General features: G+C 43.5%; 1 protein-coding gene across 1 annotated transcript; it reads left to right on the top strand.

The window, feature by feature from the left end:
- Window positions 1-2,643: 2,643 nt before the first annotated feature.
- CAPN9 (calpain 9) lies at window positions 2,644-49,967 on the top strand. The gene is made up of 20 exons (XM_077346505.1): window positions 2,644-2,964; window positions 10,327-10,396; window positions 11,010-11,128; window positions 18,181-18,314; window positions 19,218-19,386; window positions 21,208-21,291; window positions 21,601-21,686; window positions 23,993-24,070; window positions 26,012-26,172; window positions 28,169-28,326; window positions 30,486-30,694; window positions 32,646-32,682; window positions 33,517-33,597; window positions 35,189-35,246; window positions 36,370-36,434; window positions 37,942-38,010; window positions 40,549-40,627; window positions 42,335-42,451; window positions 43,749-43,807; window positions 49,647-49,967. The coding sequence occupies exons 1-20, from the start codon at window positions 2,752-2,754 to the stop codon at window positions 49,671-49,673; spliced, it is 2,073 nt and encodes a 690-aa protein (XP_077202620.1). The 5' UTR covers window positions 2,644-2,751; the 3' UTR covers window positions 49,674-49,967.
- The last annotated feature ends 4,607 nt before the right edge of the window (window positions 49,968-54,574 follow it).

Below are 54,574 nucleotides of genomic sequence, written 5' to 3' on the forward strand. Positions count from 1 at the left end.
GATCAGTAGTGTTTAACTGAAACCACCAAAAAGAAAAGGGCAAGGCTGCTGTTAGGAGAACTGCAACGGAGGAGCCGTGCAAATTCTCTGGAGGTGAAAGTGTTTCCTCTACTATGTTCCTAATGTCATCTTGTTCATTATCATTTACTTTATCTCATGTTCTGTGCTCTGAATGTTGTTCATTTCAGTGCATTAATTAACATGGGTAAATCATTCATTCTAATGGCAACATAAGTGTCACTACTCAAGAACACAGGAAATGGCTATGTCAAGAAAAGCTAGGAAGGCTGTTTTTCTTGGCCAGTCTGACCATGAAGCTACAGTTGACCCGCAAGCAGGAGGTTTGAGTGGAAGGTTCCTGAGTTGTGGAAAATCTATTTAGGGAGATGTTTCATGTAAAAGTATTCATTTCAGGCATGGAACTGTCCAAGGCTGTCCAACTATTATGAACCATGTTTCATAGAACAAAATGATAAAGCAGCCACTTTTCTCATTTTCTTAAAAGAAAATAGATATAGTTATTACTAGCTTTTGTATTAAATTGTTGTTTGGCTAAATATAGGGAAGGCTTTCTAGGCTGTATGTAACAGCTACTTCTTTGTCTTCTGTTGGTAAAGGGTTTTGCAAGAACTAATGACAGTGGAATAGGTCTTTCCAGAGAACAAGCAAAGGTTTACTTCTATTTCTCAAACGGTCTTCATGCTAGATTATTATAATGTGCCTACTGAGAAATGTATTTTCCCTTTGCACAAATCCAGTTGCAACCTGAGCTCAGATATACCAGAGATACCTGGCAACTGGGAACCACTAGGTTCTTCCTAATTCACATGTCCTTGGTATGGTATATGGACATTGGTCTAGAGCCCCAGGAGGCATAAAACATAAACTGTTTGTGTCAGAACTACCATTCTGCTACATTCCTCACCATCACAACTTTTCTTGGGAAGAGCTGGTAAAAATGACCTGGGTATTCTGTTATGTGAGTGTAGGATTTCCCTATTCTGAAGGTCAAGTCAAACTTTAGAAGGTCTTTAAGTCCCCTACGTCTGCCACAGAACCAGTCAACAGGACATGTTGTGGGAATTCTGAACTCAGAGCTTAACTCCTAAGTGTGCATGGTTTTATTTCAGATTGGAACTGTAGTATGTGTGGAGAGGAATTTTAAGCCTCCACCCAATCTGTTTTCTCAAAAAGCAGAGGCTTAAAGCCCCTCTTCTCACATGCCACAGCCCTGGTTTGAATTGCTCCTGCTCACTCTTGGGAATTAAGTTACGAACACAGCTCTTCAGACTAAGCTTGGTCAACATGGAGGTGCAGGTCTCAAGAGTAGTGCAGCTTGCATTCTTCCACCTTCACCAAGCTAAGTTACTACCTGGCCCCAGAACACCTAGCCACAGTGATCCCTATGACAGTCATCTCTAGTGACCTCAGCCAGGGCCAGGATGTTCTCTCTCCTGGCCACCACTTGGTGGATTAAGCTCCCGGAGGAGGTCCGGGCCCTGCCAGAGCTAGCACAATTCTGCAGGTTCTGTAAAATGGAATTATTCTGCCAAACTTTTGGTTAACATCTGCTGGGCTCTCCATCAGAAATGCCCACAGGATACATCATGAGGCAATCTACAGCCCAGCCAACCTGTTAAACATTTAAATGGTTTAACTGTTGAATAATATTGATGTAAATTACTGAGACTTTTGGAGTATATTGTATTTAAATTATATCAAAGGTCTGTGGTGTGAATTGCCCTGAGCCGCAAGGGAGGGTGGTATAAAAATGAAAGAATCATAGAATCATAGAGTTGGAAGGGGCCATACAGGCCATCTAGTCCAACCCCCTGCTCAATGCAGGATCAGCCCAAAGCATCCTAAAGCATCCAAGAAAAGTATGTATCCAACCTTTGCTTGAAGACTTCCAGTGAGGGGGAGCTTACCACCTCCTTAGGCAGCCTATTCCACTGCTGAATGATGATGTTATCTGTTCAGTCATGTCCGACCCTCGGTGATTATACAGGAAAGTTTTTGCCATACATTTTTGCCAATGACTGCTTCTTCTAGTTGGTTCATGGTCATCCCTGTATTGGCTTTGATCGTGTCGAGCCAGCGGATCCTTTGGCGACCACGTTTCCTTTTGCCGCTGACTACAGGACCCATGGTGGACAACTGTGGGCCACAAGGACATTCTAACACATTAACTGACCTGAAGATGGCCTTTGATTTGTATTATTTGTATCATTTTACATTTCTTTCTTATATTCCAGATGCCATGGCCAAGAACATTTCTCAGAGTCAGCTATCTAGCAAAGGCTATCTTGCAGCTTTCACGCCCTCCACTTATCACTGGAACACAAAAGAGCTTGCTTGGGAGTGCCCCAGTGTCTTTTTCTGGGAGCACAGCAGTTCATGGTCAACACAGAATTTTCTCTCTGCTCAGCACTGTGGTTTTTGAGTTAACATACCAGAGGGCAGATATGGAACAGCTGAAGCACCTGAAGAGGCCAAACAAGTTTCCTTTTCTGTTTGTTCTCAGGGTGTTTCTTTCTTTTATTGTTTGTGCTGAATGGGTCTGTCAATGTGCCAGTCAAAAAGGTGCAAAAGAGGAGGGGCTGTCTGCCCATAGGGCTTTCCCCCTCACTTCCCTGATTACTTGCTTTCTGCAAAGACCAGTTCAATTGAATCTCCCTCATTTTGTGGGCTGCAGTTTTAAAGTTTCCCCCCTAGCTTTTTGCTTCCCCATCTTAGTTCCCTGCAACAGCAATGCCTTATACCTACCAGGACTCGCGGCCACAAGTTCCCCCTTTGCCCCAAAGTGCACGCTCCACACACTCCACTGGCCAGTCGTACAAGGAGCTGAAGATTGAATGCCAGCAGAAAGGGGTACTTTTTGAGGACTGTGACTTCCCAGCCAAGGACTCTTCACTTTTCTTCAGTGAGAAGCCTCCTATTCCCTTTGTGTGGAAAAGGCCTGGGGTGAGCATAAATATATCTTTCTGTAAGTTCTATCACGTACAATGCTGCGAAGAACCAGATAGGTGGCTTTTTATTGATTTCTATTTAAAGAAGGAGGATCTGGCAGATATTGTGTGCACTTTGCTGTTGTGCCAAGTGGAGCTCCAGCTCTGCTTTGCTTCCTCCACCAAACTCTCCATCAGGGATCATAGAAAGCTGCTGTGGGAAAGGAAGAGAAAAACATAAACAGAAGATAAAGTTCTTCCATGTGCACAAACAAGATCTGCTACCTCATAATTTTTTTGTAGACTTTTCTTCATGCTTACAATTTGTTTCTGTAGGGAATGGGTAATGGCTAGAATTGTTTGCTAAATTCTCTTGGGTTGGGCTTTGGAAAGGCTTCTAGGGGATCCAAGTGGAATTTTTGAAAGTGGGAATCTTGAGTTTGTACTGATCTTTCCAGGAATGTTCTAGAAGTAAATTAAAATTCCTTCATTCTTCTCTAAGATAATGGGATGTGGATGTTTCTTGGTGGCAATATTAGTGCTATCAGTCCAGGAACAACTGGAGGATGATTCATATTGAAATAGACTAATAAGCATGTGCAACAACAACAACTCTTTATTTACAGACATTTTGACCAGTACAATAAATGACAGGGTACTAAGCATGGTAAGAATATATTTGTGGCTGTTTTCACTTTCAGTGTGACACAGTACATGTATTATTCTCACTGTGCTGCAGAACAAAATAGGCTCAGCTGAACTGCAACTTTCCCCCCACCCCCCATATGAATTCTCTGTCAAACCCAATACTCTGAACATTTCTTTTCCCACATAATTCCCCACAGGAAAATCTTAGTTGGCACAATGATGAAATATACTAGAAATAGTTGTTATCTATTGCCTATTATTTTACTTCCATTTGGAGGAATAATCACTGGAACAATCAATAATTTATTTATTTATTTTTAGATTTCTATATTGCCGTTCTCTAATGGTCTCATGGCAGTTTCCAACATAATCAGTAATACAATAAAACAACCCATATAAACAATTACAAATTATCACAATTAGACAGGTGCCGAATCAATCCTATAGGTGCCCTAACCCTCACTCCCCCCCTCCCCGTTCAGTCCAAGGGTCAGTTCGCTTATAGTAGAAGCGAGGGCCAGGTCTAATCAACATGGAGGGAGAATCCTCCAGTGAAAACACCCGGGTGCCGCCCTGGCCTCAACTATAAGACTGGCGGAAGAGCTCTGTCTTGTAGGCCCTGTGAAAAGCTGACAACTTCGGCAAGGCCCTCAGCTCTTCCGGGAGCTCATTCCACCAGGCTGGGGCCAGGACTGAGAAGGCCCTGGCCCTGGTCGAGGCCAGACAAACATCCCGGGGGCCTGGCACAAACAGCAAATTAGTACCCTCAGAGCAAAGAGCCCAGCGGGGGGCATAAGTAGCTAAACAGTCCCGCAAATAAGTAGGACCCAAGCCGCATAAAGCCTTAAAGGTTAGTACCAATACCTTGAACTTGACTTGGAAGCAGACTAGTGCAGATGGTGAAGCACCAGCTGAATATGGGCCCTCCATGGTGTTCTGTTGAGGACCCTAGCAGCCGCGTTTTGAACCAGCTGCAATTTCCAGGTCAGAGCCAGGGATAGGCCCACGTAGAGTGAATTACCGAAGTCTAGTCTGGAAGTGACCCTTGCATGGATCACTGTAGCCAAGTGGTCAGAGGACAGGTAGAACGCTTAGTAGCCGTGCTTGGCGCAGGTGGAAAAGTGCCGTCCTGGCTACTTTTGTGACCTGAGCCTCCATAGACAATAATCCCAACAGGGACATCCCCAAAAAATAACAAGGATGTATTTTGGTTTATTATTGTATATTTTTCTTGTTGCTTAGTCTGAGACCAGCGTACACCCCTCTAGCAAGTTGTTGTTAGGTGCAAAGTTGTGTCCGACCCATTGCGACCCCATGGACAATGATCCTCCAGGCCTTCCTGTCCTCTACCATTCCCTGGAGTCCATTTAAGTTTGCACCTACTGCTTCAGTCACTCCAGCCAGCCAGCTCATTCTCTGTCGTCCCCTTCTTCTTTTGCCCTCGATCGCTCCCAGCATTAGGCTCTTCTCCAGGGAGTCCTTCCTTCTCATGAGGTGGCCAAAGTATTTGAGTTTCATCTTCCGGATCTGGCCTTCTAAAGAGCAGTCAGGGCTGATCTCCTCTAGGACTGACCGGTTTGTTCGCCTTGCAGTCCAAGGGACTCGCAAGAGTCTTCTCCAGCACCAGACTTCAAAAGCCTCAATTCTTTGACGCTCAGCCTTCCTTATGATCCAACTTTCGCAGCCATACATTGCAACTGGGAAGACCATAGCCTTGACTAAATGCACTTTTGTTGGCAGGGTGATGTCTCTGCTTTTTAGGATGCTGTCTAGATTTGCCATAGCTTTCCTCCCCAGGAGCAAGTGTCTTTTAATTTCTTTGCTGCAGTCCCCATCTGCAGTGATCTTGGAGCCCAGGAAAATAAAATCTTTCACTATCTCCGTTTCTTCCCCATCTATTTGCCAGGAATTGAGAGGGCCAGATGCCATGATCTCTGTTTTCTTGATGTTGAGTTTCAAGCCAACTTTTGTACTCTCCTCCTTCACTCTTCACTACTCTAGCAAGTAGCATGCTGATTATAAGAAGAGCCTGGGACATGGTTTATTTGACATCTTAATGCTCACTCCATGCATTGATTCTAGACAATAGGCAGATACACTGTCTTTTGCTGCACTTCGCTGAATGGAGAAGGACCATTTAGGAATTCACAGTAAGACATGTGATTCCATAGAAAGGATATTTAATTGAACCACTGTGATGTCACATCAGGCAGCTAATCAGAGCACTTGCTTTAGTCATCCTAAATGCTCAGCTATTCTAAATATTCCTGTCTCTCTGTATGAGTCTTTTCCTCTCAGCTATAAATACTGATCCATTTTAATTCTGAAAGGTGGATGAATATGAGCATCAAATATGAATGCGTAAGAAACAAAACTCTCAAACTCTTATACCTCTGGGATTGTCTTTTCCTGTATATTCTCCCAAGGGCATTAAGATTAACACCTGCTCAGGATCCCTGGCCCAAAGGAAGAAGAAGAAGAAGAAGAAGAAGAAGAAGAGTTGGTTCTTATATGCCGCTTTTCCCTACCCGAAGGAGGCTCAAAGCGGCTTACAGTCGCCTTCCCATTCCTCTCCCCACAACAGACACCCTGTGGGGTGGGTGAGGCTGAGAGAGCCCTGATATCACTGCCCGGTCAGAACAGTTTTATCAGTGCCGTGGCGAGCCCAAGGTCACCCAGCTGGTTGCATGTGGGGGAGTGCAGAATCGAACCTGGCATGCCAGATTAGAAGTCCTCACTCCTAACCACTACACCAAACTGGCTTGGAACTGACTTCAACAAGGGTTGATGCACTCCTGAAGGAGATCGATACCCTGGAGGGACTTTATCAGTTCTGCAGGACCTGCAAAATGGAGCCATTCCGCCAGGTTTATGGTTGGAGCCCAAAATAATATCCCCCAGAGATGTTGGCTTCATCGCTGGGGAGGAGGGGAAAGATGAAAAAATCAGCTCCTCACTCCCAAACCCCGCATCTGGAATTTTAGTTGGGGGCATTAGTTGAATTAATGATGTTTTTATGATGTTATGTGATGATATGATTTAGAGTGTTGTTAATCGCCATGAGGGACATGGAAGGGTAGGCTAAAAATAATTTTATTATTACTATTATTATTTAAATCGCTAACCTAGACACGTATCAGAAATGAGTTCTCAGTTCCTTATTTTCAGTTCCTTCTTCATGAATCCAGCCACAAATATTGATGACACTTTGCATCCCAAAATAAGTTTAGGATTGCCTCGAGTTTTATAAGAGTTAAGGAGCTTTGCTGCATAAGTTGTTCCTAGGGTTACCAACCTCCAGGTGGTAGCTGGCAATATCCTGAGATTACAACTGATCTCCATGCAACAGAGATCAGTCCTTGCAAGGTAGATTAAGGTAAATTAATCACCTATGATTAAGGTGACCAGATTGTCCCACTTTTGGAGGGACATCTGGGGTACCTGACAAATTGTACTTATGTTGAAATTAAATATATATATATTATAATACTATTTTTGCATTCCATGCCTTCTATGCAACTTTTTGTTGCTCCATGTAGACCAAATTTTTAATCAAGAACCCCCCCGGTCAATGGTGTCCCGCTTTACCAATGTTAAAATCTGGTCACCTTACCTATGATATTACATGCAGCTGAGGCTCCTCCCCTCCCCCAATCCCACCCTCCTCAGTCTTTATCCCCCCAAATCTCCAGGTATTTCCCAACTGGAGCTGACAACCCTAATTCTTCCCTATTTTAAAACCTAATTTTATTGCTGGTTGCTCCAAAATGATATAAGTCGTGTTGGGCCCCCACTAGAGTGAAAGGCAGGATATAAATAAAGCCAAATAAAAATTCAGAAAATGAAGGATAAGAAATGAAGAAAACTGTATACCAAAACAAACTTTTGATCCTCCTGAATCAGACATCCTAAGACCCTGGAAACTTTTATTCTACAAGGGGGATGTGTCTCTTTTGCAAGATTTAGAGAGGTTAAAGAATTCAGTTGTTAGTGGGACTAATTTTAAACCATTATGTTTTCTTTTCTTTTGGCACAGTGCAATATATGCAACACATTGCATACTTTAAGAATGCATGCCAGGCTACTACAGGAATGTATGGCATTCCCCACAGAATTATTTTCTTTCTCTGAATTTTCTTCAGTGCTCAAATGAACACTTTTATGCTCTTTAGTTCAGTTAACAAGCTGGACATGACTGCAGCATGTTGGAGAAGCAGGTAGTGCCCATGATGAATTTGCTTTTGTTCCGTTGGCTTGACTTGCCTTTGTTCCTCCCTAACAGTGACACACTGACCAAAGTAATGTTCTCCAACAGAAAAGGCCCTGAGTAGCAGGAATACAGCTGAGTCACCTGCCCTGTGTGACATTTCCTTTGAAGCACTGAAGTGCTAGGGGTACGTGGCACAGGTGAGGAGGCCAAGCCCCTGCCCTAAATTCATGAGGCACAGCTCAAAGTCCGCAGCTTCTGTTAATTGCCTCGACTGCCGGCAGGTATTTCTCAGCATCACCTGCTGTGTAGATGTGATTGGCCTTCTTTATCACCCACTGGGAGGAAAGTTTTGCTCTACTGGCATGTGGTTTCACACTGGAGGAACATAACTTGGTCTTTAAATCCAGGATCTTTTCCTGCTCCTCCCTCTTTGCTTACCCAGGGTTGAGCCCCAGAATTAGACAGGCTTATCTCTTCTCAGAGCTGGAACATAACCACTGTGGCATGTAAAATGGTTTCCTTTGTTCTTATTTTATACAGCACCATTGGTACATATGAGACAGCTGTGAATGTCTGAGAGAGTTGGTCCCCTCAGTTGGGAGTTGTTAAGTTCAGCCCCTCTAGTTTTTGGGATTGGTTGAAGAGGACAGAGTTCAGTGTTGGTGCTGGCTGTGTTCTGACACAATAAAGCTAAGTTAGGTAATGTTTATGGCATGTTGTAGTTATTAGGTGCGAAGTCGTGTCCGACCCATCGCGACCCCATGGACAATGATCCTCCAGGCCTTCCTGTCCTCTACCATTCCCCGGAGTCCATTTAAGTTTGCACCAATGTTTATGGCATATGAAACCTCAATTCTTGCCAGATCCACAGACACTGAACAGAGGTTAAGCGGTATAAAATAAGACAGGGATCTGCATAAGGTCCTGACATTGGCAATCTACCAAAAAGGTTTCACTTGATGGGAGGGTGGTGAGGTTAGGGATGCCAGCCTCCAGGTGGGGCCTGGAATCATAGCTCATCTCCAGGTGACAGAGAACAGTTCCCCTGGAGAAAATGGCTGCTTTGGAGGGCGGATTCCATAACATGATATTCCACTGAGGTCTCTCCTTACCCCAAGTCCCACCTACTTCTGGCTCTACCCCCAAAGTCTCCAGGTATTTCCAAAACCAGAGCTGGCAACCCTAGGTGAGATGGGATAAGAGCAGTGCATGTCTGCTTCATCTGACCAGCAGCTGAGAGGAAGAGCCATCTTGGAGGAATACATTTGATGGCTTCAGCCAGCTTTCATTGCTTGATACCTGTGACCCAGCCAATTACCACCCCATCTTGCACTTAGCGTTTCTAAGGAAGGTGATTGAAAGGGCCATGGTGGATCAGCTCCTAGCCTTCTTGGAGCAAACTTCAGCCCTTGACCCATTCCAGTCTGGCTTTTGCCCTGGCCTTGGGATGAAAACAGTGCTGGTCACCCTGACAAATGACCTCCAGCACTAGCTGGATAGAGGGAGGTCAGCCCTTCTTGTGTTGCTCAATCTGTTAGCAGCATTTGATGTTGTTGACCAAGAGTTGTTGGTCCACCACCTCACTGGGGCCAGCATCTGGGGGACGGCCCTTCATTGTCTGCGCTCCCTTCTCCAGAACCATAAACAGAGGGCAGCTGTGGGGGAAGAGCAGTCGTGTTGTTACCAACAGCCTTCTGTGGTACCATAGGACATTATACTCTTCCCTGCAATATTTAATGTCCTTATGTGCCATCTGGCCCAGCTGGTCTGGTGTTTCGGGCTGGGTTGTCATCAGTATGCTGATGACACTCAGCTCTGTCTCTTGATAGACAGCCATTCTGACTCTTCCCCAGAAACATTTGCTAGATGTTTGGAAGCGGTGATTGTCTGGCTCAATCAAAGCTGGCTGAAGTATGGTGCTGCAAGACTAAAGTAGCCCATCTCCACATGGCACCTGGCAATCTGCTATTACAGTTCTATGGGACAATATTGAAATATAGTGATTTAAGTGACTAAGCAGTTAGAAAGCAGAAATTGATCACATCAATGTTCTTGACAGTTATGATTTTCAGGTGATTTTCAGGTGATTGACTATTATTATATACACCAATGTGTTCCCTGATACTTTGGCAATTTGGTAAGTGGGCAGTCATTGTTTCCTACTGCAGCAGAAAATACAAGGGACTTACCTTTATCTCTTGATAATGTGATAGTTTCATAGTAGGAAGGGGTTAGTGAATTGTGATTAAATATAAAATAATTAAATCAAATGTGAAAAAATAGTGGATTAAAATTAAAAATGTCAGCTCAGGCAATGTCATATTTTCATAGGAGGAAGTTATTTAATTTTGAAATTTAAATTTAAAAGGTCAAGGCATGTCTGATAGAAACATCTGTTAACTGCTTAGCCCTCCCTCTGGATAGAGGAGACACCATATCTCAACATGGTCATTGTGCAATATGTTCTGTTCACAAAGTACTTAACCTTTTCTATTATTTTTCACTATAATATCATTCCAGGAAATTGTCAAAGACCCTCAGTTTATTGTTGGAGGCGCTACAAGAACTGACATTTGCCAGGGGGATCTTGGTGAGTATTTTTTCATTCACAGGATTATAGCCCTTTGCTGTCTGGATCAATTGTTCTTTTAAAAGATTATCTTAATACGCACCCTTTCTTACCATTTTATATTTTGATTATAATCACTATGTTTTTCTGTTTTATCATTTTTATATGCACTGTTTTGAGCATTTTAAGAGAAAGGCAACATATAATGTTCTGACAAAAAACATAAAATATGTATTTTATTTGTTTTTGAGTCTGGTTTGCATATTTATTGCCCACATCTTTTTTTGGTATTAAATAAATTAAACTGAATAATCAGGAGGTTCAGACAAGGAAGGTTTAATAGGAATCATTGATAGTGGATGATATGGGAATTAATCTCCATTTTTAAAGCATGAACCATTCTGAATGTTTAGATCGGTGGCTTGTTTAGCCATGGTTACTAAAGGGAACCTCCACATTCAGAGGCAGTAAACCTGAATTCCGGTGCCAGGAGGCAACACCACATGAAGGCCCTGCACTTTATGCCATGTTTGTTGGCCCTCTATAACTATTTGGCTGCTGTATGGGACAGAATGTTAGACTGGATGAAATACTAGACTGATGTTCTTAAATTCTTGTTCTTCTTGATTTTCAGGTGATTGTTGGCTATTAGCCGCCATAGCATCTCTTACTCTTAATGAAAACACACTAGCCAGAGTTGTGCCGCAGGATCAGGATTTTGGACCAAGTTATGCTGGAATATTTCATTTTCAGGTAAGACAGCTCTTAAATATCAGTATAGAATAGAATAATGGAGTTGGAAGGGATCTTCTGGGTCACCTAGTCCAACCCCCTGCACTTTGCAAGACGCTCACAACCCTATTGCTCATCTTCCGGATGTTTAGACAGAATTTCTTTTGCATTAATTTCATTCCATTGGCTCCGGTTCATCCCTGGGGCACTCCACTGGTCACTCTTCTCGAAGAGGATGCTGAACCATTTACAAGTACCCTTTGGGTATGATCTATCAACTAGTTATTGATGCACCTGAAAGAATTAGGATCCATACGGCATTTTACCAACTTGTTAACAAGAATATCATGTGGAACTTTATCAAAAGCTTTACTGAAATCCAGATAAACTATGTCCACGGCATTCCCCTGATCCAAAAAGGTAGTCACTTTCTCAAAAAAAGAGATAAGGTTGGTCTGACATAACTTGTTCTTGCGAAGCCCATGCTGAGTCTTAGAAATCACAGCTCTCTGTTCCAGCTGCTCAAGGACCAACTGTTTGATGATTTTTTCCAAAATTTTGCCAGCTACAGATGTCAAGCTGATGGGTCGGTAGTTACCCAGATCCTCCTTTTTCCCTTCCTTGAAGATAGGGACAACATTCAGCCACCTCCAATCATCTGGCACCTCACCTGTTCTCCAAGAAGTGTCAAAACTAATGGACAGAGGTTCAGAGATTACATCTGCAAGTTCTTTTAGTACCCTTGGATGCAATAAATCTGGCCCAGAAGACATTGTTACATTTAAAGAAACTAGGTGTTTGTGGACTGCCCCAACAATTATCCAAGGGCACCATTCCCATCTCCCCTGTTGTGTTGTTTTTTTGGCACATAGAGCACTATTTCCCTCACAAGAGAAGACTGAGGAGAAATGGGAGTTAAGCAGTTCAGCCCTCTCTTCATCATCATCTGTTATAATTTCACTTTCTTGTCCTAGCAATGTTCCTACGGTGTCCCTATTCTTTACTAAAGAACCCTTTTTTGCTATGTTTAGCACTTCTTGCTAGCCTAAGGTCATATTGAACTTTAGCTTTTCTAACACTCTCCCTACAATAATTGGTTATTTGTTTATACTCATCCTTGGTAATAAGGCCTTCCTTCCATTTCCTAAATGACTCTTTTTTTATTCCTCAAATCATTGGAGAGCTGCTTATGGAGCCACCTTGGCTTCCTTAGGTTCCTTCCAATTGTTTGGAATTGAGCCTTCAGTATTTCACTTTTAAGAAACTCCCAGCCCTCTTGGACTTCCATCTCTTTAAATCTTTCTGACTACGGGACCCTACCCAATCTGCTTTCCTGAAGTCCAGTCAATACATCCAGCTATGTTTTCTCTTTCCCACAATTGTAAATTCCAGAATCACGTGGTCAGTATTACCAAGTGTGGCCGCTACTTCTACCTCATCTACCAGTTCTTCCCTAGTGGTGAGAATCAAGTCTAAAATAGCGGACCCCTGGTTTCCCTCTCTACTTTCTGGGAAATGAAGCTGTCAGCAAGACAAGTTAAGAAATTAATGGAGTTTGTATTTTTAGCAGAGTTACTCTTCCAACAGATATCTGGGTAATTGAAGTCACCCATGACCACTGTTTTCCCCCTCATTGAGAATTGTGTAATTTGGTCTAGGACAATGGTTCTCAACCCTCATAATGCCGCAACCCTTTAATACAGTTCCTCATGTTGTAGTGACCCCCAACCATAAAATTATGCAAGTGATCTTTCACAGAAATTGGACTGAAACTGACCAATGGCGTGAAGATAGAGGGCCATTTCGCACGGCTTCAAAATAGCACAATGGTTGCTAATTGAAAACGCTACTAATTTGGAATAACCCACGACGTCGTAGACAATCTGCAACACTCCTGAAACCGACCCGCAAAAAGCGCTTCGTTGTAGCGCTTTCAGGGGAATCCCAAAAAGTGGATTCACCCTCCGGAAAGCGATACACTCCTGCAACCAATCTGCAACAATAGCGATAAAGACCTGTGCGTTAACATTGTTGCGGTTTCTTCAAAGTCCCTCCTCCTGAGCCTGTCCTCCAAACTTCCGGCGAAGCGATCGCCATTTTTTTTCCCCGAGCAAGTGGAGATCAACGCACCGGCGAGCCTCCGTTTAGCCAGTGAGGCTTCCCAGGCTGCAGTCCCTCCTCAGAGCTGTTTACAGTCACTAAGCACAAGAAGCCCGCAGAAGCCCGTTTGCTGATGTATTTTCCCTTTATTTTTCACACTGTTTCGGCTGAAAATCGCACCCGTGAGGGGGGGGAGGGGGGATTTTTTTTTCCCACTCGGAGGCAGCGTGGCCACGATCAAATGACAGCTCAAACAGAGGCTTCCCCGGCTTCAGTCCCTCCCCTTCAGTCACTAAGCACACACATTTCACACATTCCATTCAGCCGAAAATCGGGCCCGTGAGAGGGGGGGGGATTTTTTTTTTCACTCGGAGACAGCGTGTTAACGATCAAACGATCAAACGACAGCTCAAACACCCCAGGCAGCTGGATGGGTCTCTCCGTTGCAACGAATCTACCCAGATTCGTTACAATGGGTCTGTTTTTTTTTTTTTTTTTTTTTTAAACCTTCCTTAAAGGGAAAGGGGCTGTTTGGGAGCATGCTAACGGCTGCCCATTGGCTGCTTGACAGCCAGGGGCGGGACGAGCTTGGCAATAGCGCTTCCTTTCTAGCGATTTCTGCCGAGACCGGAAGCCTGTGGGAAACGCTAAAAAACGCAACTGATTCCACTACAAAGGCAGGTATGCATAACGACGAATTCCACTATTTTAAATGGCGATTTTTCATTCAGTGACCAATTTGCAACAAAGATCCCCGTGCAAAAAGGCTCCCATTGTTCACGATTGTATATTAATTGGGGTTTTTTCTGGGATTTCTCAGTTCAGTTCTGCCTCTTGTCCCACCGAGCTGTGCTTCCACCTGGAGCACCTGGCGGGAGACTGTGCTACACTGGTAGCACTACTGGAGTGGCTGCTGGCTGAGAGGGGGTGCCTGCGGGAGGAGGTAACAGTGGCAGTGCTTCCCCTGGCTAAGCTAATGGCCCTGCCATGACCCCTGTGAAAGGGTCATTCTAGGAGTATCTCATCCAAGTCCTTTGACTGGCTTGGTGGTCTATAGCAGGCCCCCACAATAATAGCATGCTCATTTCCTACTCCTTTTATATTTACCCAAATACACTTTCACGCTCAAGTATCTGTATTTCTTCACAAGTATAAAGATTCTTAACATATATTGCAACACCTCCCCCCTTCTTTCCTTGTCTATCCCTTTTGAATAGATTGTATCCCTCGATTCTAGTATTCCAATTGGGAGTATTATCCCACCAAATTTCCATGATTCCTACTAGGTCATAGTTCCCTACTTCTATTAGGATTACTAGTTCCTCCTGCTTGTCTCCCATACTCTGTGCATTAGTGCAGAGACATCGCAATGTGTGCCCCATGGTTTTAGTTTTTGAACTTTCTTGTAAGTTAGTAGTTCCCTGCTTATGTGCTGTTCCCTGTAGGTTTGCAATCTTCCCATCTTCAGTTCTTGCTATCACTCCAGGTTCTGGATTTACATCTCGCTCCCCCTTTCAATTTAGTTTAAAGTTCTCTTGATCAAGTGTGCAAGGGGTTCTCCCCAAAATACTTTTTCCATACCTTGTGAGGTACACACCGTCTCCTGATAGTAACCCCTCATATTGACATTGTAATAACCAAATGTTATTTGGAAAAAGTTAACAGAGACTGAGGGCCTTTCTGCACAAGGACCAATGTTGCCAATTGGTCCCACAAAGCAGAAACGCTATTTTTAAAAGTGCAATCTCGGCGTTACGCATACCTGCTTTTTTAGATGGAATTCAGTAGCATTTCATTCGTTTCCCACAGGTTTCCGGTCTCGTAAACATCGCTAGACAGGAAGCGATTTTTTCTGTGCTTTGTCCCGCCCCTGGCCGTCAATCAAACGTACAGCCAATGGGCGGTTGTTATCATGCCCCGGGAAAGCCCCTTTCCCTTTAAGAACAGGTTTTAAAAAAAACACACACACGTTGCAACGAATATGCCTTGATTCTTCCTAACGTAGAGACCCATCTAGCTGGTAGCTGGCGTGTGAGCTGGTGATTCATCGTTACCACGCTCCCCTCGAGTAAAAAGAACCCCCCCCCCGAATGGGCGCGATTTTCAGCTGAAAATAAAGGGAACTTGCAAACTAGGCTGTGTTGTGCTTGGGGACTTAGGGGAGCTTTCAAGCACTTATGTGGAGGGACTGCAGCCGGAGAAGCCTCGCTGGGTGAATAAAGGCTCGCTGGTTCGTTGCTTTCTGCTTGCTCCGAGAAAAAAAAAATGGTGATTGCTGGGAACGCACAGGTCTTTTTCGCTAGTGTTGCAGATTGTTTGCAAGAGTGTAGCACTTTTTGGAGGGTGAATCCACTTTTCCCGATTTCCCTTTAAGCGCTACAATGAATCACTTTTTGCAGGACTGTTTCAGGAGTGTGGCAGATTGTGTGCGACGTTTTGCGGAACTGCAAATTAGTAGCGTTTACAATTTGCAAGCCTTCTGCTACATTAAAGTCGTGCGGAATGGCCCTGATTATGTACGGTGGGAAAAGGCTGGGCCAGTGCTTGGATGGCAGCAGGGAACCCCCCCCCCCCATTGTGCATGGCATTGCCACTGGCCTGGCCCTCTCCCAGCCTTGGCTCGCTGTAGGGCCTCCGATGCTCCGCAGCAAGGGAATGCTGATTTTCTCAGCTTCCCTTTCCTGCCATGGGCACCATCGGTTTTCAGGCCAGGCCAGGCCTGTGCACATAGGGAAGAGTTGGACCATCCAGGCCCAGCTCCCCGTCCTGTCTACAGTGTTCCAGCAGGGATGAAAAATGCCGCAGTCAGCTCTATGGTGCTTCACAGCACTGCAAGGCTGAATGGGGCATTGTTTTCTTTGCCAACACAATCCCACCTATCTGCAAAGAAGCTGTCCCTGCCCCCCCCCCCCCGCCGGTGCTGCAGAGCCTTTCCACCCCAGCTGCACCCATATGGATGCAGTAATCCAGTGTGGACAGGGTGCGCCACAATACAAGGTCCCCTGTGGAGATTCGGGAAGCAGCTGAGCATGTTGTTCCACTACAAGAAACTGGTGGCAGCCCGGCGCAGCTGCTGCTATGCATAATTGGTCAGACTGGTGTTTTTGGGAAGTTGAAGTCATGTTTCAAGGCCAAACGGTAGAAGAGAATATTGAGAGGTATTTACAGCTACACTCAGCTGAGAGCTGCACATCCTGCCAGAAGAGGAGATGATGATACATTTTAATCCCACTCTTCCTTCAAGGAGCTAAGGGTGGCATACATAGGTCTCCTCTCCACCATTTTACCCTCACAATAACCTTGTAAAGTGATATTTATGTATACTGCCCCTCCCCATGGACAGGCTGAGGGCAGTTCACAACATAAAACTTACAGCAATAAACATTATTATCATTCAACAAAACCATAGCAATAGAACAGTGGCACCTTTAAAATCAACGAAATTTAATTCTGCTGGTCTTGAATTCTGTTGGTCTCAAACTTTGTTCTATTGCTTCAGACCAGAATGACTAGCCTCTTGAATCTTGTAAAATAAGTTAGGCAGACAGAGTGTGACTGGCCTAAGGACAGCCTCTAGATTTATGGAGTGGTGTTTAATGCTCTGCCTTTAGCTGAGTAGAGGGGGGGTAGAACCACCCTATCATAATTTACAGTTTGGGATTGTTGAGAGTTTCATTGCAGATACTGTGTACCAAAAGACAAGAGAGAAATATTTTAATGAATAATAAATTAATGAATGGTTTCAAATAATAATTTAACTCAATGAGTTTTAAAACATTGTTAAGCTTAACGGGGTCCCCCTCTGACTATCCTCAAAAGCCTATGAAGAGGACTATGGGACCTGCATGTACAAAGTCATATTGTTGAGCTGCCTAAGACTGAGTGAAGAAGTTGACTGGATCCAACCCACAAATTGGCACCTTGGTACCTGGCATTTCTTTAAAACAACATTATGCAACATTATGCTTCATGGTATTACTGTAGCACAGCTGACTCGATAAGTAGTTATGTGCTTGCTCTGTAAATGGGAACAAATTCATCAGAGTTGAATCATTGCCTTGCAGGGGGTTATTGATGCACCCCAATAAAGACACCAGCACATCCATTTTTGGCATTAAACTGGCCACAGCCATTTCTTTTAACAAACAAGCACGCCTCTAAACATGGAATGGGATCATGCCCTCTTGCGGTCGGCCAACTGCAAGGCAGCCCTGTCAGAAGGCCCTTGATCTTCAAGAGGCCAGCTGATCCATGGGAGGTAGCTACTGGTTGCAACCCAATGGGCAACCACCTCTGGGTTGCCAACCGCCACCTGGAAATGCGAGCTCTCCCCTAAGCTTTGCATCCACGCAGTCCCTTATGGGCCCCCAACCTTAGGGGAGGTCAACACACAGACTAAGCCGCCCCAAACCGATCCATCTCATGTACCACTAATCACAGGCAGTGACAGTTAACCTATATTCCATCTGTGCAACAACAAAACACTGTAACTTGCAATAGTAAATATTTCTTAACCATTCATAACAAGGGTGGGAGGGTGAGATATTGCTGCACCGGCTCTGAGGAGGGAAAGAGACAGGGACCGCAGCGCATGCTCCTTAAAAGGAGACATCCGCACGGCCCTCATGCCCCCTTCTGCTGTCATCATACCACCATGCCACGTGCTGCCTCAGAGGCTGTTGGGCTGGCAAGGCCAGCATACTGCCAGCGTCTTTCACGGTGCTTTACCCAGCACCCTCGCTGATTCTCATGTACATTTTAAAAAAAGTAAAGCTTGTACTTCATTTACTCAACTAGTTCGAAGAGTAAGAGTAACCCTTTTGGTTCCTTCTTGGCAAGCTCCAGCCTAGAGGGAAGCCATACAGACTCTAATCTGGCCTGTACTAAGCAAAAGTGCACCATGTTACTGTGATGGTAAGGGGACTTAGAATGAAAAGCTCTCCACTTATTCCCTATTTACCTTTCCCAAACAGTTTTGGCAGCACAATGAGTGGCTGGATATTGTTATTGATGATCGGTTGCCCACCTTCAAAGATCGTTTGGTTTTTCTACACTCGGCTGACCACAATGAATTCTGGAGTGCACTGCTGGAAAAAGCCTATGCCAAGTAAGCCATGTTGTTTCTACTTATATTTTGCTGCAGTCTAAACTCTCCTGGGTCAGAGTGTTGTGTGTGTTCAGTGAAAGGCTTCTTCAAGGAGCTGGGTCAGATCTCAATGCATGTCATTTTAGTTCTGCTGCTACCACTCTGTGATCTTTTAATTTTCATTTTGCCTTAGAGGTATTTTATGACCCTTTGTCTTGGTTAGTACCATTCCTCCAGACAAGGTAACTGTTTAGTGTTCACACAGATCAACTCTTCTACTGCTGCTGCTGCTGCTGCTGCTGCTGTGACTTAACATTCTTGTTTATCGCCAGCAGTGCTCCAAGCTCTGATTAGACCATAGCAGTTCCACACCCAAAGGCTTATAGCAGGAGATCAGGTCTTAGTGAAGAGGGACAATGGAACATCATTGTCATCACAGTATTAGGAGGCTAAAATAGATCCTGGAAGATGAAAGTATTTTGGTTAAAACTGGTATGTGAGAATAAATACAAACAAGGCAAAGTATGGTAGACTGAAGTAAATTGAAAGATGCCAGTAACTCCTTCCACATATCTCAGGCAATAGATGACCATTATATTGGGGGCAGTGTGCACTGGACACTTCTTGCTTGGTCTAACTTTGGAATTAAGTATAGCAAGTTTTTGAATTTTGTGAATAATGGTCTAGTGCTGTGCTTTTGCCTCAGAGTTTGGCCTGACGTGGAATTTGAAAGCATATCGGGAGATATGAAGGAATAAAGTCAAGGGAAGCAGCCATAGGAATTCTCAGGCAGTGGGTCAGTAGATAACATCTAGCACTAGTAGTAGACAGGTGCCGCTAGTACTGTCCATATTTGGCAGATGAGCCCTTAGACAAATGAATCTTGTTTTATGGTGTGAGTTTTTAATTGCCATTGTTAATCAGGTTGAATGGGAGTTATGAAGCTCTGAAAGGTGGAAGTACGATAGAAGCCATGGAGGATTTTACAGGAGGAGTTGGAGAAATGTATGAAGTTAAAAAGGCTCCAGAAAACTTCCCTGAAATCTTAGAAAAAGCTCTTAAGAGGGGCTCAATGGTGGCCTGTTCCATTGAGGTAAGTAACCGCTTGAGCATCGCAGTGCTCCCCCTTGACCGCTGAGCCTCAGCTGCCACTCCTTCTGTTCTCCTCAATCCCCAGAACCCCTCCCCTGGTACCTGAGCTACTAGCACCCTACCTGTCCTCAGATCACTGGCCACCGTGATTCATGCAATGGTCACTCCCAGGTTAGACTTCTGTAACTTATTCTACTTGGGCCTACCCTTGTCCTTGACCAGGAAATTGCAACTGCGCAGGTCCTCACCAAATCATCTTGGACGGTCCATGTCCAGCCTTTGCTGAGGCAGCTGTATTGGTTACCAGTTTGCTTCTGGATTAGGTTCAATGTTTTGGTTTTAATCTTTATGGCTACATATGGCTTGGGCCCTACATACTTGAGGGATCACTTACCTTCTTGTGCCTCCCACAGGGTTCTCCGCTCTGCAGGTATGAATCTGCTGGTGGTTCTGGGGCCCCGGGAAGCATGCCTGGCCTCGACCAGGGCTTTTTCTGTCCTAGCCTCTACCTGAGGGAATGAGCTCCCAGAAGAGCTGTAGGCCCTGATGGGCCTGCAAGATGGATCTTTTCCGCCAGGCATTTAATTAAGGCCAGGTGGTGATCTTGGGGCATAAGATCAGGCCCCCCCCTTAAGGTTGCTCCTCCTAAGGTTTCCGGGCACAGTATTAGAGTGTGCCCAGAGCCGTCGGTGATTTACCCCATTTCTACCATCACCAGTGTTGTCATCTGGTCGGATTCCAATGGTTCCACTGCAGAGAGAGGAGTTTTTAGCATTTTTACCACCATGTTATAGAGTTATAGATTCTAGCTTCGGGTTATTGTTTTAGGTTATTGTTATATGTTGCATGTGATTTTATGGAATTGGATATTGTTTTATGTCATATGATTGTGAACCGCTGCAAGCCAGCTTGCTGGGAGCGAGGAGGGAGGAGGCTAAGAAAGCACAAGGGTTTGCACACAACCTGAACGATTGCATCAGCAGCGGCAGCATGCAAGCTCCCAACCCTTCATCGCTTATAAAACAGCACTTGGGGCTGCCCCCCATGTGCTGCTGTTGAAGGCCTGTGCACCGAGCCTGGCAGGCAGCTTGGTGGCGCTTCCTTCCTCCTCCTGCTTGCCTCTGCCTGCAGGCCACCATCTATGCCATGACCAGGTAACCTCTCATGCCTCGCCTCACACCACTGTCTCCAGCAACCTCCTCTCTCCTTGCTCTTTTGCTCAGGTACTGGGAGAGGGGGGTGTGGATTGAGAAGAACGAAAAAGGCAGCAGCCATGGTTTAGTGGCCGGAAGTGTGCACTTCCCATGCCAAACCGGGCCCTGCAGAATCTCAAAAGTGAATGAGTTATGGTGGGATGGGGCTGTGTCCTGGTTCTGTACCTTGGGTGGCTATCTTTTGGGGAGATTGGGATGATGATATCTTACTTGGAACCTAATATGTTCTCTGTAATACACTTTTCTCTCCCTCCTTTCCCCAAGCAGCACAGAATGCTGTATATGGTCCTCTGTGCCTTCATTTTATGCCAACAACAGCCCTATGGAGTAAGTTGGGCTGGGAGTGACTGGATGAACCTGGTTCTCCAGATGAAAGGCCACCAATTTTAACCGCTACACCATGCTAACTCTCAAACCATTACAGAGCAAGGGCTGAGGAAGGGATAATGCTTTCCAGGGGCGGCAGAGGGTTTCTGTGGGACGAGAGAGGCACAAAAGGCCTGCCACTGTACTCTCGTTCTGGATATGCAATCGTAGGATCCAGCCTATTATGCATAATATTGTTTCAACAAGGCACACATTTACAAGCATGTCTTTCCATGTTTTAGACACGCAGTGCAGCTGAGTCAGAAGCTCGAACCCCGTATGGTCTTATAAAGGGCCATGCATATTCGGTAACTGGTCTTGATGAGGTAAGAGGCCTTTTTAAAACTGTGATTTCCCTTGATGGAATAAAGGTTGACAGAAGAAAAGGGAGAAACAAAGGATGCTTTTGGGTGTTTATCTTCCCCTTGCCTCCTGTTACAGTCAGGCCAGTGATACAACATATAGACAATCCAGACTGTTTATTGGGGAACTCCTCTAGTGGTATCCAAAATGAGATTCAGTTGCCCATATTCAGTCATAAAGCCTAGAGATCTGCTTAAATTATTAAGAATGCAGCCACAGTTTTCTTATATGTAAATCTGATCTCTCTTTCTCTTGCTTGCTTCTGTTTTTAGGTAAACTATCAAGGTCGTAAAGTTAAGCTCATTCGAGTTAGAAATCCATGGGGTCAAGTAGAATGGAACGGTGCATGGAGTGACATGTCAGTATTTCATGTTCCAAGAACACACACACAAATACAAGTTATACATAATAACTAAATGTTGGCACTGTGATAAAATAAAAACCAAAGGGGGGGGGCACTAAAAAAACAGACAAACAACTGATGACAGTCAGGACCTTCAAAAATTGAATGTCTATATTAATGTTAAAATTATATAAATTTTATTGTGGTGTCTTCCAAAGGCTGCCAAAAATGTCACTGGTGTGTTGTCATGTTACTGTGGGCCATTTCGCACGGCTTCAAAATAGCACAATGGTTGCTAATTGGAAACGCTACTAATTTGCCATAACCCACGACGTCGTAGACAATCTGCAACAATCCTGAAACCGACCCGCAAAAAGCGCTTCGTTGTAGCGCTTTCAGGGGAATCCAGAAAAGTGGATTCACCCTCCGGATAGCGATACACTCCTGCAACCAATCTGCAACAATAGCGCTAAAGACCTGTGCGTTACCATTGTTGCGGGTTCTTCAAAGTCCCTCCTCCTGAGCCTGTCCTCCAAACTTCCGGCGAAGCGATCGGCATTTTTTTTTCTCCGAGCGAGCGGGGATAAACGCACCAGCGAGCCTCTTTCTGTTTAGAGGCTTCCCTGGCTTCAGTCCTTCACCTTTAGTCACTAAGCACAAACCACATAAAAGCCCGTTTGCTGAAATAAAGTCCCTTTATTTTTTACACATTAATTCAGCCAAAAATCGGGCCCGTGAGAGGGGGGGGGGATTTTTTTTTTATCACTCGAGGCAGCGTGCAAACGATCATACAATCAAACGACAGCTCACATTAGGCAGCTGGATGGGTCTCTCCGTTGCAACGAATCTACCTAGATTCGTTGCTATGGGTCTGTTTTTTTTTTAAAAAACCTTTCTTAAAGGGAAAGGGGCTGTTTGGGAGCATGCTAGCGGCTGCCCATTGGCTGCTTGACGGCCAGGGGCGGGACAAGCTTGGCAATAGCGCTTCCTTTCTAGCGATTTCTGCCGAGACCGGAAGCCTGTGGGAAACGCTAAAAAACGCAACTGATTCCACTACAAAGGCAGGTATGCATAACGACGAATTCCACTATTTTAAATGGCGATTTTTCATTCCGCAAACAATTTGCAACAAAGATCCCCGTGCGAAAAGGCCCTGTATGTATTGCAATAAGTGAAACCTTTGGAAGAGAACTAATGGCTGATAAATAGGCATCTTCATTCATTAAGTGGTACTTTCCAGCTCTTACTTTGGAGCTTTTATTGGCTGCTGTACATATTTCATATGTGTAATGAACCAGTATGCATTAAAATCAGATTTTTGAAGAAGTCCCTATAAGGGCCGAAATGCATCAGTCTATTGGTTCATGTAGTGCATAGCACACTGTTTTGCAATAGCCCATTGGGCTGTATATATGTTCTTAATTCCTAAAGTTTTTAAAAATTATGCATAATAAAAGTTATATAATTCATACTGTGATAAAATAGCCAGGATGGATGATAAAGCTAGGAAAATGGCCAAAGTTAAAGCTAGCTCACTATCTGAAATGATGGGGAATTTTTTATTAAGAATGGCTGGGAAAAATGGAAACATGATACAGATTTTTGCAACAGAAACCAGGAAAATTAGATATATTGTCCCCCTCCAACAGGATTTCAGGGTGCATTTCGGGCTGCTGCAAGAGGCAGAAGTAAAAACATTTATGAAGATTTGTGTAAGAGACAAATAGAGAACTTTTTATGTATAGAAGGTGAATCAACTCAAAATAGCTTTTCCTGTGTTATGTATAGAAAGTACCATCAGTGCAATATAGGATAAATGAACTGTAAATGAATGCAGTATTTTTAGCCTACCAGCAATTAGACTTCTTATAGGTCTGTGGTTAATTTGCATCATCAATACTTTATAAATTTGAACCAAACATCAGTAAGAGAAATGGGTGATTTTTACATGACCTATTGATTTTTACAGGCAGTAGTGATTTTAAAAAGCACCCCAGATAGCATTTTTGAAAGTACTCCAAATAGCCAAATCCTATCTGACCAAAGCTCTGCTTCTATAAATCTTTTTAAGTACAATCAACTTGTTAATGGATTTTATATATTTGCCATTTTGCCAAAATGTATTGCACTTTTCAAAATGCACTTCAGTCTATTATTAGTCTTGCTGCTCTTGGTGAAAGTTTGCCAACGGGAGAAATTAAGACTCCAGCTAGTGGACTGAACTTAGGAAAATATAGCAGACTCTAATGTGAGATGCTGGAATCTCTTTTCAAAATGAATTTCTAAAAACATTAATGAGGACTGCCTCCTTCTCTTTCAAGTTCCCCTGAATGGCGCTCCATCAGCCCATCAGAGCAAAGGCGTTTGCATCAGACAGCACTAGACGATGGAGAATTCTGGTAACCGAACATGCTGATAAAATGTCACATGCATTAGTGAGAACAAACCCAGAATTAATAATTAAGTGATCATTGTTTTAGCTCAAGCAGAAGGCAGGCATAATACAACCAAAAGATTTAAATGCTTAATTTTGTATTCTCTCTAGTGGATCATTTGTAACACATGTATAGTGCAATACGAAATGCAGTTACACATTCCTACTTCCACTGAAGTCAATAGACGTAAAAGGATGTAGCTCTGTTTAGGATTGCTCTGTCAATATCCTCTTACTTTGAATAATATTTTCTTTGTATTTAGTTTTAAATTATTATATTTGTTGACCAGAACATCTGGTATCTGTTAACAGAAGTAGAGTAAATAGTGTATATGCTGAGACAAGCCAGCCGTAGGTTTGGGGAAGACTGGGGGAAATTACCTGCCTTGGACCCATTGGGCTTCATGCTCCATACACAGATACAGAGAGTGGTATCAAGTGAAGCACTCTTGCATCTGAGTCTGCTGGCCTTCCTCCCCTCTACCTATGTGTGTTTTCCAAACATGGACATAATTTCCTCTGAACACAGTAAATGTTAGCACAGAGGCACCACCATCCCCATGATTCGAAATACTACTTTTCCAACTTTTCCACTCATGAGGACAGGCTGTTTGTGTTGAGGCAGACTAGTACAGGAGAGACAGAGGGCAGTGCCCTTAGTCCTGCTTGACTAAGATGCATGTTGCCTTAAATATTGATGTGTTGTGTGTACAGGGCTTGTGTATACAGGGGGGATTTCTGCACCCTTTAAATGTAGCATCATGCCACTCAAATGCAAGCTGAATATTCCAGCCCCTTCATATGACGTCACCCACGTCCAGAGTCTGGCCCATTGACTGCTCGCTACATCCTCCATTTTAAAGCACTTCTCTGGGAATCCCAAGAGCATTTCCGCACATTAGTAAAAATAGTGTCACACCCACAGAATGGCAAAGCGTGACATTATATCGCCCCCTCCCGGCCCTCCTCACCTTTTTGCTGTCTCGCCTTTGTCTGCCTTCTTTTTGCATGTCTTACCCTCATCATCTGCTGCTCCAAGAGGTTGAAAAGAGCAACATGCCTTATACACATTGCACTTCCGCCTTTCAATCAGTTCAGATAATCAATCCTCTTCCTCCATATTCTCATGCAGTTTGAGGGTCCCACAATGCCCACTATTTTTTTAATCATACTTCTCTTTTGCAATGCCTCTGCATAGAATCATAGATGCATAGTGCTTTTGAATGCCACCCCTTATGGGAAGAGCTTACCAGAGCTACCCTGAAGATTTGGAGGCTGTACCTCAAACCCAGGTAAAGCCCAGGCCCCGGGAAAGGCAGGAATGTCAACATTCCCATTATAGTCTATGCACCATTGATTTCCATGGGTGCTGAAGCCAAAGCAGCTAAATTGGGCCCTTCATGCACAAGTCTACTTGTGATCCCATAAGGGGTGGTGTATGTGTGTGTGTGTGTGTGTGTATGCATGTAAAGGCCTTTTGACTTATGGCAACCCAAGCAAGGGGCTTTCGAGGCAAGTGAGACACAGAGGTGGTGTGCCAATGCTTTCCTCTGCAGAGTCTGTCTTAGAGGTCTCTCTTGCAAGTACTGATCCTGCTGAGTTTCCAAGATATGGCAAGATCAGGCTATACCATGTCACCTTCCCTCCCCATGAAATGTAGCCTACGTTATTAACTCCATGTTACAGGGAGCTGATACCAGTGACAGGGGCTTTCCTAATGAAGTCTTGGTGGAGGCAAAACTGTCAAGTGGGAACTTCATGGGTCGCAGCCCATTCTTTACATTGCACATGATCACAAAGTTGAGGATGCAGACCAATTACTAGGATGGTGAGCTTAGACGTCTAAAGGAGATGATTACTTGGGATCAGAAGTCCATAATGTTATTACTCTTTCCATCTTATGCAGGATGAAGTTTGAAGATTTCCTGTCCCATTTTGACAAAGTTGAGATCTGCAACCTCACACCAGATGCCCTGGAAAGCAATGCTACCCATAAATGGGAGGTGACAGTGCATCAAGGCAGCTGGGTCAGGGGTGCCACTGCTGGAGGATGCAGGAACTTTATAGGTGTGCACATCTCTTATTTGTACTCTTGGGGAACAAGAAATACCTGCCCAATCAGTCAGCTAGCCCAAGACAGCAACGGGGTCATCAAGCCCAACTGAGTGGGTTCAGAAAGTGTAGTTCTGCTCAGGATAGCACTGGAAGAACCTTATACAGCCTAAGATTTATGCCCAGTTCTTAGGGCTGGCATGCTCTATCACTTAGGGCTAGCTCATAGGGTCACAATTGCTCTCTTAGGTTGTTGCTTGGAGGAGGCCAGGAAGCACTTCTTATTGACAACAGATGACAGATCAGCAGTAATGGATTTAAAATATATGTTGAATGGTACCAGCTAGTTATCAGGAAAAATATTTTCACAGTCAGAGTAGTTTAGCAGTGGAGTTGGCTGCTTAAGAGCTCCCCCTCACTGACAGTCTTCAAACACCGATTGAACAGATACTTATCCTGGATGCTTCAGGCTGATCCTGCATTGAGCAGGGGGCTGGATTAGATGGCCTGCATGCCCCCCCCCCAATGTCATTCTATACACTGACTGCTCTACACAGTTCAGGACTTCTTCTGATATACATTTATGCAAAGTCAAGCAAAAATATAATAAATCTGGCCAATAACCTCCCATAATCACAACAGTTAGGAAAATAAATCATAAGGGTGACTGCAAAAGTTGCGGCCAGCTGTATCCATTATTATCTGGATCAGATGATACAATTGTCTATATATGACTGTGATACTGGAGACTCTCAAATCTGTTTGCATAGGCAAGACATATATTCTTTAAGGCAATCCTGATGTCCTCAAATGGAAATCTAAATCTTAATGATGGTATTATGTCCCATTTCTATTTTATGTCAAAAAGTTTAATATATTATTATTTCTGAAAGTATACTAAGCTGAGATAACCAGCCTCGATTCATACTACATCGAAATTTCCCAATGTGTTTACTGTTTGTTTCCTAATTAAGACTTCCAGTTCCTAGCAAGGAAACAACTCCAGAAATGCCTGTGTTTTGAAATCACAGTTAATCAAAAACCTCTTGCCCTCTGTCTCAGGATACTATATAAGGGAAGAAAGGAGGGAGTACACAATTACTACTAGGTTCACATCAATCACACACACACACAGGCTCACATTAAGGCAGTCCAGATGAACTCCATGGAATTCCCTTCAGGGATTAACTTCATAGTGATCTGGGTCTATCTGCACACTACAAAGTCCTCATGTTTGCTGGGGAACTAGTATGAAAAAACAAGGCCAAGGCCAATGGTGCAAAATAGGTAAAGTTATTACTCAATTTTTCAAAAGCTACTAAAAAGAATTCCCAATGCTTCTTCAGGGGAAACTGTAATGTATCATACAATAATAACATTACTGAGTTTATACAATTATAATTAAAATTACACAATATATATTTAATATGCCTGGATCAACTTACCAACTTGTTTATCTTCAAGCAATTTAGCAAAAAATAAAGGCTAGAATTGCATTAAAATACAGGGAATGAAATGAAATGCCTCCCCCTCCTCCAGTCCTCTTCCCCCCCCCCTTTCCTGGAGGGAAATGTGAAGGCTGAGAGGGGCATTTGTGTTTTACTCTTCTCTTACACAGAAAAGCCTCTAGTGTAGCTATGAGGTTGCACAGCACCAAGCTCCTGTCAGAATACAGGAGGGTTTGCCCGCATTCACCAGCAGATGAGGTGTGTGGTGCCAGGGTTTGCCTACACAATGTGCTGTGTAGCCTCAGGTTGGCAAATGGGAGGAGGCAAGTGGCACCGGGGTTTGCCTGCACAGTGCCCTGTGTAGCATCAGGTCGGTGAACAGGAGGGCTCAAAAGTTTCATCATGTAGATGGAGTCTCAGAATGCCCTCTTTCAACTGACCTCAGAGACTCCATCAACTGCTAACACTGAAAAGATATTGTGGTGATGTGAATCCATTCCTGAAAGTAGTCCAGTGCACAGGAGGGAGCACAACTTCCTTATTTTCTGCTGTCTGCTTTTCAGAAACCTTTTGGACAAATCCACAGATCAAACTCCAGCTGATAGAAAAGGATGATGGTCAAGATGGATGTACATTTATAGCAGCTCTGATGCAAAAAGACCGCCGTAAACTCAAGAAACTGGGAGCTGAAATGTTAACAATAGGATATGCTATCTATGAGGTATTTCCCTTCCCCATACTCTGAGTATTAATTCTTCATAGGGAATAATGTTGGAATGGTGATAGCTACTGGGCTGGTTCAGTGTTTGGGCAGGAAGTTCCTGGGGTCCCCATCTGCCCACCAACAGAGCTCCTCTCATGCCTTCCTTTCCACCCCTACCCTTGCCTGCACCCTGTCTGTTTTTGGGTCCTTCCCCAGTTTGCAAGCTCCCCTGACACCCATGCATAGTTGCCCACACTACCTGCACCCCCTTCCTCAACAGCACTGGCCAGGGTATGCAGTTGGAAGTGCAGTTGCCATGGTTACCAAAAAAAGCCATCCCTGTTTACCTCCCACACCAGGCCTTGGCTACTCCTTTGCCTCAAAGTATGCTGATAACAACCATCCTGCTGGGCACACTTAGCCCCTTCTTCCATCGCTGCCATCTTGCTCACCTTAGTATCAGCAGTCTGGTCCTGGAAACTTTATTATTTCAAACATGGGCTCTGTCCCTGGGCTTGCTGAACCAGGATCCTGCTTAGAAAGTCAGGTCCTGAGGAATGAAAATCAGATTCTATGCTGGCCCCGTCGCAATCTGCTTTTCAGGCTGACATGAGGGAAACATTTAAATCTTTTATCTGGGACATTTGTGGCACCAGATTTCACTTCGAGATCAATTCTGGCCATGGAACTAGTGGAGCAGTTCCTGTGGCTGTGATTCTGAATTGGACTAAGCAATCTACTCAGCCATGCAGTGCACTTATCCTGAGAGTTCTGTGTATATCACATACATTATCTTAATGGTCCCTAGGTCAGCTTTTAATGGAGGTTAACATTATTGCTCTCATACTGCAGGAGGCTTACATGACAATCGCTTACCTAGGCAATGCTGTGAGTCTGCGGGAAGGGGAGACTAATGAACCAGGGACTCGGGGAAGTCTTCTTAAGGCCAAACCAGATCAGGCACTTGAAAATGTGTGACCAAATGTTCAGTGCAGCTTTAAAAATAATAACAGCTTCAGGAAGCACTGACTTGCATTACAACAGCAGTACAAGGCTAAATCACACACAGATGTACAGGCATATTATTTCCCCAGCCTCCAGTAGCTCTTCAGCATCGCTGGAGAAGATGTGCAGCAAAGGAACATCTTAAATTGGAAGAAGACTCCTTAGGCTGGAGGAAGGCTTCAGTTTTTGCTGAGCAGGGTAGTGGGATGCAGGCTGCTGGCTCCATACTGGCAACTTAAAGGTTTTTCCAAAGGGAAATATCAGGGTGGGGGGCAGGACTACTCTTTGAGGTCTGGAAAGAGAGAGTAAATCCCAGACTCAGAACAAATCGAGCCAACCCCCTCCCCACCCCCAGCTCGAGAGCAGGCCATAAATATTATATTGTCCTCCTCTGGTTTTGTTCTTAGCCACTATACTCTTGAGCAGAACTGGTACACCTCCAAAACTGCAGCTTAAAGTCTGTCACCAGTCTTTAACAAGTTGTTCAGGGGAAAAACAAACAAAATGGCAATCAGGAAAAATGAGGATTCGCTAGACAATTATATAAAAAGCTTTCATTGTTCATGAGAATTAACAATAATACAATGAAGATATAATGTAAAAAATATATATACATTATAGAACAAACTGCCAAATGGCTACAGGTGAATATAGTTTGATCAGTTTTCAAACAAAGTCATGTCTTCTCTAACGTTCATTCAGAAGAAGGAGACTGCATTAGTGCTGGAATTACAAATTTTCAAGTTTATATTCAATAAAATAAGGGCATGTATTATTTTCACCACTGCCCACCAAAAGGACCCAATTTCAAGAACACTGTAAAAAGTAAAATAAACAAACTCAACCCAAAACAAATGGCACTATAGGTACTGAGTCTTTCTTTAGACACCTTTGGACTTTGTATCTGATATTCCTTTTGCTAGACTTAAGACACACACAGGGCTTAGTAATAGCAGTACTCATCAGTGCTAAGTTCCAGCACCTTTTGGGGAGAGTTTCCCAAGCCCTGAGGGTGCAACCTTATATATGAGTACCACCAGTACTTTTTCTTTTTTGTACAAAAAAGCACTAGGTAAATGTATGGGAATTCTCAAATAATGGTAGTGGTTGGCATTGCATTGAGATTTTACCTCTAATAAATGATAAACAGTTCCTTTGAAATCTTGTTATAGAGCCCAAGTAATGATGAGCACCTGACAAAAGATTTTTTCCGCTACCACCCATCCAAAGCCAGGAGCAAAACTTATATAAACTTAAGGGAAGTCTCTGATCGGTTCAAGCTGCCACCTGGGAATTACATTATTGTTCCAACTACGTTTGAGCCACATCAAGAAGCTGATTTCTGCCTGAGGATATTTTCTGAGAAGAAAGCTGTTACTAAGTAAGTATTACCATGTAGGATATTTGGACTGGAAGGATATTTTCCAAATACAATCATGTGTGCATAATCACCGTTCACCAAAAATTTGTAGAAGTTAGCATCTGAAATCTCATAGCCATGTTTTCTGGTTTACTACCTTCCATTGCCTTCCCCCTTCCCTTTTGCACTTCTTAACAGTTTGATGGGAAAGAGAAACTGAGATTAAAGCATGTGAAAAGAATGTTCTTCCTCTTACTGATGCATTCCTGTTTACTTCTTTTGTTTGTATTCTGGAAGAGAGGCAAAAAGGCCAAAAGGGAAAACAAAGACAATCTGAAAAATAAAGCTAAGAACCTGAAAATTCAAATGAAGCCCCAAACAATATATATAATTCAATTCTCAAAGAATATGGAGCTCACATTCAGGAATCACTGTGGCTAAGAACCATCATTCTGTCCTGGAATTAAGTTAAATTCTCATTGTGTGTTCTCATGTGTTAACCAAAAGGAACATTTTTAGTATTCTGGGAGAGATGAACATTATGAAAGACTGAAGCCTCTATCCCTCCTGGAGTGATAGAGTTACTACTGTCTTAGGGTTTCTGGCACATAACTCCCATTATCACCTGCAACTTCCATCCACATGACATGGGAGGGTTGCATGGCTATGAGCATCTCTAATGGCACCCATGTTCCACTAATATTGTACATAAGCATGTAATCTCTCTCAGAGGGTAGAAGTTGGGATTGGAGGAAACCTCTGCTTTGGCATTACTTCCTCCACTTTGGGGTTTTCTAAAAGTGGTTCTCACCTCCCAGACCTCCCGCTGCACTCCCTGGGACCAGGAAGAATATCCCAATGTGCTGACATCACCCAGGTGTGACATAGGGGCACCAGGTTCATTGGGAACTGACGCTCTGAGTTCTGGGCAAAACTTGTATGTTTTGAGGCCAGTAGAGTTTTCCCAAAAGCCAGAGCATCTCCCCCAATGTTTCTGACATGCCAGGTGATGTCAGCACACTGGACAGGTAACCCCTCCCCTGCTGACAGCATGACAACGGCACATGGCAATCCTATCCACAAGCATGTCACTCCAAGTAATATATCAAGTGAGCCTGGACTGAGTCATGCCAAGAGGAGGAAAAATCCTCTGTTTGCTGCTGTGTTCTTGTTCTGTCACAAAGCTTTGAACTCTAATCTTCTATTTACCTATTTAAAATGCACTTCTGTTCAAATATTTAGTGACCAGAGATTTGCTCATTAAATCTAAAGATATCTTGTTCTGTAACCATTGCCTAAATCTATAATCAGGATGTATGATACAGTTTAGGGGGAAAACTATCATCTATTTTAACTTATCACCTTTTTTTTAAACCACAAGTCCCATGCAGCAATTATGGACTAGTAAGAATAATTAGACAACTTTTGAATCAGCATTTTCCCCCCAAATGAGCAATTTGATTACTAAAACAAGTTTTCTGCCCAAATCTATTAATTTGGATTGTTTTCAATGACATTTGAAGCAGAGCTCAATTCAGCCCAAATTGGATCTACTCATCTACTATTGACTTCAATCCACGCTTACTCTCTTCAGCCCTAACTAGTAGGCTCTACATTGTTCTTCCATTCTCTGCTTCCCGACTAATGTAAGAATATAGAAACCACATGAGAGTCTGGAGATTGTATAAGAATAGCCAGGTTAATGTCACCACTCCCTTCTACCACCTGAATTTGAACATGGCTTTCCTTAAGTTTTCCCATTTGCTCGATACATTTTTTTCATGCGCTGTGATTTGAAGCTGTAACTACACCTTATATAACCTAAAAATAATGAAGTCTGGATTCCGTTTTGTGTATCTGATTTGTTTTATAAGATTCTAAAGACATTTGTCTCATCAGGATACATTTGTTTGTTTGTTTGTTTTTGTTTGTTTGTTTGCTTGTTTGCTTGCTTGATTTTTATTTCTCATAGGGAGTTGGATGGAAATGTTGATGTCGACCTACCAGAGGTACGTTATTAAACTTAAATTAATGTGTGGAAAGATTAACATAACAATCTAATATGTTTAAATAAGAAGATGATGTTTTCCACAGTGTCAAGTGGCCTTCCACATGGCAGGTTTCCTCACAGTTTCTTTCCCCTTGCATTAGCCATGCCATGTCCCCAGCTCTTTTTTCATCTGCACGCAGACACACACATCACATCACATCCTTATCCATGGTTCCTCTATATATTTGTGAAACAGCCTGGGGGGTGGAACGTGTTTGGCTGTCCAAGTTGGAATAGGGCCAATCGGTGCTGCACCCTGATTGGCCCTGCCCCTGCAGTTCCCGCCCTCTGTCCCTGGACTCTAGCCTCTTTGCTCTCAGACACACCTCTGTGCCTGGAGCCAGCAGCAGGTAAGGGGAGAGGGCCCTGGGCAAAGGGTCGTGGTGGAGGGCTTCTTGGCCTGCTAGGCTGGACCTGCTAATGAGGGCCTCCAGGCCTGCTGACTGCCTGCTAAGGAGCTCTGTCCCGGGCCTGCTAACAAGCTGGCCAGCCCCACCTGCCCCACTTGATCTGGCTGCGAGCTGTGGTCCATAGCCTGGCCAGGGGAAGGGACACTTTCAAGGCCCATTCTTAGGAACGGGCTTTGAAGCTAGTTATGGAATAAAACATTAGTGGAATATTTATTTATTTTTGAATGCATACCCAAAAAGGAGATTTGAAAAGATTTTACATTTATAAAAATACCAATGAAAAAGAATGGCTGTCAAACAATCGCTATTAAATCAGTGCTTGCAAATCTTTAATTGTCGGGGGTTTTCTCTGTGAAAACACAATTATTTTTGGGTTGTTTTAGCTTCCTAAACCAACACCACCACCAGAAGAAACTGAAGAAGAGAAACAATTCCGAACACTGTTCAAACAGATTGCAGGAGAGGTAATAACTTACAAATAAACTAGATGCAAAATCACAACATAAGCAGAACTACTGATGACTCGTAAATGCAATCCAGTTGCTCTGATACCAGTTGTTTTGGGGAGGGTCCTCTCAAAGCCCAATTATTTTGGGGTTGTTTTAGCTAGATATATGAGTCCACACACACAGGTGTGTGAGTCCACACACACACACCAATCCCCATAGTTCAATGTGTGGTGCCTCTTGCTGAAATGGGATTGTATGCACATCCACTCCGCAGACCATGTGTGCTGCCACTAAATCCATGCATCCTAACCCTCCCCCCATCCACAGGATTAGTACTGCTGAAGTTGACCATCTGTTGAGGGCACAAAGCCTCTTTCAGTAGCAAGCTTACAAATTATTGCTCCATATGACAACATTGAGGCTTATGTCCTTGGAAAAATATCTCTGATTCATAATGGAAATGTGGGTTTCTTAGTTACCTGCAGTCTATTACTGAAACTGTAGATGCTATGAGATCCCCTTTTTACAGGCATGGCCATTCCAGGCTGCAGCATATTTTTGTTATCTGGAGCTCAGCTGGAGAGAGTGAGTTGAATCTGTTGGCAGAGTTTAAATGTGCAAAAGGGCAGAGCACCAGAATGCTTAAGAGAAGAAAACAGTTTTACTGTGAAGAGAAACTAACTTCGTATAGAGAGAAATTCAGCAGTGGAATAGGCTGTCTAAGGAGGTGGTGAGCTCCCCCTCACTGGCAGTCTTCAAGCAAAGGTTGGATACACACTTTTCTTGGATGCTTTAGGATGCTTGGGGCTGATCCTGCGTTGAGCAGAGGGTTGAACTAGATGGCCTGTATGGCCCCTTCCAACTCTATGATTCTGTGATTCTATGATTCTAAGAAGAGAGAGAATCCTGTTCCGTTGTCTTCATTCAGGCTGCTGAGGAGACAAGCAGGGGGGATTATGTTCAAGGGACCAGGAAGTTTTCAATTTAGCCAGACAGGACCCTGAGAAGATTATTTGAAAAATACCAAGAATTTCCCGTCCTAAATATCCTAGCTGCACATCTCCTCCAATGCCCCCTGCAGGGCATTTTTCATATGTTGTTCAAGCAGGCACACTGCAAATCTTGCATATTATTCCAATAGAATTTATCCAGCTTTTCTAGTCAAATCTGACCTAATTCTGCATTGAGGTAGGGCACCAGTGCTGCCTGTGCAGTTCTACTCCAACTGCATTGACAACCAGGAAGGTGTCAAGTTCAGTTTGCTGATATAAAAGCCTTATGTGGAATGGCCTCCCTCAGGGGATCTCCTTGTGCTCCTTTTCCCTTCAATTTAGGAAATGCCATAAGGCCTGTCATTTTACCATGGAGTCTTACTGGTAGATGAAAACGAGCAAGAATGGAGTGTATCAGACTGACTTCATATGGCTCCTTTAATATTGATTTATTTTATTTTTAATTATAAACATTGTTAGCTTTTAATTATTTTAATCACCAAGAGAATACTGGGAAAGGGAGGGTATAAATGTTTTTAAAACATAAATAGTGAAAAATAGATTGCATGTGGAATGCCTAAATATGAAAGCTGCATTCATTTCTTTACCTGTAGGATATGGAGATAAGTGCTGAAGAACTTGAGTATGTTCTCAATGCTGTGTTAGAAAAAAGTAAGTAGCACCAAGGTTGTAGTTCATACCATTAACATAGCAAAGTAGCATCAGATTGGGGAGAAAATCTGGAGGCTGGCATCCCTATGTATTGTTGTTGTTATGTGCGAAGTCGTGTCCGACCCATCGCGACCCCATGGACAATGATCCTCCAGGCCTTCCTGTCCTCTACCATTCCCCGGAGTCCATTTAAGTTTGCACCTACTGGACTCCATCCAGCCACCTCATTCTCTGTCGTCCCCTTCTTCTTTTGCCTTCAATCGCTCCCAGCATTAGACTCTTCTCCAGGGAGTCTTTCCTTCTCATGAGGTGGCCAAAGTATTTGAGTTTCATCTTCAGGATCTGGCCTTCTAAAGAGCAGTCAGGGTTGATCTCCTCTAGGACTGACCGGTTTGTTCGCCTTGCAGTCCAAGGGACTCGCAAGAGTCTTCTCCAGCACCAGAGTTCAAAAGCCTCAATTCTTTGACGCTCGGCCTTCCTTATGGTCCAACTTTCGCAGCCATACATTGCAACTGGGAAGACCATAGCCTTGACTAAACGCACTTTTGTTGGCAGGGTGATGTCTCTGCTTTTTAGGATGCTATCTAGATTTGCCATAGCTTTCCTCCCCAGGAGCAAGCGTCTTTTAATCTCTTTGCTGCAGTCCCCATCTGCAGTGATCTTGGAGCCCAGGAAAATAAAATCTGTCACTATCTCCATTTCTTCCCCATCTATTTGCCATGAATTGAGAGGGCCGGATGCCATGATCTTTGTTTTCTTGACGTTGAGTTTCAAGCCAACTTTTGCACTCTCCTCCTTCACCTGCATCAACAGGCTCTTTAGTTCCTCTTCACTATCCCTATGTATACTACCAGTTTTACTTCTAGATGATGATCTCACTAGCTAGGGAGAATATGCAAAGAACAGCCACATGTCCACTATAGTCATCATGTTTCTGTTTCATGGCACCACCACAGCACAATCTGCTGTGCCCAAGGAAACTGGGGGGAGGGGAGGCTCTACAAAAATATTACTAAAGTGAACAAGTAAAGCTAGCCTGCTTCTGGTTAGCTTGAAGAAAAAGGGAATGCCCATGAATTGGTTTTTATTTATTATGGTGATGGTGATGATGATTCCTTTGCAGCAAAGAACATCAAATTCAAGAAAATAGCCCTCCTTTCATGTCGAAACATCATTTCCCTAATGGATGTATCCTTTCGAGTAGCGACTATGAATTTATGTATATCTGTGCTGTAAGAATGGGTGCCGACATCTTCCTGTCTTTGCAGCTTTTATTATATGAAAGTACAGAAATGAATAAAGAATAGGAAAAAGTATCTTTCAGGAGACTGGATGCTTTATGGATTCAAGTCTAGCTCATGGCACTGATACTTCCGATATCAAATTTCTATTCTGCTATGACTGTGTTTACAAGTGTGTTTACAAGTGGCAATTGAAAATTTAAATGGTTCATAATAATGGAAGATTTACTGCATCTTTTCACTGACTGCATTGCATGGGAAGACTTGGAGAAAGGGAGCTCACTAACAACACTGGTTGGCAGGAGATCAAGTGTGATAGTGGGAGATCACCAGAACCCAACCTGGAGGTTGGCTGCTCTATAGGAGGCAGAGATGCAGGACTGCTGCTTTTGGTGACTCAACAATGTCTTTCCTGCCTAGGATTCTTGCACCTGCACTATTTCAATTGCAGCAGAGACCAAGATGGAGCCTACTATGTGAACCTAGTATGCTCTAACCCTGTGATTTTCAGTCTTTCCAGATCTGGGGTCCACTCTTAATCCCCAGACAACATGTGACATCATGGTCACATGACAGGAAGAAAGAGGCAGAGATGTGACTCCATTGGTGGCAAGATTAGGATTATCTGAAATCTACTGAGTCAGCCAGGAACCAGGAAGCATCAGCCATGCACCAGGAAGAAATTACAATGAGAGTCAGAGCCATAGAACAATCCCCATCACCACTGAATGACCTGGGCTCGCTCTCCTGCCCTTCTTGGCACATGTGAAGAGAAGGAGGAAGTGTGGCATGTCCATTAGCAGCAAGTCCTACTGAAAAATAGGAGCAAAAACTGTGGAAGCTTCTAACCCTGCAGGTCAGCCTTCACAATCCACCTGAGGATCCCAAACCATGTTTTATCCAGTGAGCTATTCACCAGTCCTGTCTTTGGGAATATAACCATAATTCTATGCCACTCCTCCTGTAATAAAAAGGAACAGGCACATTGCAATAGGAGCTCAACAGGAAGCCTCCACCTCACTCCAGCGTGGTGTAGTGTAGTGGGCTCTAATCTGGTGAGCTGGGTTTAATTCCCCACTCCTTTTCCACATGCAGCCAGCTGGGTGACCTTGGGCCAGTCACAATCTTATAGAGCTGTTCTCAGAGCAGTTCTCTCTGAACTCTCTCAGCCCCAACTATCTCACAGAGTGTCTGTTATGGGGAAGAAGAAGGGAAAGGTGTTTGTAAGCCAGTCTGGGACTCCTTTGGGTAGTGAAAAGTGGGATATAAAAACCAGCTCTTCTTCTTCCATGTATGTTGTTATATTGTTATCCCAAACTGGCCCTATGGATCTGTATTAGCCATTGCAGATGAGGCAATGCCATTCTATCACAGCAAGTGGCATCATGTAATAAAATTATACATTTAGGCCATTTTACATAGCTAATATTTTTCCTTAACGGGGACTGCATCAGTCTAGTGGAAATGGAAAATTGGAATTTAACGAGTTCAAAGTTTTCTGGGACAAACTGAAGAAGTGGATTGTAAGTTAATGTAATCCCGTCTTTGTTTTCTCAGTTGTTTTCTTGGCCTATTTCAGAAGCAGCTGTACAGCAGTTATGTTTTAAAAGAAGCAAAACATTAATTGAATACATATGTTCCACAGAAACTAGTTCTTTCTAGGAAGGGTTCTTTGTTTTCTGTAACCCAAACCACAATAATTTACAAAGAACATTAGCATTTTTCTTGAGAAGGAAAATATGGCTGAGATAAGAAAAACCAGAAATGTTCCTTAGAAGGAGGCCAAGCAAAATAAATCTTGATCAGAAAATATTTCTCTTAGTACAAATAGAAATTGCTGGCTCATGATACAGAGAAAACACTCTTGCTAAGTGTTTCTTTTGCTTGTGTCTGGTGCTTCAAGCAGCAAATGGGATTTGTAATAACATAGCCACTTAACAATGCCCCAGTATGTCAAGGATCACTTGGATATCCTCTTGGAATTCTTGCAAGAGTTGAATGACCTCTGAGGGTATCTGCTTCCTCATTTAGGCTTCCATTGAGGAGTCACTAACTTTTTCTCTTGCCCTCAGTACTACCATATTTGCCGGCGTATAAGACAACTGGGCGTATAAGACGACCCCCCCAACATTTCCACTCAAAATATAGAGTTTGTTAAATTACATTACAGTACTATGGGCCACTATGGGCAGCTATGTCTATCCCAACTGAAGTGCACCCGGCGTATAGGACGACCCCCCCCCCACTTGGAGACATGTTTTTCAGGGGGGGGAAGTAGTCTTATACGCCAGCAAATACTGTACTTTTCTTTGTCAAGTACAGAACCATGTTTCTGTACTCTTCCTTTCAGTGGCAGAAGGGCTGACTACTAACTATACCATCCCTTCTCTGGTCCCAGAACCAACTGGATCCCTGGTGTTTAAGATTGCAGTTCCCTTGCCTCCAAACCAAGGTTTCAACTGGTTTAGATTCTGAATTAGCAGGCAAGGAAGAAACCATGGTTCAAACAATGATAAATTATGGTTTGTTACCAACCAGAACCCAGTTTGATCTGTCTAAAGCTGGATGGCCCTAGCAAAGCTTCTTGTCAGTTTTTGGAAGCTAAGCAGAACTGGTAGAATTGAGATGGGCGATTACCAAGCAAGTCCAGGGTTGCCACACAGAGGCAGCCAAGGGGCCATCTCTGTCTGTCTCTAGCGTTTAAATTGCTATGGGATTGCCATAAGTATCTTGCTGTGTCTTAATGGGACTTTCTACCACCACAGTCAAGAAGTCTTTTGTTTTAGAGCTTCCTGTAAGGGGAGGAGAAAGAGGACAGGATGGTCAAGCCTGAGGATTTCCAAGGATCCTTCTCCTTAGGATAAACCTTCTGTGTGGATGGAATTCAATTTTGGGGAGAGGAATGAGGATGGCCATCAAAGTCAGGTCCATTCCTCACCTCTGCCAATATTGCTGGATGTCTGCAGCAGCCCGAATCGCTACAATTTGTAGTGGAATTTTGACATTTCGCACAGTGCAATTTGTAGTGCAATAGTCATATATCCGTAGCACTTTTTTGGTAACGCACATGTTTCTGGTTTTGCAGGAATTGCAAAAAAGGCGTTCTAAATTTGTGGTGCTTCTGACTGCCTCAGCCTGTCAATTGCAATGGAGAGCCAATCAAAACAGATCGCCCTCATGGCTCCGAAATGCCTCTTTCCCTTTAAATTTTATTTTTAAAAAATCCAAAAACACACGTGCCAATGAATATGTGTTAATTCATTGCTTCTTTGCTTCACACAGAACTGTATTTTGTTGAACCCCCCCCCCAATGGCTTTTTACACAAGGCTAAACCAGGGTGGAGGTATTCATTGCAGATGGAAAAAAGCCCACTGAGGGAGCTTTCACAGTTCCTCCATCCACGCTAATTAATACGGCTTACTGGCGGACATGTGTGTAATCGTTGACACGCATCTCCAAGAAAACAAAATAACATACAATGCATGTTAGTGCAGGCAGGGCAACATTTGGGCACATGGTGAGCAAGGGACTCTGTGGTGTTATGATGCTCACTTTGAAAGTTTAAAGTTTAAAACCTTCTGTCGAACAGTGTGCTCGCTTGTTCGTTGCTTTATAAGGTTTGTAGGGGAAAAGGCATTCCCGTCTCCTGGAAGCTTGGGGGCGGGAATGGAGGAGGCATGCGTGGCATGCGCGGACGGGTGATCGCCCTCCCTGCTGCTGCCGGTCCGCAGCCTCGAGAAGGTTGCGGACCACTGCTTTAAAAGATTTTTTTTCTTCAAAAGCCATTGGTGCAATTTAGTTCCTATAAGCCTCAAGGGCTAGATATTTATTTTTTTAATGGAGCCAAGGTTTCCCGATTGCCAGATTCTGCATTAGTCTTGGAATCCACATTTTTCTTGGCATACTTTACTTCTGTGGATTGTATAAAGCATAAAGATACTGGCTAGAAGAGTAGCAGTAGGAGAAAGTTGCTGAGGAAGCTCATATTTCTATAGTTAATGCTTCATAGTGTCTGTGTATCTATCCTGTTTGCTGAACAGTCTAATTTTTTCCCACTCAGGGTATCTTCCTTCATTTTGATTCTGATCATTCTGGCACCATGTCTTCCTATGAACTTCGTCTAGCTTTAAAAGCAGCAGGTACTGAATTAGATACTGTTGTTCCCCTTTTCCCTCAAGGCCTTGGTACTTGGTGATTCAAGATGGCTGCCCAAGGCCAGGAAAGATGCAGAGACAGAGGTGCCTTCAGAAAGAGTCGGGAGGGGGCACCAGTGATGAGCCTTCCAGGATTGCCTTAATAAGATTCAGTTTGCATGGCAGCTGGGCTTGAGGCATCTGGCGGCTTTCTTTTTCTTTTTCTTTTTGCCAGGCTATGGTGGTTTCTAACTTGAGGTAAGTAGGTCATGTGAAATGAGTGGATGCTGCCAGTTGTACACACCACATCGATGTGGGTTGGTGGTGACATGCCAACTGGCAGTTTCTGCTAACAGCAAGTCAGCAGCACAGTCTGCTTACTGCAAGCATGATGATCTTAAAATGTATTCACCCTGAGTGAGGGATGCCAACCCAGCAGGACGAAAAGTATCTTTTTGCATTAGAATCTGCTGCCAAATAAGCAACAAGCAGGGTCAGTTCCTTTCTGCTGAGCCATTTTTCAGAGCAGCATACTGAATGGGAACAAGAAGCTTTTGCGTTATGCTCTGCCTCTACCAAAAAACACTGAACTCCTCCCACACATCTGTCAGATGCTTCTGGTCCAGTAGACCAATAAAAAACAACCAGTCTACACTCTGGCCTTTAAGAAACCCCTACAAACTCCTAAAAACAATGGAGCTGGTTTGACCTGCTCTAAACTCTGTTTCCAAGTCCTAGCCAAGAACCAGAGGCTTGGATCCCTTAGAGCTGTGGTCCCCAACCTTTTTATCACCAGGGACTGGTCAATGCTTGACAATTTTACTGAGGCCGGGGGAGGGTAGACTTTTACAGAGCGATGTCACCGCTGCCGCCTGAGCCCCTGCTCCATTTGCCTTCCTGCCGGCACCCCTGACTTACCACCGCCCGCTGGGGGGGCGCTGCCAGCAGCAGCTGTGCAGTGCCACACCGAGGGGGAGCCCCAGCCATTGCACCCGCTGGAGAGCACCAAAGGTGAGCTAGTGGCAGAGTGGCAGGGCAGCCCCCGAGGCAGCAGCCGGGAAGGAGGATGAGGAGGAGCCACGGACCGGTACCAACTGATCCACAGACCAGTATCAGTCCTCGGACTGGAGTTTGCGGACCACTGCTTTAGAGGATTTTGAGGGTGCAGGGGGACATTTCCCCCCCGCCCAGATCTCCCCTCCTGTGGCAGATCTCTGACATGCCTGCCAGTCTTTTCCCCTAGAAGCAGCATTTGGGGAGAATATTTGGGCTATGGCATGGGGGAGGGGGGAGTTGTGCTCAGTTAATAGAAATCTGCCTGTGGAATCCTCTGTTAGATCCACCCCCACCCCCAATTTCTGTTTCAAAGGATGGCCTCCTATGATGCCATCAGCCACATGAATTGGTTCCATCAGACTCAGGATAGCAGCAATAGTAGGTGTGAAGCATCATTGTGGGGAGCTTGTGAAGCTGCCTTATACCAAGTCAAACCCTCGGTCCTTCATAGTCAGCATTATTTGTTCAGCCTGGCAGTGGCTGTCCGGCCCCTCAATCTTTTTTAGGGAGATGCTGGGGATTGAACCTGGGATTTTCTGCATACAAAGCAGATGCTTTCCCACTGAGCCACAGCCCTGACCTGTAACAAAAAGTGTGTAGTTCAGGATTTCAGGAGAGATTTTTGACAGAGGAAATTCATATTTCTATTTTTTAAAGGTTTCCAGCTCAACAATTACCTGCTTCAGTTGATGGTTCTTAGATACTCTGATGACCAATACCAAATTGAATTTGATGATTTCTTAAACTGTCTAATTCGTCTAGAAAATGCATGCCGTGAGTATCCTAACCTAGAACCTTCATCTGTTTTGGCGTTCTTTTCACATAGCACATGATGGACAGTGCATATTTTTCCTGTGCTTCTGATGGTCTTGATTTTGTCCATAGTAAGTGTTCACTCTGTTGCTAAATATTCTGCAGTTATGGTGTATGTAGAGCAATCCTAAACAGTGACCTCTTATAAGTTTAGTGAATGGTAAGTCTACTTAGGATTGCACAGTTACTGTCATGTGTCTTGCACAGTTGCACAGATTGCACAATTACTGTCACCATTCATTTGATACTAAGTGGCCATTTTCAAACTGCCTTTGTATTCCATTTTAGTAATGGGTTGCTAATGGACTTTGGTGTTATTTCAGACAAACCCATTTTAGTAACCAGCTGCTAGAGGAATTTATTTATCTGTGTTGGTTTTACAAAGTGTGGTTGAGCCAGTTTGGAGGGAAACTGCTTTCTTCTGTTGTCCACCCCTTTGTTGAGCTTTTGAATAACTGTGGTGCTCAACTGAAAATATCCCTATTGCTTCTCTCCCCCTCCCCGGTACCATTTTCTGCAGACCTTTTTTTAGCGCTATAGCACTAAAGCAGTGTAGCACTTCAGTGCCACAGCAGCATCATTGAGATGCCTTTACTCCATTGTGATATTGGTTTAGATCTCTAGTGCTCAACTTAGAACATTAAAAAAAACCCTTAAGCAAAATTGTGAAGCAAAAAAGGGCTGAGAATAGGGAAAGTGGCACTGTTTGAAATGACCATAGTGCTTCAGAGACGGAAAGGAAGGAAAACTGCTGTATAAAACCCTTGTTCCTGTACCACTTTACATAGTATTGGGCTAACAATGAATAACATTCAGTTTTGAATGGTAACATGAAAAAACTTCAGTGTGTTTATTTTTGGCAGTCTAGAGATATAACTCAACTTTCAATGACATACTTTGTAGAAAGGTAACTCACAGTGTTTTCACAGTCAGTTTCAGCCATTATCCCAAGTTATTTGGAGTTCTTAAGATCTGAAGAAGCATGGAAGTAAACGTCAAAAAGAATCACCGGCAAATCCTCCAAATCAAATTCTTTCACTGAATGTTGAATATTTACTTATGTTATGGTTGGTGATATCAAAACCAAGCTGACACAAACATCTGTGTTGTTTCCCACTGAGACTGCTCAAGTCTCAAGAATGGCTATTAAAAGTCACCATTCTCCAAGTGTCTGACATTTATTGCAACAGATCCTGGGCATCTGAGCATAAATTAAATTAGGATGGAAACATTTTGTCACATTCTGCTTTTCTTGCAGGTGTATTTCAAGCCTTAAGTGCAAAAGGCAGAGACTTTGTTGAACTGAATATCTGCGATGTGAGTATTAAAAAGCATAAACTCAAAATATACTTAAGTACAAAATATTTGACTGCAGCATTCTCTGTTGGATTTCTCACTTCTCTTTGTGTGTTCTACTTCCCTCAGTTCACTTTTTATGGGCACATTTTACTCCTGATACAAGTGAGTGAAAGTTATCAAAATGGTTTGTTCTCCAGTGTAATAAATTGGCCTGACAAATTCTGCCCAGAGGCCTTTGGCCCTTAGGGGTTACAACAGTGTAATGCAAAGAAAATGATAGAGTGTGAAGGGGAGCCAGCATTTCCTCAGGCTTGAAATAACTAACTTGCTTTGCTGTGGCCCTCTGCCAAAACCTCCATCGCTGTTTTGTTGTTGTTGTTATGTGCGAAGTCGTGTCCGACCCATCGCGACCCCATGGACAATGATCCTCCAGGCCTTCCTGTCCTCTACCATTCCCTGGAGTCCTTTTAAGTTTGCACCTACTGCTTCAGTGACTCCATCCATCCACCTCATTCTCTGTCGTCCCCTTCTTCTTTTGCCCTCGATCACTCCCAGAATTAGGCTCTTCTCCAGGGAGTCCTTCCTTCTCATGAGGTGGACAAAGTATTTGAGTTTCATCTTCAGGATCTGGCCTTCTAAAGAGCAGTCAGGGCTGATCTCCTCTAGGACTTACCGGTTTGTTCGCCTTGCAGTCCAAGGGACTCGCAAGAGTCTTCTCCAGCACCAGAGTTCAAAAGCCTCAATTCTTTGACGCTCGGCCTTCCTTATGGTCCAACTTTCGCAGCCATACATTGCAACTGGGAATACCACAGCCTTGACTAAACGCACTTTTGTTGGCAGGGTGATGTCTCTGCTTTTTAGGATGCTGTCTAGATTTGCCATAGCTTTCCTCCCTAGGAGCAAGCGTTTTTTAATTTCTTTGCTGCAGTCCCCCTCTGCAGTGATCTTGGAGCCGAGGAAAATAAAATCTGTCACTACCATCGCTGTTTACTTAGAGGTAAAGAGGCTTTAGAATCATAGAATCATAGAATCATAGAGTTGGAAGGGGCCATACAGGCCATCTAGTCCAACCCCCTGCTCAACGCAGGATTAGCCCTAAGCATCCTAAAGCATCCAAGAAAAGTGTGTATCCAACCTTTGCTTGAAGACTGCCAGTGAGGGGGAGCTCACCACCTCCTTAGGCAGCCTATTCCACTGCTGAACTACTCTGACTGAGAAAAACTTTTTCCTGATATCTAGCCTATATCGTTGTACTTGAAGTTTAAACCCATTACTGCGTGTCCTTTCCTCTGCAGCCAGCAGAAACAGCATCCTGCCCTCCTCCAAGTGACAACCTTTCAAATACTTAAAGAGGGCTATCATGTCCCCTCTCAACCTCCTTTTCTCCAGGCTGAACATTCCCAAGTCCCTCAACCTATCTTCATAGGGCTTGGTCCCTTGGCCCCAGATCATCTTCGTCGCTCTCCTCTGTACCCTTTCAATTTTATCGATGTCCTTCTTGAAGTGAGGCCTCCAGAACTGCACACAGTACTCCAGGTGTGGTCTGACCAGTGCCGTATACAATGGGACTATGACATCTTGTGATTTTGATGTGATGGCTCTGTTGATACAGCCCAAAATGGCATTTGCCTTTTTTACCGCTGCATCACACTGCCTGCTCATGTTCAGTTTACAATCCACAAGTACCCCAAGGTCTCGTTCACACACAGTGCTACCTAGAAGCGTATCCCCCATCCAGTAGGCATGCTTTTCATTTTTCTGACCCAGATGCAGAACTTTACACTTATCTTTATTAAATTGCATCTTGTTCTCATTTGCCCATTTTTCCATTGTGTTCAGATCTCGTTGAACTCTGTCTCTATCTTCCGGAGTATTTGCCAGTCCTCCCAATTTGGTGTCATCTGCAAACTTGATGAGTAGTCCCTCCACCCCCTCATCTAGATCATTAATAAATATGTTAAAAAGTACCGGGCCGAGCACCGAACCCTGAGGTACCCTGCTACTCACCTCTCTCCAGTCTGATGAAACACCATTGACAACAACTCTTTGAGTGCGGTTCTCTAACCAATTCCCTATCCACCTAACGATCTGAAAATCCAGATTGCAGTCCTTCAACTTATCCATCAGAACATCATGGGGAACCTTGTCAAAAGCTTTACTAAAATCCAAGTAAATGACATCAACCAAATTTCCCCGATCCAGCAAACCTGTTACTTGGTCAAAAAAGGAAACTAGGTTGGTCTGGCAGGACCTGTTGGAGACAAATCCATGCTGACTTCCTTGGATCACCAAATTGTCCTCCAGATGTTTGCAGATCGCTCCCTTTAATATCTGCTCCATTATCTTCCCCACAACAGAGGTCAGACTCACTGGTCTGTAGTTTCCCGGGTCATCCTTCCTCCCTTTTTTGAAGATCGGAATAACGTTTGCTCTTTTCCAGTCCTCCGGGACATCTCCAGTCCTTAAAGAGGTTCCGAAGATGATGGACAAGGGCTGTGCAAGTTCTCTGTAAAGTTCTTTGAGTACTCTCGGGTGCATTTCATCTGGACCAGGGGATTTGAACTCATCCAGTGCAGCTAAATGCCTCTCGACCACCTCTCTATCCATGTTAACCTGCCACCCAGACACTATCCTTTGGCTACAGCCATCTCTAGATGTGCCTAAACACTTTGACCTGTGGGAAAAAACAGATGTAAAATAGGCACTAAGCCTTTCTGCTTTCTCTGCATCTTTCGTTAGAGTTTGTCCATCCGCACCCAACAGTGGGCCTATTGCCTCCTTTACTTTACGTTTGCTCCTCACGTAACTGAAAAATCTTTTCTTATTACAGTGGGCTTCCCTGGCCAATCTTAGCTCACTCTCAGCTTTGGCCTTTCTGATGATTGATCTACAGTGCCTAGTAACCTGTAGGTACTCTTCTTTAGAGCTCTGTCCTTCCCTCCATTTCCTGAACATTTTCCTTTTCTTTCTTAGTTCCTCTTGAAGTTCTCTGTTCATCCAAATAGGCTTCTTAGAGCTCCTGCAGTGTTTTCGTATTTCTGGAATAGTCATTGATTGAGCATGCAATAGCTCTTGTTTGAGTAGCGCCCACCCTTCACATGCTCCCTTCCCTTCCAGCATTCTTGTCCATGGTATGACACTCATCATGTCTCTGAGTTTATTAAAGTTTGCCCTACGAAAATCCAACATCCGCGTCTGGCTACAAGCTTCCTTGGCTCCCAATCTCAAAAGGAATTCTATGAGGACATGGTCACTTCCCCCTAGGGTCCCCACCTCCTTCACCTCATCCACCAACTCTTGCCTGTTGGTCAGTATTAAGTCCAGTATGGCTGAACCTCTTGTGGGTTCATCTACCATTTGATAAATGAAATTGTCAGCCAGGCAGGTAAGAAACTTGCATGACTGAGGACGCTTCGCAGAGTTTGTTTCCCAGCACACATCTGGGAAATTGAAGTCACCCATGATGACAAGGTCCTGCCGTTTGGATATTTTCTCAAGCTGCTCACAAAGTGCAGCATCCACATCCTCTCGTTGGTCAGGCGGTCGGTAGCAGACACCAACCACCACACTGTTTGTTTTCCCCTCGCTTATTTTCACCCAGATGCTTTCCACTGTAGATATACTCTCCTTCACTAGAATTTCCTGACAGGTAAGCCCTTTCCTCACATACAGTGCCACTCCTCCACCTCTTCGATCTATTCTGTTTTTTCTGAACAGTTCATATCCATCCACCATTACATTCCAGTCATGAGAATCATTCCACCAAGTTTCTGTGATGCCTACTAGATCATACCTTTCCATCAGCATGAGAAGTTCCAGCTCTTCCTTTTTATTGCCCATGCTTCGGGCGTTAGTATAAAGACATCTGAATCCTTTTACTTTTGGTTCCCTATGAGCTGGCCTTGCCGGTTGGGCTGCCTCCGATAGTTTTCCTTCCATACACTCCCTATGTTGATCGTCTCCTTCCCCTAGTGGCTTTAGTTTAAAGCTCTCCTGATGAATCTCCCCAGGTTCCTGCCAAACACATTCTTCCCCAGTTTCGATAAGTGCAGTCCATCAGGTGCTAGTAGGCCTTCCTCAAGAAAGCCTATCCCATGGTCCCAGAAACCAAATCTCTCCTGCCGGCACCAACTACGCAGCCAGTGATTCACCTCCATTATCTTCCTCTCCCGACGCATTCCTCTTCCCTTGACAGGCAAGATTGAAGAGAATACCACTTGTGCCCCCATTTGCTTGAGCTTCCTCCCCAGATCTTGATAGTCTTTTTTAATAGGAGCGATGGTATTCAGGGACATGTCATTCGTTCCCACATGGACCATCACAAATGGGTAGCGATCTGTAGATTTGAGGAGTTTGGGCAGCCTTTCTGAAACATCTTTAATTTTCGCCCCTGGCAAGCAACACACCTCTTGGGTTAGGGGGTCGGGCCCAGCCACATGGCGATCCATTCCTCTTTCATCTAGGCCTTGATTTTTGAAGGAGTTTTGAACAGACCCAATACTTCTGACCCTTCAGCACTCACTTTTGTCAAAATGAGAAACTTGGTAGAAGTGAATAGGAAGCAGAGGCCACAGATTGACCATATCACAGCAGACAGCGAAGTCTGGTGTCCAGAAAGGCAGACAAATGTCACCACCTGCTAATGTTCATGCAAAAGTATACCTCCTGGGTTATCTTCTGTAAGCTTCACATAATAATCATTTATATTGTTTGAAATCACCTTAATTGTAATTCAGTGATGCTTTGCTGTGCTAACTCAAATATACTTCTGAACAGCACCTGGACAGGTGAAGGGAAATTTTGGACTTCACTATAAATAAATGACTTTGCCCTCAGGGTTTACTAGTTGCCCCTTATTTGGGAAAATTTCCTCTCATTTCACTTTTTTTCCCTAGGCATTATACATACAGGGTCATGTGTATTCCGGGGCAAGAACAAAAAGGCTAACTGAGATCAGAGTTTTACATGTATGAAAATTAAACTCTGAAGTTGGGTTGTTAATTTAGAACTGCAAGTCCATCTTTGGCCACCTTCTATGCCACCGTTGATGCTGTGCATTAGAAGGCAGGCAGTAACTTTTCAGTGGAGATCTTTGCTCCTGGTTGTACCATAAATAATCCATAGGTATAATATAGGGCTATTATTATTCCTGGTTGAGAGTTCTCTTTCAGGTAAAATCTCTTTCATTCACAAGAATGGCATAAAGGGAACTTTCAATAAGGTTTTATTAGTTTTAAAAACCTAAGCAGGTTTTGTCTGACTCACATATTCAATGAGTACATTCCAGCTGTCCTGCTGTTGAAGGTTTGTGATGCTCCATGAAAAAAAGAGAATGAACTTATGTCCCTCCATTTCCAGAGGAAAAACACAGCTTAAGCCTTTACAGAATTCTACTAGGGAATGCTCCAGAAGGAAGGCTACTTATCAATCAGCTAAAACAAACATATGACCTGGAAACTACAAACCACAACCCCCTCTTAAAGGACAAGCACTAATTACATATTCCTCAGTCATCTCATGTATGCACTTGCTATGTGCAGACAATTTATTATTCTGTCAGGACAGCACAATTATGGTCAACTGGAATTTTCTTGTTCACTGATATAGGGAAGTGATTAGTACCTCATAATATTACAAGCCTATCTAATATAACCTGAGCCCCTTCTGATATTAACCAGTATCACCATTTCTGCTTATACTTGATTACTGAACTTCAGTACAGAACTAACTGCTGTTAAACAGTATAGATTCTGTGATCACAACATGCTGACAGAATATGAAGAGTCTTCAGTCTTCTCAGAACAGTGATGAACAGGGCTTATAAGTTATAATATTTGCTCTCTCTCTCTCTCTCAAGTTTATCAACTTGACTATGAACATTTGACAAAGTCCAGCCCAGCTTGCCCTGAAGATGTCTCTCAAATCAAGTTCTAACAGGCCATTGAAAATGGGAACTCATCTGCCATCCTTTCTTATTTTCACCCTGATTTTATTACAATAAAGGTTTAGAAAAAACTAATATTGATATGTATGTAATGTATGTATATTTGCCCCACAACAAATATGAATTTCTGTGGGAATGAAGTCTAATCTACTAGTTATATCACATGAAATGAGGACTTGTAAGCAGTCACTGCCATTTTTATGAAACATTATTTTAATTCCCAATAAACTTTTCTCACACTAGAACTCTTCCTATGTCATCCTCATTTCATTTGTCCACCTGCAGATTTTTTTATAATCCATATAATGGGAAGATCAGACTAGAAATAAACTGACAATGGTCCAGTTATTGGTGGCTCATAGACTGATGGTAGTGGGATGGCACAAGAGACCATACACTCATTTCTTGTTCAAAGCAATGAAGATTGGGGGTTCCTTGAGCAAGTGGCTCTAACTGGTCCATCAGAAATTCTCCATTTCCTATAGGTCTGCCTTCTCATGAAAACAGGTCAAGGATTTTAAATTATCGATCCATCAGATATGTTGACAGATTGTTGCATTTGGATTGTGTTTGTTACCTCAGCTGTACTCACATGCCATTATAGGTCCTGTTTTTTCTCTTCAGCCTCACATACGCTGTGTGTTGAGACTTCCATTTGACCACCAATGGTGTATTCTCCTTCCTGCTTTCAGTCCCCATCTCTCCCTCTTCCCCTATATTTTGTTATCCAAATATATGAGGAATGTATGGTGAAAGAATTTTTCATGACAGCTTGCTCACTGGAAAATAGAAAATGCAGCATCCATACAAGTCAATTAAAGGGATTACTAAAAGCTGCACCTGTATTTTAGGCCTCACAGCTGAGTGAAATATGAACTCCATAATCAGCATTGCAATGACATTGTCTTTTTTTCAGTGACTTCACAATTTGTGGCCTTTTGCTTTATATCGGATAAATGAGGCTCTCAGAGATGAAACTAGAAACCTTGGAATACTTCATGATAACCTTGTGCTTTGACTGACCTTCGAAAGGCAGATTACAAATAGATAATTGTCCTTCCTGAGTCCATTTTTAGTTTGAAAACAGATTGCCTGGTGCCACAAAGGAGTGGATTTGAAAGGCTGATCTGATTCATTTCCCAGAGGACAAGAAGTGTGTCTGAAATAGAAAGGAGGTCATATTAACAGGTCATGTCAGAATCATAGCTTCCATATGTCGATGTGGCTGGATAGATGGATCATATGCTTATCCTAGGGCAAAAATGAACTGAAAGTCCTACTGGGAAAATTTCAAGGGCTGAGTAAACAAATCAGGCTCGAAACATGCCATATACTTATGATGGTTGTCCTATTAAAGTTTTAAGTTCCAGCAAGTCAAACTCATTCTGGACTTAACATCGTAACTTATTTTGGTACACCCCTGCCCCCATCACATGGAGTATCCAAAACAAAATGGCCACAATACCTTCCATTAAGACAGTGGGCTATCCATTTTCAGATGATCAAAACAGCTTCCATGATGGAGGCAGACATATTGACTGGTTCCAAAGTACATTTTGCTCTGATGATAAATTCAGGTATTTTGAAAATATTTTGAGGGCATAGTTAAAACTGATTATAGGAACCACAATTCTGAATTCTCTGATCCAAAATTGCACTCATTGTTTTTCCCCATGAATTATACAATCTCACCCTTATTTCACCAAAGGTTTATCCAAAATAAACTGTCGATCCTTGTATGACAATCACGCTTGCATTTGTTTTTGATCAAGCATTTTTAACACAGCTCCCCTTGGCTGAGAAAGAAGCACTTACGTATATGCTTCAAATGTCCAATATCTGGAAGATGTAAAAACATCCCTCCATGATAGCTCATCAGGGTCTTTTGGAAAGATTATATGTTCATTCATTCATTCATTCATTCATTCATTCATTCATTCATTCATTCAGTCTGTCTATCTCTCTCACACACACACAAATGTTGCTTTGTATCTTATTTGTAATTCCCTATGTGAGCCAAGGAGCCTTCTTCCTACAATTTTAGCTCACAAAGGGTATTTTCAGGCTGCATGCATGGCAGCTCTATTAATTCCAATACACTGTGAACTTGTGCTGTCTCTTTGTATATGCTAATGGAATGCTATTATCAAGCATTTTCTGCTTTACTCTGTTGTGCCAAACTTCATTCCAAGGGTTCCTCAAACTTCTATCATCAGTGTAATGATGGTGGGAGAAAGTATGTGAAATAAGGAGGCAAGCCAAAAGAAAAAAAAAGAGATAAATACAAGTTATTAAGGAACAATAAATAGAATATTCCTTAATAATGTCTTGCTACCACTTACAAGGGCGTTTTCCCACAGCTGTAGTACATTTTAATGCAAGAGGCGTTAAATAGCTTTTACTTCAGTTGGGTTTGTGAATGCTCGTCTGTGTAGTAAAGGCCTCTCCAGTTCTCAATTCTGAAATCTTTATTATATAGTAAACCCCTCTGACTGATTACGCTGAGTATGTGGATGGCTCACATGTGTTTGAATGGACCAAGTTCAGTAGAATAAGCACAAGAGCTGGATGCTGATCCTCTTCCAGGGGACATATTGGTGCATATTGCAGGGCATCTGGAAATTTATATAAACATCTGGCATTCACAATGTAATCTGACATTCGCATGGTATTTTTTCTGTTCAAATTAAAAATCAAGGATTCACAGTGGCATGACACTCGCAGTTACAGTTCCCATAAAGGGTTCCCATTTTGCAGGGGAGAAAGAAGACTTAGTTCCAGTCAAAGCTGTTCCTGTAGAACAAAATGTGAGTCCAGATGTCTGAAAGCCTGAGTCAGATCTGAACTTTGTTGGTCTTCAGAGTACCAATGGACTTTTCCCCTCTGTAGTTAACGTGCCATATCTGACTTGACTTCTCATTGTTTACTCCTTTGTTAATTGAAAATCAATCTGAATTTTGCAACACCAAATAATGCATTTATCCGGGTCACAAAATAACATTTGAAGTCTATGGAAAGCTAGCAAAGTTGCAGGCATTTCGCTAATTCTCCTTGTTGATAAAAAGTGAGATTTCTTGGCACTACATTTGCCATTTCGAAACATCTATCTTCTACATAGAATAGAATGTAATGGGTTCTATTAATGATGTGGCAGCCCTCTGATTGGCCCTCAGGGGGAGGACGCTCCCCCTGAGAGCCACTTAGAGGAGCTGGCACGCCATCCAGAAGCACCGCAGGGCCACTGGAAGGGGGCCCTCCCCCAGTGAGGGCCAATCAGAGACCCTTCCTGACCGCCAAGGGGGCCATTAGTCCTGGCAACCTCCACCATGGCCACCCACCATTCTGGCCAGCGTCCCTGCTTCCTCATGGGCCAAGAAGCACCACAACCCTCCATTACAGCCCAGCATCAACTCTTCTTCCCATTCCCTATGTGAGCCAAGGAGCTCTGTGAGCTGCCATATATTGTCAGGATGAAAAGGGCATGTGCAACATGTGCACCTGTCTTTGTGTTCCAATGCAGCTAACCACGGCTCTGGAGGGGCTCCCCCTGCCAGAGCTGCTGGGGGGCCTGCCTCCAGCTCCCAGCCATGAGCGGTGAGAGCTGTCACTGGTTTCCAGCCTCCTGCGGCAGGGTCGGACGTGGGGATCCTGCTGCTGGCTCCCTGCCATTGTGAAAGCTGGCAGGGGGCCTCCCACCATCTCCCGGCCTGCTTGTAAAGTTGGCTTAGCCCCTAGTCTCATATAATGAATGCTCCTTAGCTAACCTAATTTGCAGCAACCAGTGATTGCTAGGTATATCTTATGAACAATTCTCTTTTTCTTTTGATGCTATGGAAATCTCCAGACTTACAGCAACTAAATTTGGCCCTTGAAGGAGAAAGGCTAAAACGTCTCACACCCTCCCCTAAAAAACAAACCCAAAATGAAATGCACAATTATTCTTCTGTCTCCTTTGATCAGTGAAAAATAGATGGACGGATTGACATTTATCGAAGTCTAATTAAAAACAGAATCAATAGCAGATTTTACTGAATTAAAAGACTCTGTGTATAACTAAAACAGAATTGGTTTGCTTACTCTAAAACTAGCTCTTTCAGGTTTCAGCCCTTCTTTTTAAAAGTATTAATTGATTTAATTCACTTCTGGCTGACATATAGTTTCCCTGGAGGGTGATGCATATGTGTTCTTGTTGGATTTGCAAAATGATTTTAGAATCTGAAAACTAAACTCTAAAACTGCTGAGCAGCAAAAAAGAAATATAAAACCCACAAAATGTTATTTCAATCATGCAAGTTTAATTGCTTGGCAGAAAAACAGTTCTGGATGCTGATGACTCTTGGTCTTCTGTACTGAAATTATTCCAACCTTTATTCTATTTAATTATTATAGATGACATATCCTGCAACCACCACTGGGAAGCAGGAAAATGTGTTCATTTTAAGAAGTTTGATTCCAGTTCTTTCCTTCATTTTAAAAAGATGATGACTAAGAAAAGCAAAGTAGAGAAGAGGTAATCACTATGGACACATGATCTTTTCCCATCCCTACTCACAGAACAAGGTGCAGTGGGTTTTCAGTTAGGACTGTCAAATCATCCTTACACTGCCCCAGTAGGGTGAGCCCTAGAGCGATTCCTGACATTGCAACATTAGGGGCCAAGCCTGTTGCATTCAGGAATTCAACAGGTGCTAGACAGGTGGGGTGGAAGAACACTGCAGACAGCCTCCCCCTCCCCACAGGACCTGGAAAGGCTGCAGGCAGCTATTGGGGAACTCACCAGCAGGGGCAGCTCTCATGCAGCAGGGATTTGCAGACTCTGAACCTCGGTGAGAACTGGAAGA

This window comes from Paroedura picta, chromosome 1, assembly GCF_049243985.1.
Source record: "Paroedura picta isolate Pp20150507F chromosome 1, Ppicta_v3.0, whole genome shotgun sequence".
NCBI classification, from domain to species: Eukaryota; Metazoa; Chordata; class Lepidosauria; order Squamata; family Gekkonidae; genus Paroedura; species Paroedura picta.

Bases quoted from the DNA above. Each gene is read 5' to 3' on its own strand.
- CAPN9 (XM_077346505.1), top strand. From the start codon at position 2,752: ATGCCTTATACCTACCAGGACTCGCGGCCACAAGTTCCCCCTTTGCCC. The intron at 36,435-37,941 runs GTATCCTTTCGA...GGACTGCATCAG, and splicing joins ACATCATTTCCCTAATGGAT to TCTAGTGGAAATGGAAAATT. The intron at 43,808-49,646 runs GTGAGTATTAAA...CTCTCTCTCAAG, and splicing joins TTGAACTGAATATCTGCGAT to TTTATCAACTTGACTATGAA.